The following is a 51,141-nucleotide window of genomic DNA, read 5'->3' on the forward strand; positions in this document are numbered from 1 at the left end:
TTATAGCAGCTTTTTTCTAGGGGCAAAGAATTAGAAATTAAGGGAATGCCCATCAGTTGAGAAATGGCTGAACAAGTTGTGGTATGTGATGGTGATGGAATACTATCGGACTTTAAGAAGTAAGGGGCAGGATGCAACCTGGAAAGACTTGCATGGGCTGTTGCAAAGTGAAATGTATCTTGTACAAAGTAACAACAGTATTGTGATGATCCGCTGTAGCAGCTCCTCTCAGCAACAGAACCATCCAAGACAACCCTGATGATGAAAAACCCCAGGGAAAAAACTCATGCCGTCTGAATACAGATTGAAGCATAGTTTTTTCTTTTACTTTATTTTATTTTTGTCTCTTTCACAACATCACTATCATGGATATCTTTTGCACGAGTAGACATGTAAAACCTATATCGAAATTGCCTGACTTTTTAATGGTGAGGCAGTAGGGGTGGGGAAGGGAGAGAATTTGGAACTCAGAGTTTAAACAAGGAAATTGTTGAAAATTGTTTTTATATGTAGCTGGGGAAAAGTAAAATACTAAATAATTTATTTTAAAGAAGAAAAAAGCCAGACGTCAAGAGATGTGCAAAAATATGTTAAACATGGCATTCTTTTTTTTTGGTTTGGAAAATACATTTATCATAAAAATGTGATTCACCCGAACATGTAATAGGGAGTATTTTAAATGAATGACCACTTTTCCATTTATGATTTTAACGTACATTCAGTAGCTGCCCCCACATAAACAAAAGCTCGTGGGAGTTTCCGATGACTTCTAGGGGCGAGCGGCCCTGAGCCTCGCTCGCCTCCGGTCCGCCCGGCCCGTACGCGCGGGGAGGCTGCTCCGGAGCCCAGCCCCAGGCGGCCTGGCCGTCCTCCCGAGCTCGCCCAGGTCCTTCGCGTCCGCCCCGCCCAGCTCCGGGTCTCTGACGTCATCCATCCGGCTCGCTCCGTCGCTAGGTGACGGGCGGATTGGCTCTCTGGCCGCAGGTCGTTCTGGAAGAACTAGGGGGCGGAGACCGGAGGGAAGGGAGGAACTTGAGGAGAGCTCAGCCTTCCTGGGTCGGCCGCTGACCCGGACCCAACGCGGCGGCCCCGGCTTCGCCCGGCCTCCTTCCTCTACCTTTCTCGGAAGGGGGGAGGCGCTCTTTTGTGATTGGTCGGTAGGAGGGCGACGTGGCGCCGACGCTTGCCGCCCGCCGGCCCAACCGGCGTCCAGCTGAGCTGGACTTGGCGCTGGGCCCGGGCCGCTGCCGGTTGCTTCCGACTCGAGTGTTCACGGCCTGGCTTAGGTGAGCGAACTGGAGGCGCTGGGAACGACAGGTGGTCCGCCGCACCTGGGGCAGGCCAGGAGAGAGGGCGGCGGGGGTGAGAAAGGCGCCTGGCTCGGGCTGGGGAGCAGGGGAGGGCTGCAGGGCCGCGGGGCCCCCGGCAGCCCGAGCCCGCCTGTGGCCTCGGGTTCGTCCCTTCCTCGGTGCTCGGGCTGCGCCCGGCGGGCTGGTTCTGGCCGGTTCAGCTGCTTGGGCTGGAGAGCTGCCCTGCCCGGACGATGACCCTCAGGGCCCTCCCAGAGCTACCTCTCCAGATGGCCAGGTCGGAGGCGGAGGAGCCAGTAAAGGTGGGAGGGAGATGGCAAGGCGCCGCCTCCCCGGCGCCCCGAGATGTGGAGGCGCTGCGGGCAGATCTTAGGGGGCAGGGGAGAGTCGGTCACTTCTGGAGAAGCGCCGTCCTGCTGGGGGAGAACTGGCCTTTCTGCTCAAGCGCGTTGAGTCCGGTTGGGTGAGAAGTGCGCCCTAGGGCGGTGTGCGCTCCTGGTTCCGTTCCAGCTTGGGTTTCCCCCTTTTGGCTTTTCTGTCGTAACTTTTACTGTGGTACGGACAGAAGGAGTACGGAGACGAGAGGTCCGAAATCTTGTGTTCGAATCCAGACCTTCCCGTTAATACCAGTGTGAGCTGGAGCAAGTCATTCAGCTTTCCTCATCTGTAAAAAGGGACTTCGCACTAAATCACCTTATAAAGCCTCATCTAACTTTTAAATCTGCTAAGGATTGCTGACTTTCACGTCTGCCGAAATCCTGGTGTGGATCGGGAGAATAAAGCGAGCCCCTTCCCCCCTCCTCCTCCTCCACCCAAATTAATGACCTGCATGATGTGTTGGATAGTCTTACTGTCTGTGTTACTTATACTTCTTTTACCTCAGGGTTGGAGATGCGATTTGGAGTGTTAATATCAGTGTGGAAGCGTTTCATTGATTACGGAGGTGATCAGCAGGAGTTTTAGACTCTTCCGAAGTCGTGTTTGGGTTGTATGTTTGCTTTGTACACAGCGCAGGTGCTGTTTTACTCAAGAAGTGTCAATCCTGGAATATTTATCCTAGGATCATAGATTGGAGCTATAAGGAGCCCTAGAAACCTCTGTTTCCTCATCTATAAAATGAGGCCTGGGGAAGTTTAGTGACTTGCCAGAAGTCCCATTTGATATTTCAGTCTAGGTGCTCTGACTTTCTAGCCAGGAATCTCTCTGCATTATTCTTGTACTGCTTCCCAATTATTTCAATTCCATAGTTACAGTGTGGTACTTAGCAGATTGAGGTACTTTCTTTTCTCAGAGGTATGAAGTCCTTATTTTTTATTACATGAAAGTGTTATTATTAAGGCCATTTTACCAAATCTTTAACTTGGTGCTATAGTTCTTTTTTTCAGGGAGTTGATCTATTTGGTTTTTAGTAGCTAAATTCTTTGTTGTCTTAGGCTTTTACCTTACAGTGGTAATAAACAGAATGTGTAGATACACAATGGAAATGAAGTTTACTCAGGTTTGGTAGTGAATGATAATTGAAGATTTAATAAAAATTTGAATACTTTAACATGAGAGATTGAGTTTTAATACATGATCAGACACAGCATAGAAGAAAACTTACACTTTTGGTGGTTGTGAACTTTGCCAAAGACTACTGTGGCATAACCTTTAAGAACTGAGTAGAAGATTCAGTGTGTAGTTTTTCAAAATTAGCACCATAGAGGAAATGGAATAAGGAAACACAGTTCACTAAGGAACACAATTTTCAAATACTGATTGAACCCAAATACTACAGTGCAGAGAGAGAGGGCTACTACTCTTAATAAACACTTTTACATAGTCTTAACTGACATAGCTACCATCAAAATCAAGTGCTGATCCCAGGTCTTCTGTTGCTAAACTCAGAGATCTTAAGTGAACCTTTCCATGGCCAGACAAGTAGCAGAGCTCAAAAGAATATCAGAAATATCTAGAGACATCAAACTTAAATTATACACATCAACCCTACAGAGTATATCTTATAGAACCACTTTTATATGGTTTCTCTGTCAAACCCCTTGAGGTTACATGATGTAGTAGTTAGCTGGAGTGCATTCCATAGGACTAGTGTTAGAATTAAATGAGATAATACATATAAAACACTTTGCAAACCTTAAATCCCTATATAGTTGTCAACTATTTATGGTATGTAGTTTCTAAGCAGTGTCCTGTGTATATTTGATTAAAAAAAGGGAAGAAATTTCTATATATGTCAAATACTGTAATTTTTTTAAACCTCCTCTCCCATATTTTTTGGGGGATACTAGTTAAAGTAACATTAGCTGGCAAGTTTATCTGTTCAGACTGACAAGAGCTATCTTTCCTTTTCTGTTTACTTATAATGTTTTTGTTTAGGGAGATTTCACACTGATTTATATAATATTTAATCAACAGCAAAAAAATTTTTATATATCTGGATTTAATAGCTCAGGTCTTTCCTTATACTGGTAACATCGCTTTGTGCTCTTGTATAGGTCTTGGTGAAAGGTGCAGTTCTAACCCTGAATCAGAAGATGGGGGCCACTCTGGGGAAAGGCCATTGAGATGCCTACATCTGATTGATAAATGTTAATTTAGGTTAGTTTACTACTGGTGATAAATATATTTACATTAAAATTTGTTGTCAGTTCCTTTTCAGACCATGGCAACATACCTGGAGTTTATCCAGCAAAATGAGGAGCAAGATGGTGTTCGTTTCAGTTGGAATGTGTGGCCATCTAGCCGTCTTGAGGCCACAAGAATGGTTGTCCCTTTGGCATGTCTACTTACTCCCTTAAAAGAACGTCCAGATCTGCCTCCAGTACACTATGAACCTGTACTTTGTAGCAGGCCAACTTGTAAAGCAGTTCTCAATCCACTTTGGTATGAATTAAAAAAAATTGATAAAATGATAATTAGAATAAAATATGTGACATACTTTTGTGGTACAGACTAAAATGTGGTCTCTTTAGAATAATATAGTTTATCAGAGCTTCAGTCAGTCAGCAAAGATTCATTAGGATTTATTACGTATTAGGCACTAGAGATACATAGAAGGGTGAAAACATGGTCTCTGCTTTCAAGGAGCTCATATTTTAGTGGAAATGAAAATATATACATACTAACTACATAGTGTACATGGATTGTAGTGGTCTTAGAGGGAAAGGACTAGCAGTAAGGGGAGAATGATCCTTGTGGTGGGAGGGAAAGAAAAACCTGCAGAAGGTGTGATTTCAGCTGAATTTTGAAGGAAGTTTGGAATTGAAGTTGAAGGGAAAAATATTCTAGGCTTGGGGAACTGGTAGTATAAATGCACAGAGTTGAGAGGAAAAAATGTTACATATGAAGAACACCAAGGAGGCTATTTTTTATTTAAAAATTCATTATTAAAATAATTTTTGTAACCCCTAGGAATTTTGAGAAGCATAGTAGTACCTTGATAGATGGGGTTGTTAGCTGTTGTATTTGGATTGAATGTTAATTCTAATAGATCTTTACCTGTAGTAAAGTGGTTTCTACAGATGTGACAAGGACATGTCTAAATGATAAACTTGTATAGTTAATCAGAAAATCCTGTTCAAAATTTTTAAAATCCATTTCATTAAATTATAAGAGTATAGATACATTTAATATGATGCATCTTTAATTTACATGTAAGTATTTCATCCTTAAAATTAATAACTTTTTATTTACATTTTTCTCTTTTCACAGTCAGGTTGATTTTCGAGCCAAGCTTTGGGCCTGTAATTTCTGTTTTCAAAGAAATCAGGTAGGTGAATTATGTTTAAAATGAAGCAACTAAAAAGGTGCTTTTTGTATGCATTCTTCTCATTTATGACACTGTGAGAATTAATTGATGGAATAATAGAAACCTTATCTGAAACCTCATTAAGGCTCACTCCCAACTTGCGTTGCCATAGTCTGATTGGTTCTCCAGAGAGTCGACTGTTACTGCTTCCAGGATTCTGGAAGTTCATCATCCTAGAGCAAGGGAAAACATCCTTTACATTTTTCAAATACCTTTGGCAGGCTGCAGGTTGTGCAGGCCTGTCCTGGGGGCTAACTCTTGAGCTCCTCTTTGGTGTGCTTACCTTTAATTAGACAGCAGTTTCAGTTATTTAACAAAAGCATTTACTCAAACGGCATAGCAAGGACAATAGTTACAGAGCACTTCGCTCAACGGCGTAGTCTCCTACAAACACAATCTAGGAGGGGGAAGAGTGGGCACAGAATTATAGTACAGTAGTAGGAAGGCACAAATGTGGGGAACGTAACTGACCAGTGCAATTCACACCTCCAGAACAGAGGTACTTGATGCATTTTCTCTTTCCAAAGGAAAGAAGGTACATAGATTGCAGATGATCACCTCTAAATTTGTACTACTTCTAAGTTCTTAGAAACAACAACAGTTGTTTAAGAAACAGCTTGTGCCTGCACAATTGGAAAGAATAAACAATAATCACTCAGCTCATTGTTGGTAGAAATATAGAAAATTAGTACTTGCTTTTATTGGTGATAGCACTGAGAAATGTGGTAATATTTTAAAAGAGCCAATCTGAGAGTGTATACTGGAATTTTATAACCTGAAAACTGAGGGAGATCCAGTTGCAGAATGGGTTAATAAATTGGTATATTAATGTAATGTGATAATTCAATGAAGAAGGGAAAATGTGAGGAAATAATTTTGGAAAGATAATGGGATGAACAGGAACTAGAAGTTCAGTATTTGCACTGACATCTTTATCAATGGAAAAATGTAAAAGTACATATGAAAATGAATGGCGATTGGGAATCAGCTTAAATGTGTCTTCATAGTTATTTATGATTTGAAATTTTTTTAGTATAAGTAATTTAATATGTATGTACAAATAAAAAGTCTTAATGTTTAAAGTTTAGTTCCTTGTAGTTACTTATCAGCTTTATAATCTTAAGTTTTTATTCTTTATAAATAAGCTTAAAATGATTTTTTTTACTTTTCTTTTTAGTTCCCTCCAGCATATGCAGGCATATCTGAGGTGAATCAACCTGCAGAATTGATGCCCCAGTTTTCTACCATTGAGTACTTGGTGCAGGTAATTTGTTGGTATTAATTTAGTGATGTTCTATAGATTCTCCTTCTGTATATCAACTGTGAGTCTTTTGTTTTTCCTGCTAGTCAAAACTATAAAAAAAAGGCTGTAGCTAATAGGTTTTTTGTGACAGCCATAGTACTGTAGATTTTTGAGTCCTGGGAGAAATAGTATTAGCAATTTCTTGATTCCTGCTTTAGGCCATGGAATAAGTATGGACTGAAATCTATGGGTTTTCTAAATTCTAGCTTTGATGTTTAACCTGGTAAACATGTGGTTTGTGTAGATATTGTTCCCCTCAAGAATAAATATCAGTGATGATTTTCCATTTTTATAGGTTGGCATTTTCCTTTGAATTTTTGAAAAACAAACATAAATTTACTTTGAATCTGTTTTTTTTTATAAAATTTGTCACTAAACTTTTTAAAAAAAGGGAGGTATATGTAGTAAAACTCAGACTCTTTAGATCAAGTGATGATAATGAATATTTCTAGTAATTAAATGCATGTTTTGGGAATGTCTTAGGTAACATAGAACAAAAAACATAGAACTCAAAAAGAAAACTGTGAGGTTTTTCTGATGTCCAAGTTTCCAAGTATGTTAAATATCAGACACATTCACCATATTAGAAAGAAATTTTGGGTATTGAGTAACTTTCTAGCTTCCTTCTACTTCCCTTTGTATGGATGTAGTCAGCCTTCAGTATGGTGTGGATTTGGAGCCAGAGGACCTGGGTTCCATCTCAGCTCTGCAACTTCTTTCCTGCATGACTTTGGACAAATCACTTCTGCAATCACTTCTGCCTTTCTGAGCTTCACTTTCCTCAGTTATAAATAAAGGAAAGGACTGAATTAGATCAGGGATTCTTAGCCTTTTTGTGTCATGACCCCTTTTCTAAGCTGTTGAAACCTATTGAACCCTTCACATAATAACATATGTATTTATATATGTGTGTAAATTTATAGCATAAAATACATAGGATCACAGAGGTTTGAAACCAATTATATTGAAATAGAGTTATCAGAATATTTTCCTAAAAACAAGTTTAGGACCTCAGATTAAGAATCTCTGAACTAGGTAATTTCAAAGGTTCCTTCCAACTCTAAATGCTTTTATTTGGTCATAATATTGATTGATTTTATGGCCTTAACTGATTTAATAATTCTGTTCTGTTCAAACCAGTCTCATGTCATCCCTTGACATGAGGAGAATTCACCTTCAGTAAATACCAAGATAAAGTTACCATAATTACTTGTAGTTGACTTTTAGCATTAGTAGTTTGGGACAAATTATTCTAATTCCTACCCTCCTTTTCTGTTGCTAAGTTCTTCTTGCCAAACTTGTGAATATTTGTGTTTACCTCAGCTGCTGGCTATTCCTGCCTCCACCCTGCTTTGAGGAAAGGATCTGATATTAGGGAGAATGTTAGACTTCCTGCTACAACAATTTTCATACATACTGTGCTGGACTGATTCCTTCTGGCCCAGGCATACAAACATGTTGCTCACTTCCTCCTGCTAGGCCTTTTTTCAATTTTTCTTTGTTTATTGAGGGCAGTGCTAATGATTATATAAAATTAAAATATTAGATTGAGAAATTGTTTTAAAATTGCATTTAGAAAAGGCTTTTTAGGAACCTTTTTTGTTTATGGGGGGTAGATATTATTTATGTGAAGTATCTTATGCCTTGTTTCTTTCTTCTTAAGCGAGGGCCTCAGACACCCTTGATTTTTCTCTATGTTGTTGATACCTGTCTGGAAGAAGAAGACCTTCAAGCTCTAAAAGAGTCTCTGCAGATGTCCCTGAGTCTTCTTCCTCCAGATGCTCTAGTGGGTCTAATCACCTTTGGTAGAATGGTGCAGGTTCATGAGTTGAGCTGTGAAGGAATCTCCAAAAGCTATGTCTTTCGAGGAACCAAAGATTTGACTGCAAAGCAAATACAGGTTTGTTTCTTGGGTGTAAAGGCACAAAACACTAGAAACTTTTCCTTAAGAATCCTTTTAAAAAGATTTTGAACATTTTAGAAACTTGAGCTGTTTTGTCTCTTTTGTTAGGACATGTTAGGCCTTACCAAGCCAGCTATGTCTGCTCAGCAAGCAAGACCTGTTCAACCACAGGGACAACCTTTTATTTCAAGCAGGTAAGGTCAGACTGTTATTTGACCCATAGAATAAGGGAATTCACAGTTTTCCCAACTCTTCTTTTTTTCTGAAAAATAAGTGTTTGAGCCTTAATTTAAGTTCTCACCAACAAATTTTTGTTATTTTTTTAAAGGCACAGAACTTTTTTTCTTATACCTTAAGCTTACAAAAAAAATTGAACTGGTTTTTAATCCATTACTTTCAGATTTTGATTTAATGTATTTCCAATCTAGATAAGATTTGGATTAAAAAAAAAAATTTTTATTGATCTATTTTGTCCCAACTCAGCAGTTCTCCTCTCCCCTCTCAGAGAATCATCTCTTATAGTAAATAATTTAAAAAACCTCCTAATGTAAAAAAACTAACATATCAAAAATCTGACTTTTTCCTCAGGTTCCATATTTGTAGTACCTCTACCTTTGCAAAGAAGGGAGGAATGTTCCTTTTCATGTCTCTTCTTTGGAGCTAAGCTTGGACAGTATAATTTTACAATGTTAACTTGTGACTGTTTTGTTGTTCTTTCCATTTCCATTAGTTTTGTCATTATGTATATTGTTTTCCTGATTCTACTTACTTTACTTTGTATCATGTAGCATGTAATCATGCTGCTCTATAATCATCATATTCTTCATTTATTTTATTATTTTCCAGTTTTGTTTAGCCATTTGCTGTTTAGCTGCCTGTATTCTTTGCTACCCCCCCAAAGTGCTGCTATTTAATTTTAGCTAGTATATCTAATACAAATATAAATACTTGGCATATTTTTCTTTGACCTCCTTGAGGTATATGCCTGGCAATGGAACCTTCAGGTTAGGATAGTTTTTAGTTTTGAAAGGAATGTTTAATTGGAATATCAAGAGTAAGATTTGTGAATGATGCATCTTTGGAAGTGTATATAATAAATCATAAATAAATCAACTTATGTATAATAAATAAATCATAATAAGTCATAAAATTCAATAATTCCTTGGAGAGGCATATTATTGGAAATTGTTCACTACGTAAGATTGAACAGAGATGTGTTAATCTGATAGACCACTCATGCTTAAAGACCAGAGTACTTTTTAAAATTAATACTGATGTACTCATTTAAAATCTTGTAGGTTTCTGCAACCTATTCATAAGATTGACATGAACCTGACAGATCTTCTTGGGGAATTACAAAGGGACCCATGGCCAGTAACTCAAGGAAAAAGACCCTTGCGATCCACAGGTGTTGCTCTGTCCATTGCTGTTGGCTTATTGGAGGTAATTTAGATTTTTCTGTGACTTCTTAAATGAAACAAAGTGATTCAAAAAATGTTGATGGTTTTGGTTGGTTGGTGGTAGTTGTCTTCAATTTATTAACCTTATTTTAGTTTATTTGGAAGTATGATTCATTATTATCTCACACATTTGAGTGTACTATTACTTAGGTGGGAAACAGAGGAAATGCTATCAGTAAGCTGGTAAAAGGCTTGAAGTGGAGGAAGATGTTTTGCAGAATAGAAAATATTCTTAATGTTTAGAAATGTGGAGGAAAATTCATTCAGATTTTCTTTTCTTAGAAAAACTGGTAAACCACATTTTCCTAATTTGTGTGTTTCTAAAACAATGTAATTAATATCCTTAGGGCACTTTTCCAAATACGGGAGCCAGAATTATGTTATTTACTGGAGGCCCACCCACTCAAGGACCAGGCATGGTAGTTGGAGATGAATTGAAGGTTCCCATTCGTTCCTGGCATGACATAGAGAAAGACAATGCACGTTTTATGAAGAAGGCAACCAAAGTAAGTACTTGAAAATAAATAAAACAGTGGTAGCTTACCTATTAACAAATCCATACTGTGCTTAGGGATCATAGAAACTACTGAACTTGGTCCATATTGTCATTTCAGAAGGATCAGTGTGTATTGTCTCCAGGTACTTAGAGGACACGATTCAGAGATCTGTGGTGGGGTTCTTAACTTTTAGTAATACCTTACACTTGGTCTGCAAAGATACTGAGGATATCCTTCAGTTTCCACTGTTCTTGAAGAATACCCATGAATATTTGTAACTTGGCTGACAATGCTGATGATTGATAGCTTTACTGATTTTGGGTAGATTTAATTAAGTTTCTGAATTATTGAATTGTAGTTAATATAAATGTCATTAAATATAGGATGTGTAAGTTGTTTTTCAGATGAATTAATGTTTACTGTATTTCAGTGATGTATTTCATAAAATGATTATCTTTTTCATAGTTATCTACAAATTTGAATATTATTCCCCTTAGGAGAATCAAGAAATATATAAAAGAATGTAAAGAATATTATTATGTTAGGAATATGATTTAAAGTACCTTTTCTTTTGTCACAGCACTATGAGATGCTTGCTAATCGTACTGCTACAAATGGTCACTGCATCGATATTTATGCCTGTGCCCTTGATCAGACTGGTCTTCTGGAGATGAAGTGTTGTGCAAATCTGACTGGGTATGTTGACAGTGAACATACTATGGGAGAAGAAAACTTGTTTTAAGGGAAGAGAAATAGAAGATAGAACCATATTAAGGATGGATTTAAAATCCTAGATACAGTGTTTCATGTCATTTAGTATTTTTTGACCCTAGGAAAGCTACTTAACCTTTGTAAGTTTCAGTTTCCTCATTTGTAAAATTTGTATAATATATTTGTGAGGATCAAATGAGGTGATAAATGTAAAACACTTAGCATAGTGTCTGGCACGTAGTATTATGTAAACATTAGTTATTTATTATTACAGTATGATTTTAATTTTGAAAACTGCCTTAGGGAATATTTTCCTTTTGTAGGTTTTTTCTTTGAAAGTTGTTCTGTTCACTAGGTATTTAGACTATGGAACCAGTTCAGCAGATCACTCTGATTTGCCAAATTACATGACATAAAAAAGGAATATTGACATTAAAAAATGTTTTGTTACTCTTATGTGTACAAATACATATATACACATATGTGTGCATGCATACATATGTGTGGGTGTATGTATATGTGTATGGGAGTTATAGATATGTCTTGATTTGTGGCAGAAGAAAATTGAATTCATATGAATCCTGGAATTAAGCTTCTAAAAAGGTATCTTGGGTAGTTTAATTTTATATTGACTCCATGGTAGAAATTCTGAAGATGGCTAGTCAATTACTTTATTAGCTGCTAGATCAAAGATTTTAGAAAATGAGTGAAAACATACTTTTCACCTCTCAATAAAGAGGTAAGGGACTATCCCTGTGTAATATTGCACGTATCATGAGAAGTTGTTACTTTGTTACTTGATTTTGCTTAACATACTTTGTTAACTAGGCAGAGTGGTGCTATACCTTGAATTCGGCATCATTCAATTTAGTTGACATTTATAACTTTAATACTTTAGTGAATTCAATTTCATTATGTTAGTACTTTTTTTTACTGATGCATGTTGTAACTGATCACATTTCCGAAAGCATTCATTACCCAGTGGTCATCGCCTTAACCTTGTGATGAGGCCCACCAGATTTAGGTTTATCTTTTTTAAAAAAATCTTGTTTTTTCCTCAAAATAATGTAAAAACAATTTTAATGTCTTTTTTTCAAATTTTGAGTTCCAAATTCTCTTCCTCCTTCCCCTGCCCCTATTGAGAAGGCAAGTAATTTGACAGAGGTTATACATGTGTTAGTGATATAAAACACATCTCCATGTAATTCATTCTGTGAAAGAAGATAGACAAAAAAAAAAAAAGAAAAATTTAAAAAGTACAGAAAAAATGTCTTTGATCTGCATTTAGGCTCAACCAGTTCTTTTCCTGGAAATGGACAGAATCTTTCATCCTAAATCCTGCAGAATTGTCTTAGATCATTGTATTGTTGAGAATAGCTAAGTTATTCATAGTAGATCAACATGCTGTTGCTGTGTACAGTGTTTTCCTGGTATTGTTCATTTCACTTTGCATCAGTTGATTTAAGGCTCTCCAGGTTTTTCTGAGAGCATTGTGCTCATCATTTCTTAAAGCACAATAGTATTTCATCACAATCATATTCAGCAGCTTGTTCAGCTATTCCCCAATTGATGAACATTCCCCTCAATTTTCAATTGTTTGGACCACTAAAAGAGCTACCATAGATAGATTTTGTACATATAGGTCCTTTTCCTTTTTGTTTTTTATTTCTCTGGGATACAGACTTAGTAGTGGTAATACTTGGCCAAAGGGTATGCATGGTTTTATGGCCCTTTGGACATTGTTCCAAATTGCTCTCCAGAATGGCTGAGGCAGTATGCAACTTCATCAGTAGTACGTTAGTGTTTTAATTTTCCCTCATCCAACATTTGTCATTTTGCTTTTCTGCCATATGAATCAATCTGATAGATGTGAGGTAGTATCTCAGAGTTGTTTTAATTTGCATTTCTCTCATCAGTAGTGATTTAGAGCATTTTTTTCATATAACTATGGATAGATTTGATTACTTTTGTCTGAAAACTGCCTGCTCATATCCTTTGACCATTTATCACTTGAGAAATGGCTTTTATTTCTATAGACTTGACTCAGTTTTCTATGTTTGAGAAATGAAGTCTTTATTAGAGGAACTCACTATGAAAAATTTTTTTCACAGTAATGATTACCAACTATGTATTTCTCTCCAATCTATTTTCTCCCTATTTTTCCTACTCTCTCCTTTTATCCTGTCCATTCTTAAAAGAGTTTTGCTTCTGACTTTTATCTCCCTCAAACTACCCTCTATTCTATTAGCTCCCTCCCCTCCCCATTCTCTTATTCCCTTCCTTTCCTCCTTTCCTATGTGGTAAGATAGTTTTCTAATTTTCTACACCCCCCTGCATGTGTATATTATTCCTTCTTTGAGCCAATTCTGTTGAGAGTAAGGTTCATATGTTCTCCCTTCCCCCTTTTTCTTCTCCATTGTATAAAATCTCTTTCAGGCCTCTTTTATGTCAGATAATTTATCCCATTTTCCCTCTCCCTTTCTCCTTCTCCCAGTGCATTCTTCTTTCTCATCCTTTAATTTTTTTTTCCTAAGGACCCCTGTTTTATTTATTTATTTATTTATTTTTAACACAGTTTATAACAGATAAAGCAATTCAAACTTTTGGCCAGGTGATACATCTTTTTAAAGCATTTACAATATGGACCACAAAAGAATTTTTTTTTTAAACATTAACCATCTGAGACACAGATAATATTTATATTGCTGACTTCACAAGCTCTTGACCAAAGTGTCTCCACAGTATTACTAAGAATTAAAGGACCGTAACTTAATGTTGTTGGTCTAAAGTCCTATGCCTAATAGCTTAATTTTAGACTACCTCGGATGTTCCCCTACCCATAATCTGTAATTGAATAGATCTGGTATTAAGCTTACAAACCTTTTGACTATAGGAAATTGCCACCAATAGTAAGGACATTGCAGGGATACAATATCTCCCCAACTTCATGTCAGTTCCAGGCAGGATTAGATTGTCCACTTGCATTCAGTCAGGCTTAGAGTCTGCCAGGTGTCAGTGGAGAAATTGAGTCAGGAGAATCCTGCCTCAGCCCAGGCTGAACAGCCGGTCTCCCACCCTTCCCAGGAGATCACCTTTTGCAGTTCATACCAGCATCTCAGAGGCTTATTGGCATCATGGATTGGAGGCTCAGACTGCCTTTCTTGCTACCCATACCTGGAGTTAGACTTAGAAGAACAGTCACTTAATAGTCCCATAGCATCTAAAAATGGCAAGTTCCAATAACCAGGTCTCAGATATGTTTATAGTTTAACTTTGGCTAAGGAACATCTTTTGAGGCAAGTCTTAAGTGGCTTACATGCCTTTCTATACATGTTCTAGTTCCTGATTAAATGGCAATCATAAAATCAAATTTACCATTAAAACCTTGACTTTTCCATCAATGCCAAATTTTACCCAAGGTTACCTTCCTCTAGGAAATTTAGACTGAAATTCTTTTCTCCAAACTAAAGATGTCATTGATTTATTCTCAGTAATTAATTCAGTCTATTGTTTTAATTGCTTTTACCTCACTTTGTAACATGTCCAATTTTTCTCCCCATCACTCCCCTCCCCCCGCTTCCTAATACCTTGCATTCTGATTACTCCTTCCCTCAGTGTACCCTCCCCTCCATCACATCCCACCCCTCTCCTATCTCCATATTCTCTCTTTTCTTGCAGGGCAAGATAAATTTCCATACCCCTATCTCTGTAGTTCTTTTTTCACAATTATATGCAATAAAAATTCTCAACATTTGTTTCTAATACTTTGAATTCCAATTTCTCTCCCCCCCCCCAACCCCACTGAGAAGAGAAGCAATTCAATACAGACTAACTATGTGTTGTTTTGCAAAAGACTTCCATCGTAATCATGTTGTGTAATACTAATTATATTGTCCTCTGACATACCTTATCCCCCCTTATTTTCCCCCCCTACAGTTGACCTTGTCCCTACTTGAAAGCGTTTATTTCTAGTGACTCCCTTCTCTCACTTGCCCTCCCTTCTAACATTCTCCTCACTCCACTTCTCACCTCCTCTCCTACTTTCCTGTGGGGTATATAAATTTTCATATCAAATTTAGTGAGCATGTTATAAATTTTTTTTTTTTTAGGTAATCATACCATCACATTTAACTCACACCTCTGCTTTCTGTCTATGTTTGTTCCTTCTAACTGCCCTAATAGTGAGAAAGTTTTAGGAGTTATAAATATCATTTTCTGATATAGGAATATAAATAGTTTAACCTTATTGAATCCCTTATGATTTCTCTCTCCTGTTTACCTTTTTGTGCCTCTTTTGCATCTTGTATTTGGAAGTCTGATTCTCCATTTAGCTCTGATCTTTTCATCAAGTCCTCTATTTCATTGAATATCCATTTTTTTCCTCTGAAGGATTATACTCAGTTTTCCTGCGTAGGTGATTCCTGGTTGTAATCCTAGCTCTTTTGCTCTTTGGAACATCATATTCCAAGCCCTCTGATTCTTTAATGTCGAAGGTGCTACATCTTGTTATCCTGACTGTGGCTCCACAACATTTGAATTGTTTCTTTTTTACTGCTTTCTGTATTTTCTCCTTGATCTGGGAAATCTGGAATTTGACTATAATATTCCTGGGAGTTTTCATTTTGGGATTTCTATCTGGAGGTGATTGGTGGATTCTTTCGATTTCTATTTTACCCTCTGGTTTTAGAATCTCAGGGCAGTTTTCCTTCATAATTTCTTGAAAGATGATGTCTAGGCTCTTTTTTTTTTTATCAAGACTTTCAGGTAGTCCAGTAATTCTTAAGTTCTCTCTCCTGGATCTGTTTTCCAGGTCAGTTGTTTTTCCAGTGAGATATTTCACATTTTCTTCTATTTTTTCATTCTTTATGTTTTGCTTGCACTTGCCCAACAATAACTTTTAAGGAATTATTTTCTTCGGTGAGTTTTTTCTACCTCTTTTTCCATTTGCCCAATTCTTCTTTTTAAGGCGTTCTTCTGTTCATTGGATCTTTGTGCCTCTTTTACCATTTGGTCTATTCTGATTTTTAAGGTGTTATTTTTTTTTGTGCCTCCTTTACCAAGCTGTTGACTTTTTTTTCCTGATGTTTTTTGCATCACTGTCATTGCTGTTTTTCAGTTTTTCCTCTACCTCTCTTTAAAAATCCTTTTTGAGCTCTTCCATGGCCTGAGACCAATTTATATTTTTCTCTAAGGCTTTGGACACAGGAATTTTGTCTTTCTTGTCTTCTTCTGAGTATATGTTTTGATCTTCTTCCTACCATAGTAATTTTCTACACTCAGGGTCTTTTTCTGTTGTTGTTTGCTCATTTTCCAGTCTATTTTTTTACTTTAACTCTGCTGAAGTAGAGCTTTGCTTCCCAATTGGAGGGAGCACTGTCCCAAACGTTAGGCTTTTTGTGTGGCTATTTTCAGAGATAATTCTGGGGACCTGTAAGTTTTTGACTTTCCCAAGATGGTGTGATCTAGGGAGAAGTGTGTTTGCTACTCTTCTGCACTGTACACAGCTTTGTGAGCAACCACAAGTACTTTTTCCAGCCCAGGGTCCCTGAGGTTGAAGTTCTGCTTTCCTGAGGCTGAAACCTCTGCTTTGCTAGTGCTCCTTCCCACACTGGGACCTAAGACCCAGGACTACAACTGAGATCCAAGTATAGGCAATGTAACAGAATCCTGCCACAAGTGTCAGGCTTGAGGGCTGAGAGTTTCTGGAAAACCTTGCTGCTCACTGATTCAGTTGCCCTGAGGCCTGCTTCTGCTGTGCTGGAGCCCATTTTGAGCTGCCATGGCCTGTGCTGGACTACACTCCTCTCTTACCTTGGTGCAACAAACTTTTCCTGCTTATTTTTTAAGTTGTCTTGGGCTGGAAAATTGTTTCACTTTGTCTTTTTGTGAGTTCTGCCACTCTAGAATTTGTTTAGAGTCATTACTTAAAGGTATTTGGAGGGATTTGGGGGAGAGCTCAGGAGAGTTCTTACTTTATCTTGGCTCTTCCCCTGGTCTGTACCTGAAGCTTTTCCACCTTGGCAGGACCTGCCAGCATGTATGCTTCATTGGCACACTTAAGGAACTTAAGATCATTTTCATAATATAAAGAGGTATCCGAATATTACTTTATAGGAAGATTTCATTTGTTAAATGCATTTTAAGTTAAACTTAGTGTATATCATCTTGAATAGTGTTAGTTGTATGCATATTGTTGCATTTTTTTGGATTGGATTACATTTCTTAACTGTTGAGGAATCTGAGCTGGTTTTTTTTGACCCTTGACCTTTCCTCTTTCTTTTAAAATTCCTAGTGGTCATATGGTGATGGGAGATTCCTTCAATACATCCCTCTTCAAGCAGACATTCCAAAGGGTTTTTAGTAAAGACTTTAATGGAGATTTTCGAATGGCATTTGGTGCTACTTTGGATGTTAAGGTAAGATATAACGGTCTTTTTTCCTACCACCCCAATTTTTTAAGTGTAATGAATGGGCACTTCTTATACCATTAAATTACATAAGTGCAGAGGAAAGTATTATGGTACTTGTACCATGAAGAAATAAGGAATGTAAATATAGTAATGTTCTGTTTACTCAGTTGTCATATTTCTGGTAGTTTGGGTGTATACACCAGTCTTTAAGTAAATGGAAAAAAGCCATAAAGGGTTTAAAAAGTAGTTCTAATGAAACTTTTTTTAAATTTTATTTTATTCATTCATTTCTTAGACATAGAGCAGGCCACCTCAAGTTTTGTCCTACCATGCCTTCAGACATCAGGTATGGGGCAGCAGGAGAAAAGACAGTAAGGAGAAGGTATATTCACCCATAGTAGTAGATGAGAGCACACTTGGTGTCCAGTGTCCAAGTATATAAAGATCAGCTAAAGCAGTCTAGAGAAGTACAATAATCTGTAACATTTTATTGTAGTGGCACACAGGTCTCTTAGTCTAATGACCATCAGAGCATTACATGTTACATCTCATTGATGGTCATGAGGATGTCCCTGATTCATCAAGAAAAAATTTAAAAAGGAGATATTGCAAAACAGATTTGTATATTGCAGGTAACAACTGAGAATTATATGTAATTAAATATTTCATATTTATATATGCTTTAAAGTTTACAAAGAACATTCCTCATGACAATCCTAAGGATTAGGTAGTAGTTATCATGCCCGTTTTTTAGATTTGAAAACTGAGGCTGTATGGAAGGTAAATTAAATTATCTGTAGTCAGCCAACTAACAAATATCTCAGGCAAATTTTGCATCGTCTAGTACTATTTCTGTTAACCTGTTCTAAATAGGCTAAATTCTAATGTTAAATTTGGTAACTATATTCTAACTATATTCTAAATTTTTGCTGTATGAATTTTTCTGAAATACAAGTTGAAAAAGTAGTTATTAGTTATTCCAGTCATGGTGATAAAATACCATATACAACAATAGCTCATATCTATATAATATTGTATGGTTTGCCAAGCACTTTACAGATATCTCATTTGATTTTCACAACTACTTTTGGAGGTAGGTGCTATTATTATCCCCACTTTACAGATACAGTAACTGAGGCAGACAAAGGTTAAACTACTTCCCTAGGGTCATATAGCCAGTAAATTTTTGAGATAGAATAAATTCAGATCTTCCTGACTCAGGCCCAGCTGTGCCACCTTACTGCCTTAAGACATTTAATTTAAATTTCATGGATGCTGATAGCAGTCTTACTTTGGATATGTAAGTTTTCTTTAACATAATTTATATACCGTTCATAAATGAGGAAATTGTTAATATTTTAATCAATTAAAAGTGATCCTGCAGAGACCTGCAAGATAAGTTACGTTATATATATTAAATGTGTATATAATTTTTTCTCCATAGAGAATGTGCTGTTAAACTAATTCTAACAAAGTATTAAGTTTGTGGGATGAGTGTGGTTCTCATATTTATAATTCATACTCTTCTATCGTTGTTTTAGACGTCCAGAGAATTGAAGATTTCAGGAGCGATTGGTCCATGTATATCTCTAAATGTGAAAGGGCCATGTGTATCAGAAAATGTGAGTAAAATTTTTTTCCTCATTCAAAATAAAGTGGAAAGTTATTAGCTGTGAGGCAGTGTATTAAATTATTGGTTTATATTTCTCTAGGTAGAAAGGATTTGTCTGTAATAGTACTTTTGTTCTGATGGAATATTTTATTTGGGCAATGTCCTTAAAGGACATTTTCTCCCCTACTTATTATGAAGTTAAAGACACTTGGGAGAGAGAGAACTAAGCTTCGAAATGCTTATTTATAGTGTAGATGGTTTTGTTTCTTTGAAGGACGAATTTAAGTAATATATGAGTACTGTTGTGCCTAGAGTTGTGAGCAGAATTCAGTGCTGACTAAGTAGGCAACAAATTATCGAGACTGAGCAAACAAAAAACTGATTTAGTGATTAACTTCATGGGAGGAGTCAGATACTGATAATCCAGAACCCAGTACTTCCTTATTTTCCAAGAGGGAAAACCCAAGGTATGTCTAGAGTCCAGAGAAGAGACCTAAAGCTTTAAGGATTTACAAAGGACTTTTGTCATGATTACCCTATGAGGTGGATAGGACATGGTATACTTGTGGAGGGCAAAATTATATCCTAAAACATTATATAGTCAAAGGAAAGAAGCCTGTAAGGCTCTGTAATAATAAAAAATAGGAGTACAATTATAAGGAGCTCATCAAGACCAAATTTTACTAACTTTGTAGTTTTGCTAACAAGGTTGTTCCTGCTTCTTAACTTCTCCCAGAGAGCAGATGTGAAATGCTTCTTTCCTTGTCAGATAATATCTAAGAAGGTAGGAAGACTAGGGAAGTAGGATGACATAAGGGCTTGGCTTCTATAATCTCCATCTTGCCATTGATGGAGAAAATCATGTATTGCCTTCTCCTTTCACCTACTGCTTAATGTCATCTGAAAACTTTTCCCCTCTCTCACATGTGAGGCAAAGAGTTGCTAGGTGAAGGAACCTGAGGAAACTGGGAAATTGTGGGTCCATTTTAGATGTCACAGGCAATGTGAGCAGTTGAGATTTTGGTGGTTGGTGGCCATCCATAGTTTATGTCCCCTCGTTTCCTTCAGCTTATTTTCCTGATCTTTAAAGATTTTGATTTCTGAGCTTTAAAGAACCATACTCAACATTTTGATCAGATGTGTTAGTAAGAACAATACTGAATGTTGGCTTGCCTTCTTTAGATACTAGAAATACTTGACTGTAATATATTCAGTGCAGTATTTTACCCTTTGGTCAAATGAACATTTTACTCTAAGAGTTCAAATTCCAATCTTATGTTCTTTGAACCTACCACTGAAAGCACTGGACTGGAAATAGGCATTTTTGCATCTGTGAATAAAAATGTCCAAAGAAATCATATGCTATTGAAAAATTACATACTAATCATTCTGTAGAAAAATTTCATTTACAATTCATCTTCATATAGTTAGTGTTCTAACTTTGTCTGAAGTACATGTGTATATATCAAGAAAGTAAATCCAGGAAAGAATTAAGTAGATCTCATAATGGGAACTCATAAGATAATCCTTATTCATTGCACTTACTACCAGATTTGATTCCTTTAAGTTCTTCTCAATCTGTTCATCACTTGTATCTTTTCAAGTGATATGATGAAAGTTGGTTCAAGTTTCATTTGAGATATATTAATTTTAAAATAGCAGAAACTAAAACTTATAATCTTATATCTACACAACTTAAAATCTGTTGTATTGAAATTTTTATCTGAAAAGGAGGTTCTGAAAGTAATAGTCATAGTAAACTTTTTTCATTAGCAATTAACTGCCTTTTATTTTTTTTCCCTCCTCTTTTAGGAATATGGCATTAGTGGTACTAGTCAATGGAAAATCTGTAGTCTGGATCCCACATCTACCCTTGGCATCTACTTTGAAGTAGTTAATCAGGTCAGTCTGGTTTTTTCCTGTGTGTTTAGGGAGTTGTACCAGGTGCTAAGAGGAATAGAGAGATTAAGAAATACGATCCTCTTTTTTGAGAACTAGGGAAGAGGAGAAGCTTGAGCAGACAGCTCTGATACAAAATAGTATATAAGTTCTGTAAAAGTGGTACAGAGAAAATGCTTTGTTCACCCTTAGGAGGAGGGTGAGGGGGTTTCAAGCAGCAGAATTGTGTGGGGAAATCAGGAAAGCCTTAATGGAACAGATGGCATTGAAGTTGGTTCTTGGAAGACAGATAAGATTTTATAGGTGAAAGGAGGCATTTCCAAGGGAAGGGAACATCATGAACAAAGGGAAATGTATAGTAGTTCATTTTGACTGGAGCCTACAATACTTGAGGTTAAATAGTAGGAAATAAGCCTGGGAGGGTAGTTTGACTTTGCTTTGGGTTTTGGGACTTTTATTCTGCAGGCAATGGAGATCTGAGAGACAGTGTTGCATAGTGGATAGAGGATCAGTCTTGGAATTACAGCAGTGCGATTAGGTCTTACCTAACCTATATTGGCTCTGTGTGAGCATGGGCAGATCACTTAATCTCTCTTTGTCCCGGGGAACTCTGCATGACCATAAATTGTAGAGAAGTTGCCAGTCTGCTTCAGTGGAAGGAATTTCTACACTAGTTGTTTCCCATTCCAGTAAAATCATAGTTCTAGATCCCAGAGGTAGACAAAATGTAGATGTATTGAGGATTTTGAGCAGAGGAAGTAATGATCATAGGTGTATTTTAGGTGCTGTCATATATATTAAATTAACATTTTTCATAATCTTTCCCCAGTAGGAGGTAAATACTTTAAAATATTTTCCCTGTACATCATTATTCGTGTAGACTTATATTCTTGACCCTAGTTTGGCACAGTTTTACATATGCTTCCTATAACTGCTTCATGATAAACAGGAACTTAAGTCCCCACACTGGCAAATTGCTTTTATAATCTCCATAATATTTTTGATGAACTGCTTACTAAAGATTCATGGTATGTTGTTTGTGATAAGAATGGGGCAGCTTGTGAATTATTTGTGTTTGCAGAGGTGACATAAAATAACAAACCAGTTTAACACTATTTTTCTCATAGCACAATGCACCAATACCACAAGGAGGCAGAGGAGCAATTCAGTTTGTTACCCAGTATCAGCATTCCAGCACCCAGAGACGAATCCGAGTGACCACAGTTGCCAGAAAGTGAGAATTTCCCATTTGTTGTTCTGTTGTGTTAATGAATAATTCTCCCTGTGAAGAAAAATTCTGTTATTAATGAACTGTGAAAATTCTACTGAATCATCTGAGCCATATCTACATGTTTGATAAAGGAGGCCATATCAGCTACTGCATTCACTTACCTAGTGACTGTTTATGTCACGCTAAGAATTAAAAATCACTAGTCCACTTTACTGTGTCTTTTTAATCAACCCACTGAAACAGTTTGATGGGCTTTGTAATGTTGGTCTAGGGGATAGAACATTGGATTAGAACTTTGGAGACCTGTGTTTTAGGCTTGCTTCCCTAGGTTAACTTTTTGGAATATTGGACAAGTTACTTCTGTAATATTTTCTTTAGAAAAATAGAAGTAATGGTTATTATCTTCAGAAATGATATGGTGTGGCTAATTGATAATGTATAAATTTGGTAAAAAATTCAAATTTAGCAAATATTTATTAAGGGCCTTCTTTGTGCAAGGCACTATAACAGCTACTGAAGACACAAAAATATAGCATGACACAGTTCCTAAAAAGCTTTTTAGGAGATAAAAAAATATTACAAGATAAATTTTTTTTCTAAGTTGTTTTTTCTCCCCTATATATATTTAGTCTAATTTATAGCATTAAATTAACTCTGGAATTATCAGTTGGGCAGATGCACAGAATCAACTCCAGCATATAGAAGCTGCTTTTGACCAAGAAGCTGCTGCAGTGTTGATGGCCCGGCTTGGAGTATTCAGAGCTGAATCAGAAGAGGGACCTGATGTTCTCCGGTGGCTAGACAGGCAACTAATCAGATTGGTAGGTGTGGAAAGCTATATTTTGATTTGTCTTGATTTCCCTGATGTTTGTGCCAAAATGACACATTAATAATATAATTTCATTTTGTTTTGAGTAGTTAACCAAACATAAAAAGTCCTAAAATATTTCCCCTTCCTCATTTTGAATTAGAAATAAATAAAATTGAAATTCACCTATTATTAGAGGTTTGTGGTAATGTTCACCAATCTGTTCAGATTGACGAACTTGAAATCAAGATATTTTTAAATAATCAAAATATTTTTAAATGTATAAAATATGGAGTATTATAAAAAAAAAAGCCAATAGTATTGAAATACAGTTCTCAAAATATTTTTTTACAAAGTTTATGGATCCAGGTTAACTTGTGCTTTGAAGGATATGTTAAGTCTTTGGCGCTCTTGCCAGTTTAGTAGTATTCAGCACATCATTTAACCTCCCTGAGTGTCAGGTTCCTGATCTGCAAAATAGACGTGAAGATATTTGAGAAAATGTCTTATGAACTGTAAAGTGGCAGAGAGACCTAAGTTACTATTGAATACTGAATGAATGTCTAGTGTATGTTGTGTGCTGCCTTGTCCTGTGATAGGGGAAGCCTTGATGTAATAAACAATAGGAAACCATTATAGGATCTGGAACAGAAGAGTAAAAGTATTGAAAATGGAGTTTATGTTCAGCCACTTCCGTTCAGTGAACATATAAGTAAGCACCTGCTGTGAACAAAGTATTCTTTTTGGATCCTAGGGAAGATACAAAGTCGAAATAATAGACATTCGCTACCTTGATTGAGCTTATAGTCTAGTGGAGGTTATAAAACATGCACAAATAACTGTTAAGTACATTTTAAGTACACAAGAGAGTTGTTAGATGAATTCCAAGAAGATGGTGATCAGAAAAAACTTTCTGAAGGAGGTAGCGCTTGAGTTGGGCTCTGCAGCAGAAAGTCTTAACCTTTTTTTTTGTGTCATAGACCTCTTTGGTAGTCTGGCAAAACCTATGGGAAACTTCTCAGAAAAATATTTTTAAATGTATAAAATATGGAGTATTATAAAAAAAAAGCCAATAGTATTGAAATACAGTTCTCAAAATATTTTTTTACAAAGTTTATGGATCCAGGTTAACTTGTGCTTTGAAGGATATGGGAAGAATGTAATACTTGAGGGGGGTGGACAGTATTCCTGGTATTGCAAACATTGCGGGCAAAGGGAAAAGAGCAGGAAAGTAAGGAATGTATATGAGGACAGAGAATACACCTGTTTGACTGAAGTGTAGTGTCTGTGTAGGGACCATACATAGAGTTAAGGCTAGAAGGGGTAGTGTGGCATTGGATTTGAAGAGCGTTGAATACCAGTCTAAAGAATTTAAGCTTTTATTTGATAGGGCAATAGGGAGCCATTGAAGTGTTTCAAAGAGAAGAGTGATGTGACATGCTGTGGCCAGGTTTATGCATAAAAAGATAAATCTGGAGATGCTAGGAAAAATGGACTGAATAATATTAATAGCCTCCATTTATGGAGTACTTGAGGGGTACAGAGACTACCAACATAAGACTTATTAGAAGGTATTGCAGTAGTCTAGGGCAGTGGTACTAAAGTCCTGTACTACAGTAACAATGGAAATGGAGAGAGAAATGAATTTGAGAACTATTTCAGAGAAAGAATCAAGATCAGTAACTTAACTGGATATGAGAGGTAGGGAATATGGAAACAGTTAAAGATGATTCCAAGGGTATAAACATGGGAAACAGTAGTCAGATACTAGTAGTGTTGTAGAAAGAAGAGAAACTTGTCAGAGACCAGGTGGGGGCGGGGGGGTTGAAGGAATTTAGACATAACTTGATAGAATTAGGATTAGGATAATAAAGCCTAGAGATTTTTAAAGGAAAAAGTCAGATTTTATGGCTGATTATATGGGGTTAAAAAAAGAAGAGTAAAAAATTATTTAAAAATTTGAGGTGACGCCTCAGTGATTGAGAAAAATGGTATCATTGAGAGAGATGGGAAAAGGGGTGCCAATTTAAGGGAAAAGCAATTAGCTTAGTTTGTGACTTGTTGAATTTGAGGTAGAAAAGGGGGGAGTAAAGAGGCAGGGGGAAGGAAATAAACATTTATATAGTGCCTGCCCTGTGCTAAACACTTTACAAGTATTATCTCATTTGATCTTTCCAACAACCCAGCAGAGTAGGTCCTGTTGTCATGCTCATTTTATAGATAAGGAGACTGAGGCTAAAAGAGGTTAAGTAACTTGTCCTACAGCCAGTATGTGTCTGAGGCTAGATTAGAATTCAGATCTTTCAGATTCTAGCCTCAGTGCTCTATCCATTGAGCTAAGTGAAAGTGTCTTTCAGATAAATGAGCTATCAGAAAGAGCTTCCTGAGCCTGAAGAGCAGGAGAAAGAAGGTGAACTTTTGGAAAATACCCAGTTATGAAATATAAGCCAGCTCATAGAGATCAATGGAGGAGTTTTTCAAGAAGTAGGGTTGGTTAATAAGAACACATTGTAGGAGATCAAGAACTTTGAGAATTAAGTAATTCCTCAGTTTTGTCAAGAAGGTTATTACTGATGACTGTAGAGAGAACAGCTTTATTAAAGTGGTGAGACAGCAGCTAGATTTACTTGAAGTGGGGAAAACAGGGATATTCCACAGAACAGAACCATGTGACATTGAAAAGAAGGTAGCACAGTAAGAGGAGGAGCAGCTTTTGTCCATTGTTTCAGTCAGAATAACTTGCATTTCTTTTATGTTCCTCCACCAGTGTCAGAAATTTGGACAGTATAACAAAGAGGACCCCAATTCTTTTAGATTGTCGGACTCATTTTCTTTGTATCCTCAGGTAAGTAATAAATATCTCATGGATAATGGATTCCACTTCAGGGGTTTTTCCAATACTGTGGGGAGTTAATTCTACAGAAGCTAAATGTCTAGGTCACTGAAGCTGACTGTTTTTCAGAGAATTACAATAAAAAAGATTTGCTTGAGGAAGATTTTTGCTAAAAGCATTTTTCTGTTTTTTTAAACAGAATATGCTGACTTTAATGTATAGCCTTTTCTTTATGACTCAGTCATTCTGAACATTTATTAATTTTACAGTACATTCGTTTTTGCTTCTCTTTCCTCTGTACTGTCATTTTTCTGTCATCTATAGCAGTCCTAGGTTCTAGTCTGCTGTGATCTGAAAAATTGTATAACATATCCTGTTACATAGTGTCTCGGCAACAACTTGAGAGCATTTTTCCATAAGCTACATAGGCTCAATGACCACTAGTTCTACAAACCAGCAGCATTTTTTTTGCTTGTCTCCTATTTATTTCCATTTTGAATATTTGGGGGAAATCTGGCCTTTGCATAAATGAGGTATTTCTGTGTTAATTTGCTATTTTTCTTTGAATATGCAGTTCATGTTCCATCTTCGAAGATCCCCATTTCTTCAAGTGTTTAATAACAGTCCAGATGAATCATCTTATTACCGACATCATTTTGCCAGACAAGACCTGACCCAGTCTCTCATCATGATCCAGCCTATTCTTTATTCTTATTCTTTCCATGGTCCACCTGAGGTAAGACTTGATGAAATTTATTTTTAGTTTTCTTATATGATGATTTTTCATTGAAATTATAGATGAGGAAATTATATAGTAAGACATTTTAAATCATCATCTTCACAGTAGCTCAAAAATATTTTCTACAGTAAATTACTAATTTTTTTTCATTGAGGCTCACTATTAGTTTCTTTATACTGTGAACAAAGTACATGGATGAAAGGAAGTGTAGTTTTTAGTAATGAATGGTAATGTTTCCGAAAGCCAGCAATTTTACCTTCATAAGATGTCTTCCATACTTTGTCTTCTCTGATATAGCAGGTGTTCATCATGTCTCTCTGGGCTTAGTATAGTAGCCTGATGTGACCTTGAGCAAGTCATTTAACCCTGATTGCCCCCCCCCACACAGAGTAGCCTGCTGGTTCTTCTCCCAGGCACAACTCTTACTCTACTCCCACCTCCTCTCACCTGTTAAAGGGATCTTCCTTAACCAAATGTCTCACCATGTTACCCACCTATTCAGTAACTCCAATGACTTCCTATCACCTCTAGGATAAAATACCAAATCCTCTATTTGGCATTCAAAGTGCTTCAAAATTTGTCCCCCTGCAAGTCTACCCTGACCCCCACCCTACTTTTCAGTTTTCTTGCATATTGGACCTTCCATATACTCTTCGATCCAGTAACACTGGCCTTGTCTTCCGACTGCAGGCATGGCACTGGTCATCCTTCACACCTGCAATACTCTTTCTTCTCATCTCTGCCTTCCTTGGCTTTCTTCTAGTCTCAACTAAAATCCCACCTTCTACAGGAAGCCTTTCCTTATCTCTCTTAACAGTCATGCCTTTCCTAGTTTGATTATCTGTAATTGATCCTGTACATAGCTTATCTGTACATGGTTATTTTGAGTGTTGTATCCCTTGAATCAGACTGTGTGCTCCTTGAGAGCAGGGCCTGCCTTTTATCTTTCGTTGTATCTAATCACAAGGCCTGTCACAGAATGGACAAGTAATTAATATTTATTGACTGACAGACTGACTGGAGCAGGAATAGAAAAGGAATTTTCAGCAGAAGACAGAGAGTTCTTGGTAGTAGTTTCTCAGTTTATTATTGTCTTTGCTCCATAATAATCAGGGACTATTTTTTAATGTGATAAGCATATTATTCCATGCTGTTGAAATTTAAAACTTGTCTAGCAGAAAGGAGAAACATAGTACACAAATTGAAAGAAAGTACAGTGATCTGTCATTTAAATCAACATGATTATCCAATTTTATAGTCATCCACAGATCCTCGATTAAAGCTGTGAATATGTAGTAAACAGTACTTAAGTTTTCTAGTAATTTCACCATTTTAATTTTTTTCCCACTCTCTCAGCCAGTACTTTTAGATAGCAGCAGCATTTTGGCTGACAGAATTCTACTGATGGATACCTTTTTCCAAATTGTCATCTATCTTGGTGAGGTAAGGTGACATAGTCACTTTCCTGATTTACTCTTTATGAACATTTCTGAAACGTCAGATAATACCTGAAAAGTAATGATGATAATGATGATGGTGTTAAGTATTGGATAAGAAAACAGTTATCTTCATAATGTAACCAGTTTTCAGAGCATGCCGTTTTTTCATATCTCCAAGTTGTTTGTCCCTCAGATAGTAGTCAGTTTTACTTTCCATCTTAAGAATTCTTTTGTAATATCATGCTAAAGTACCTTATTTAAGGTGGGTTTCCCTATATATTCTCATCAAGGAAACCTAGCACATATGTTTTAAGTAGCAAATGTTGCTTGATTGTTTTAACATAACACTCTATAATATAAAACTATGTTTTATAATGACCACAAATATTACTTAAAGGGACTAAATTTTACCTTATTGATGGATTCATAAATAGAAAGAATTACTGTTAATATTTGTGTAAATACTACTTTATTTCATCTTTCTGACACAAATTTTCGCTTTCAGGAAATATCTCTGTTTATTTGCATGGGAATTTCTCTATCTGGTCAGTTACTTATTTTCTCCTTTGAGGTTATGTGTTGTATATAAGAACTCACAGTAACAATGATGAAAGAAAGAAACTGAGTTAGTATTGTGTTAAATGACCAGATCTATTAGAAACAGTACTTTTATTAGTTATATTAAACAGCTGTTTTTGAGGACAGTTGCCCAATAAAGAGATCCTTCTGTATCAACCAAGTGTTTCAGTTTGACAGAAATATGGTGCTATAGTTCCAAATACTTGTTGAAATGCTTCTGTTAGACTTTAGAAAGTTGCAAAAATTACTTGATATACTACAGGGTTTGCAGTTACAAATAAAGAACAGAATATTTATCAAACTAAAGAGAAAGCAAATCAAAGATACAATTTGTGATGTTAGACCATAATAGAATTGTACAGCTTCAGGGATTTTTCAGGATGAAATAAAGATATTATAATTCACAAAGAAACAATAATACTTTTATGTGAACAAATTTGTTTTTTTCTAATCATATAAAATGTTAATATCTTGTCAGAAATGTTATTATGGGAATTCCTTTTATGTATGAGTTAGAGGAGATGGCTGCTGAGATTCTTTCCAAGTCTGTGATTGTGATTTTTTTTCATATCTTATAATGTATACTAGCAGTTGCCTGAATACTGTTTTGGCAACCAGTAGCTTTGTAAATGTGGAGACCTAGTAAATTTTAGCTGTCTTATGTATTACTTAGTTTTAGTTATCTTTTCAGGTAACTGAACCCATCTAAGTTGATGAAATCACCAAGGGTAAGTGTAGAAAGAGAATATAAAAGGGTCTGAGCAAGATAATAGGCCATGGAGTACATCTGCACATAAGAAACAGGACAAGGGTAATGATCCAGCAAAAGTGACTAAGGAGTGGCCAGACAGATAAGAAGAGAACCAGAAAGCCATGTCACAAAAATCCAGGAGCACAAAAGGCATGGGAAAATTGGGCAGTTAACAATATCACAAAAACAAATCAAGAAGGATAAGGCTTGAAAACAGGCCATTGGACTTGACAGTTGACCATTAACCTTGGAGAAAACAGTTTCAATTCAGAGATTTGTTTTGGATAGAAGAGTCCCAGCCTTATAACAGTCATTTTCTTTGGCCCTCCATGAGTCCTTCCTTGATCATAAAGCCTACAAGAACTTTATAATGATTTCTTTCATTTACATCATTTTCCCAGTAATGATAGCCTATTTCCTAGCTCCTCTGAAAAAGACCCTTTTCTCCATATAATGCACAAAGATTTTTCCTCTGAGGTCAGGCCTCCTGCAATGACCCAGCAGTTATCTCCTTCGTCCTCCTCATTAGTTGGCTGGCTCCAACCTCTGTAAGCATGTTCTTTCACCTTTGACACATCCTCTTTTTTTGAAGAAAGTACAAGTATTTATTAATTGCCTACTACATGCCAAGTATTGTGCTAGGCCCCAAGAATAGAAGCCAGAAATGAAACAGTTCCTACCCTCAAGGACTTTGCATTTTACTGGAAGGATACATGTTTATAGAAGTTAAAAAGATGTATACAGAATAAATCCAAAGTGACTTGTGGAGAGGGGAATGGGGACCATGGGAGGAATCAGGAAAGACCTTACAGGAAAGTATCACATGAGCTTTGAAGAGCAGTATGGTTTCTAAGAAGGGGAGTTTGTGAAAAGGGGCACATTCCAGACATATAAAACAGTTTGTGCAGAGGCATGGAGATGGGAGGCAGAATCTAATATGTGAGGAAAGCATGCAAGCCAATCTGAGTCACATGACCAGCAAGATGACAGAATAGTGACTTTCTGCAATCCTTTTCAGCTCCTAAACTTCAAAAGAATGGAATTATATACCAAATTAAGATTAATTACACAAGATAACAAGATAGAAACCTCCAGTAAGTAGTGTTTCTGCCCAAACACTCTATGTTGAACCTCATACAATAGGCAGACTCTGATTCAGCCCATCTGCATGAAGGAAAGGAAGAAAAGGGTTGGAGGAAATGGGTCCCACTAAAAATGTGCCTGAAAGGAGGTACTAGGAGCCACAGGCTATTGGAAGGCAGTACCTTGAGCCTGATGAGAGGGAACTGGAAACCCCGCTGGGGCCACTTCTTCCCATTAGAAGTTATTTAAGGCTGAAACTCAGTTCTGTTAGACTCTCATGAGTCTTTGTGCGATTGGAAGGGAAGTGTGGCAGAAAAGTGAGTGAGGAGGCTGTAATAAAATGACTGAAATGGAAGAAAACATAGAGGTAAGTGGACATAAGAATGCATGAGTAAAAGTTTAGCATATAAGCAGATAAATCGATAGACAATAACCTAAAACTAGGAAGAAGAATGAGTAAAATCTCATAAAAAAACTTAGTACATTTGAAAAAACTCAGTGTCAAAGAATGAACCAGTATCATTGATAAAAGACAGAATTTTGTCAACTCCTTTAAAATCATGGAACAATAACAAGGAATTCCAGGAATAATTCAAAAGGGAACCAGTCATAAAAGAAGAAATTAATAATGAATTTAGGTCAGAAATTAGAAGTCTCATTGCAGAATTACAGTAAAAAGAGTAGGAAAATTCAATGAATAATGGAGAATCTTTACAAAGAATTGGAAGCTCTGAAAAACAGTGACAGATTTGGAACATAGAAATGGTAAAGTATAAAAAGAAAAGCAAAAGGAAAGAATTCTAAAAGAATACAAGATTTCTATGCAAACCAGTCTATGCAAACTAATTTTGAAGACAGAATGTAGAGATATAATTTAAAGTTACGAAAAAGCAAATTTAGGCCTGTTGTAAAAAAAGAAAACCTTTCTCACAATTAGAGCCCTCCAAAAGGGGAACATGATGCCTCTGGAGATAGCGTGTTCCCCTCCGGTAGAGGTCTTCAAGTGGACACCAGATGACCATTTGATAGGTATTTGAAAGTGGGGAATTCCTTTGGAGGATGAGTTGGGCCAGATGATACCTGAGGTCCCAACTCTGAGATTCTCAGAGCTGTTTTATTGGTGTTGGTTGGGTTTCTAGAAGCTCATTGATAGAAGTGACTGATTGATTCTGCTCTTGTGGAGGATGCTAAGGCAGCTTGGTGGCACCATAGTGCCCAGAGCACTGCACTTGGAGTCAGGAAGACCTGGGTTCATGTCCACCTTCATACTTACTGTATGACCTTGGGCAAGTCACATCATCTGTGCCTCAGTTTCCTTGTTTGTAAATTGGGGAAGATAATAACATCAACTTCCCAGAATTGTTGTGAGGATCAGTTGATGCGATATTTGTAAAGTGCATAGCATAGTGTTTGGCACAATAGTAGAAACTATATAAATGCTTATTCCCTCCCCCTCTTTTCATTCTGTGTATCAGGCACCCTCCCCCACAAAGTCCTACTCTCCATTCCCACCAAACCAGAGAAATAGTTGGTTTTCTAGGACACTAGAAAAATTAATAAGACACAAGAAAGTGAGGATTTATATTTACCTTGGTTCTTTCTACATCTTCTCTTGCCCTTTTTCCTACTTCTGCCTCTGAATTATCCAGGGTAGGGTAGCTCAAATTTTAGCTGATTTGTGACCTAAGGAAATGTACTCCTTTAGATTCCCATGGTTTTCAGTGGGGGGGCGCAGGGGTGGGGTTGGGGGGAATGTGCCCAAGTACTGAGTTCTTAGGACAAAGAAGCATATATGATGGAGGAAGAACTTGAATAAGGTACTATCACCAACTTCAAAGCTTCAGTCACTGGTTCTGATGGGTTTAAAGTAGAGGCAATCAGTTAATAATAATAGTTAGAACTTATATGGTGCTTTAAGGTTTGCAAAGCCTTTTCTTAGGTTATTCCATTTATCCTTTTAACATCCCTTGAGGTGGGTGCTATTATCTCCATTTTGTGGTTTGTAGTTGAAGACACAGAATGAGATCAAGTGATAGGTCCAAGGTCAGACAGCTAAGTGTATATCTGAGGCATGAATTGAATTCTAGTCTTCCTGAATCCAAGTCTAGTGCTCCATCAACTGTTAGGCTGTCTGGTTGTCATAAGGCTCTGTCAGTCACCTCATTTCTAACAATTGGCTTCTAGGAACATCTGGAGTCCAACACCTATGTAGGGAAGTTAACACAGAATAGTAGGTATGATCAAGTGACTGGTGTCTCAGCAAACTCCTACCATTATCTTTAGGGAATTTTAAAGTGGTGTGTTGTATTTTAAATAGTATTTCCTATGTTACTCTGAGAGAGTGTGATATGGATGGAGTGCTGGGCTTAGGAAGACGTGAGTTCATAGCCTACCTTTGGCATTTATTAGAAGTGTGACCTTGGACAAGTCATTTGATCTCTGGATCTCTCTAGGTACAAAGTCATCAATAGGTTCCATTTTGTATTTATGCAGGAAGTACTCACACTGAAAGCTTCCCATACTGAGACTTATCAGTATCCTTCATGTAGCCTTCATTTATTTGTAAGTTTCTACTATGTTAGTACATGAGGTGACCTGGGTGGTAGTAGAAAAAGAAAGGAAGGAATAGACACAGTAGGCTTTCTGAACAGAATTTGGTGACCAGATTCAGTGCATTGGAAAAGAAGATGGAGTACTCAAAGGTGATGTTAGGCTTTATTCCTATGAAGTGGGAGACTTTTTTTTTATTGGTATTTTTTTTTTATTTCTCATTTTTAACACAGTTCATATCACATAAAACAATTCCAACTTTTGGTCAGGTGATACTTCTTTGAAAGCATTTAGACCACAAATGGATTTTTTTTTTAACATTAACCAACTGAGACACAAATAATAACTATGTATGCTAACTTCACAAGCCCTTGACCTCATTGTCTCCACACTATTACTAAGCATTAAAGGACCCTAACTTGTTGTTGTTGGTCTATAGTCTTAAGCCTAATAGCTTAATTTTAGACTTTACCTCAGATGTTCCCCTACCCACAATCTATAATTTAATAGATCTGGTATTAAGCTTACAAACCTTTTGACTATAGGAAATTGCCAGTAAGAGTAGGGACATTACAGGGAAACAATAGCTGAAGTGGGAGACTCTTGATAAGAAAAAAGTCAGGAGAGGGAATTGATTATGAGGGAGAGGGGAGGAACATTATGCAATGAGTTTTGTTTCAGATTTGTTTATAACATGCTAACAAAACATGTTAGAAATTCTGGGGATTAAAGAGTGCTGTACTGATTTATAGCTTAGAATTTTGCTTTGGTGAATTTTGAAAAGTTTCATGTGATTATATCAGAATCTTTAAGGAAAGAACTTGAAACATAGTAATCATCAACTCCTTTGTGATGTGGATGCTTTGGGTCTAATCTCTTCTGCATTATCATCACCTTAGAGCTTTATTTCCTTATCTTATAATTTTGCTGTTTGGAATAAATCCTTATTTGTTTCATTTTTGTTGTTGTTGGGATGTCAGATAAATTTCATGGAAAATCAAGTTTTAAAAGACATTAAGGTTTTACCATAAAATGTTTTTCTTTTGGTGTAGACCATAGCCCAGTGGCGTAAAGCTGGCTATCAAGACATGCCTGAATATGAAAATTTCAAGCATCTTCTGCAAGCTCCATTAGATGATGCCCAGGATATCCTGCAAACTCGATTCCCAATGCCAAGATACATCAACACTGAACACGGAGGTAGTCAGGTAAGTTCAAAAAGACTCATCTCCAAGTTAGCAGAAGGCTGAGAAATTTGTGGCCACAGCAATTCTTGAAGACTATTTCTTAAGATACAGAAGTATTGTAATAAATGTCAGTAGAGAGAATAAAAGTGATGAAATGAAGACCTTTAAGGTAAACTAGCAAAATAGCCTTTAAATATATATATATACATATATAGCTGTAATGAAAAGTTGATTTAAGAATAGAGAAATATTTTGCATAATAAAGTATTTGGAAGAAACTGGATTTAGTAAAAGTTTCTCTTAGACTTTTAGTTTTGACACTTACTGAATATATTACCATAATTAAGTCATTTCATCTTTTATGAGCCTCACTTTTTTCATAAGTAAATTAGGAATAATCATATTAACTAAGTCCTAAGGATGTTGTAAGGTTTAAATGAAATAATGTGTAGAAAGGGCTTTTTAAACGAGGAAGTACCATACACATGTAAATTATTTGCTATTTTTTGGTTATTATTATGATTAAGGAAACAGCTTTAGCAGGAAGAAATTGTGACTAAAAAAATGAGGTACTTGATGACTAACTTAATCTAAGGTACCACTGGTTAAGGAGTTAAGGAGCCTTCAGTTCAACTTACTAATTGCACAGCCTCAGAAAAGTAACTCTCAACCTCAGTTTCCTCATGTCAAATGAAGATAATAATGCTTGCTGTGGTAATATCCATAGTTGTAATGAGGAAGTACTTTATAAACATTTTCTTTCTATACATTAATATAAATAGAATTTATAATCATTAAATAATGTGCTTTTGTATTTTTAAGGCTCGGTTCCTCTTGTCCAAAGTGAATCCATCTCAGACACACAATAATTTGTATGCTTGGGGACAGGTAAGGAACTGATTTTCCAAAATTATGGCAAGACTAGGCCTCCCTCTCCCATTCCATCACAACTAGCCCTTCTGCCCACCCTCCCTTGTGTCTCCAGCACCACCACCAATGAATTTTCTCTCCTATTAATTTCTTTTTTTTGTTTCTTATTATTTTTCTTTTATAATTTTTTTGTTTTCAGTGTTCAACATTCACTTCCATAAGTTTTAATTTTTCTTCCCCTCCGTCCCCCCTCCCTCCCCAAGATGACATGCAATCTTATATGGATTCTATACATGCATTCTTGTTAAACACATTTTCATATTAGTCATGTTGTATAGAAGAATTAAAACTAATGGGTCTCTCCCATCAATTTTAATTAACATATGGCATTACTTTGGCCAAGTCATTTAACCTGTATATATCTATTTTCTCATTTGTACAACAGGAATAATAACACCTGCTTGTACTGTTTTCCTTACCAAGTTGCTAAGGATTCAAGAAGAGACTGTCTAGGCATGCCTCACTTATAATGTTGCTCAAACTAACATTTTCACAATAACATCATTATCAGGTTATCATCTCCATTGTAGCACTTAACATTGTTTTTGTTGAAACACTGAAGTATGATTAGTCGAATTTACATTAAGTGAAAATGTCTGTCTCTTTCTACACACACACACACACACACACACACACACACACACACACACACACACGATAGTATTGTGCTGAATTCAGTCCTGTTCTAATGTATTGAACCTTCACTGTAGATATGTAGGCTCAGTACAAAATTCAAAATTTCTGTAATCACAAAATAATTACTTTCTCTAAAACAGTTTTACATTGATAACTGATATTTACAAATTTATATCTGTCCAGAAGTTGCTGAAAATTACCTATGAAAATCTGGTTTGGAATTATTTTTTGTAAATTATTTTGAAAACTTTCTTAGTTATGTTTAAGTTATCCTATAACAGGTGAGAAGCAAATAAAGCAGCTTTGGAAGAGTTGTCTCTTTTAATTTTAAATTTCTTTGATAATGTTTGTTTCTATTTGAATTCACTTAGATATCAAAGTTGTGTTTCGGGGATGAGTACTAAAAGGAAGAGAATCACATGAAGATGCAATTGCCATCTTCTTGAGGCTTAAAAATGTAGAAGTGAATGTGAACTTAAATTAGGAACTGTATGTTCACTTGTGTTTGTGGCTCCAGCATCTAGTATTTTTTTTTGTGTACAATATGTTCAGTAAATGCTGTTGACTAGTCAGTAGGCATGAATCTAATGGATTTTCTTTCATTTGTCATACACTTAGAGTCTGTTATCTGCACGACAGTGTGCCTGGAGCACTGGAGAAGAAGCAAAGTTTAGCTAAGTTATGGTCTCCCCAGTCATGAAGCTGGGGGAGAGCACAATAGCATTGGAATAGTGTGTATTGTAATTTCAAGTTTCAGTGCAGAGTGATTTGTGAGGTCCTAGGTGAAACATGGATTTCATGGAAGTGGTGGTATTTGAGTTGAACTTTAAAGGATGAGTAGGAATTCAGCAAAGAAAGAGAAGGACATTCTAGGCATGGGAGTAAAGAGATATATTTAGTCAGTCCAGTTTGGCTGGAGTGCTGAAGTGGATGGAGAGTGGTAATATGATAGGAAGATGGACTAATGGAAAGGGATCCTTGAGCAACCAAGCAAAGGAATTGGGACTCTGCTCTTCATTGGAGATTTCTGAGGATGAAGACCCTTGCAATAGTTGGGCAGCAGTGTTGAAGGATGTATTTGCATATTGTAGGAGTAGAGGACAAAGAAGACTCATTAGGAAATTACACTGGTAGTCCAGGCAGGTGGTAATAAGAACCCGGTAATAAAGAGGTGGAAGGGAGGGGAGGTATAGACAGGATAGAAATATTGTAGAGGTAGAAAAAGAAGAAGAATAAGCCTTGGTAACTGGTTGAATATGAGAGGTGAGGGAAGGAGAAGAATCAAAAGATAACGCTGAGGTTTTAAGCCAAGGAGTTAGGGTGAATATTTGTGCCACTGACAGAAGAACAGGTTGAGAGGGAAAGAAACTCAATTATGAAATCTGTTGAGTTTAAACTTCTGATGGGACATTCATCTTTGTACAGACTTTGTATTTACTTATATAAATGTTATATTCCTCCAATAGAAGGTTAACTCCTTTAGAGTATAGGCTTTTGCCTTTGTATCCCTAGTGGCTGGTACAGTGCTTTACACACAGTGGCTTTTTGATGAGCATTTGTTAAACTGATGAATTCACCTAGAGAGGTCATATGGGCAGCGGTCAGGAGCTTAGAAGAGACATCAGTGCCAAAGAGAGACTAAGAACAAACCCTTAGGGAATATCTACATGAGAGGTGGGGGAAGATGAGGAATCTGGAGAATGAGGAGAGTCCAGGAAGGATTGAGGGGAGGGAGATAGTGATTAGTGTAACAAGTTACAGAGAAGTCAAAGAGTATGGGGACTGAACAAATGAGGGTGCATTGACTTTGGAGACAGCAGTGTTAGTAGCATGGTGAAGCTAGCCATGTCTGCAAGGTGTTGAGAAAAGAATTAATTTGTGACGAAGTAGAGGCATCCGATGTAGACAACTTTTTCAGGAAGTTTAGCAGGAAAGGAAAGAGTGAGAAGGGATACACAGATCCAGACAAGACAGTTTTAGGGTTTGAATGAACCTTGTGTGTTTATAGGTAGATGGGAAGGAGCCATTTGACAGGGAGGGAGGGAAGTTTCACGTAGCACAGTGGGGTGAGGTGGTGATATGACAGCTAGAGCAAGATCCTTAAGAAGGGAAGCACAAAGGGCTGGTGTTAAGGTAAAGAGAAGGATTGGTGTCAGGGGGAGGTGGGTGAAAGGAGAGAACAGACAGTGATTCTGAGGAAGGAAGGAGGGCAGCTGGTGTTGATTATCTCATCGTTACTATGTCTCTGCTCAGAAACCTCCAGGGACTCCCTGTTGCCTAAATTCAGATCCTCTTTCCTGCCCTTCAGAGGCATCCACCATCTGGCCCCATTTGTGTCTTTGTAACCTTATGTCCCACTGCTCTCCTCTATACACTGTATTTAAGTACATCCTACTCTTTCCTTTGTCTTTGCTCAAGCTATTTGAAAGCTTCATCTTTTCATCCTTCCCCTTTCTACCAGCTGAATTCCTGTGTCTTTTAAGGCCCAGCTCAGATGTCACCTCAACATTAATTTCTCAGATAATTTATCCATAATAATGACCTTATTTCTGTGGCTGTCACATACCAGTATTTTGTTCTTTGTTTCTGTGTTTCACTTACGTGATACTTTGTATTATAGCTTTTGTATATATCTGTTCTGTCCCAGTGACAGACCGTAAGATCTATGAGAGCAGGGTACCCTGCCTTGTGTAAACTTTCTGTGATCTATGCTTATCATAGTATTCTACAAACAGATCCTTAGTAAATACTTGTTGAATTGAATTGGATTAAATTGGATAATCTGAATTTTCTTGGGGAAATAGGAAGCTAAGTTATCTAAGGTTTATGTAAAAAATTGGGTACAAGAAGAGAAAGGGAAAAGTTTGAACATGGAATTCTCATCCCTTTACAAAATAATCCATTTAGACCTTTTACTGAGTTGTGTGTTTTATAAGGTAATTTCTTTTTTCCCCTGTAATCTCATGATTTGTAATCTTTTATTTTAAGAAAAAACCAACAACCTAAAATATCTTTATTTTTTGGTTTTCAGGAATCTGGAGCTCCAATATTAACAGATGATGTTAGTCTGCAGGTGTTCATGGATCATTTGAAAAAGTTGGCAGTATCAAGTGCCTCCTAAATTGAGAAAGTAGCAGTGATGTTTAGAAAGAAGACAATAACTAGACTATGTTCATAGCTACTCAAAATATTTACTACATTCCTTTTACTTTATTGCAAGATTTTAAAATGTCATCATGTACTCCATACATTCAAAAGCAGTTTTTTTACATAGTTCTTTTGATTTTTAATTTATTTGTATTCTTTTTATTTTGTTCTATCTTTTTCATGAACCGTAATGTAGTTCATTGATGTTTTTTGGAACTTATAGATCTTTATCAGCTTTCTTTACCCTAACATTATAATTGTATGAACTATGGGAAACTTTTTGTAGCTCCCTCAGATGAAGGAATAATGGTCATGAAGAAAATAAACTGGAAGGGGAGAGTACTAGCTAAAAAGGTGTTCCTGAGTTCCTGTTGTTTTGTTCAAAGAATTTACTCATGTTACACTTCTTGGAGAGACAGTGTATTGTCATATAGAGGGAGCTGGCCCTGGAACCCCGAAGAACTGGGGTCATGGACCACTTCCGAAACTTCTTGGATTTGTGGCCCTGGCCGAGATACTCAGTGGTCTGGGCAGCAACTTGTTAAGATTACAAATTGCAGAGAAGGTGCCAGCCTACATTGGAGAGAGGGTTTTTTCACTGAGGAGTTCCTTTCACCAGTGGGGTCACACTAAGAAAGGGATGACTGCAAGCTACAGGTCCCAGGTTTGATACCTCTGCCTTACATCAGTGAAAAGCACAGTTCAGTCTCTGTCCTTATCCATCCAGAACTATTTCATTTATCCTCTCAATGATAGCAGGAAGGAAAAGCATGCCAGTAGTGCCACCTTAGAGTAATGCGACCTGAGGGGGCCAGTGCAGTTAAGTCTACAAGCATTTACAAGTACGTACTATTGGTGTATTGTTGGCACATATTATTATGTGTGGCAGCACTCCTCAGAAAAAAGCTCCATAGTTCCTATTCTCAAGGAGTCATGGTTTAATGGAGGAGACAGCATGGAGAAGGGGATAAATACAGGATAACTGAAGAAATGATTTATTTATAATTTATTTACCTGAGGATAGGCACTAAGGATGAAGCATTTATTAAGGCCTATGTACCAGGCACAGTGCTGAAGTACTTTATAATTTTTGTCTCATTTCATCTGCATTTCAAACCTGGGAGAGAAGTGCTATTATTATCCCCATTTTACTGTCAGGCAGAGATTGCATTGTGGGTCACGCAGCTGCTATCTGAGGCTGAATTTAATTAATCAAGGCTTCCTGCCTCGAGGCCCAGAGCTCTGTACTGTGGCTCCCCCTAGAGGCCCTGGCCCCAAGATGGAGACCATTGGATGGGCTTCTGTGATCATGGTCATGTGCCATCAAATAAAAGTATTTTTTGAAATTGACTACCAGATAATTTTTAAGTAGTAATATTCCCATTATAACTACTAGCTTCCTCTAAAAAACAAAACAAAAAACTGGGTAGCTAGGTGGCACAGTGGATGGAATGTCAGGCCTGGAGTCAGGAAGACCTGAGTTCAAATCTGGCCTCAGACACTTAGCAGCTGTATGACCCTGGGCAAGTCACTTAACCCAATTGCCTTCCTGACTTTTTTCCTTAAGGAATGACCTGTCTTATTCTTTTCTGGATCTTGTCAGTAAGATCAGTCAAATCTGGGCAAGAGGATATTTTTTTGTGCCACACCTAAGTATTTATCCATATAGGGCCTGCTTCCTCCATAACTGCCAAGGGTTCTGAAGTTACAGAGTCAAAAACCTTGTAGATGACTGGGTAGAGGGAAGGCATAGAGACAAAGTTAGGCTAATAGCAAACCTGCCTACTTAAGCATTCCTGGCTCTTTATGTATGTGTCCATCAAAGCCTTAAGATAAAAGAACTTTTCCTCCTACACCTCACCCCTCTTTGCCCAGGTTCCACCTACACTCTGTCCCTGCCTGGCTGAAAGCCACTGTCTCTTCCCCTCTCCACCTCCCACCAGAGGCATCCCAGAACCTTGTTCAACAGACTCTAAGACCCATACCACTTTCTCCCCATTGGCTATTGGTTAAGGACTTGGCTATTCAACCGTTGGATGTGTAGGGAGTAAACAACTCCAATTCATCTGGTTAGACCCCAGGACCATTTCATCTGCCCAGCAGCTGAAACTGCTATTTGAATTGACTTACCTTGTTAGTGAACTCCACAAGAATAGAGATTATTTTACTTTTCTGTTTGTAACACCAGCACTTAGCATAGTGTTTGACATATAGCAATAAATGCTTTAATTAAAGACTTAATACTTTCCATTAAATGAGGGCAAAGGTTTTCCCCTCACACATAAGCTCAGGTCTGCAGTCCACCTCCCCATTTTGGCAGGAATTAGATTAAATATTTCATAATATTTCAAAACAAAAATATCATGGAACATAGATAATGTTACTGTCTGGTTTTCTAAGTATCTGGTGGGGTGCTTGTGCTTGGACCCCAATTTTAAAGGTCACATTTCTCCCTAGCTTCAAAATACTATCCCTGACAGTTTTCTCTCCAGCCCAAGGACACTATGCCTAGCAATAACTCATAAGTGGGCTCCAGTAAAACAACCTATCTTTCCCCATCACAGGAACAAGCTGACCTCTGAAGAAATTCTCTTGTAAAAATAGGACTATCTTGTAACTACAGAATTATCATATATTGATTCCCAAAGTTATCATATTCAATCCAGAGGTCAAGCTATAGACAACAACTCTCAAAGCTATCTTGCTACAAATGTAACAGACCAAAAATATACCCCTGAAAAACCCCTTCCCCTGGTTTCCAGTAGTGAATGACACCAGTGACCAAGGTGGTAAGTTATCACCTAATTAGCATATCTGCCAGACAGTCCATGACTCTTCTCGTATAAGCTTTAGCATCACTCCTGTTAAGTTGCAAGTTCCTTAAGGAATGCAAGTTCCCCAAGGAGTTCTGCCCACCACATTGGCATTACAATAAACCTTTGCCAACTTGACTTGGTTGGCTGGTTGTTGTTCTTTGTTCTCGAAGAGGACCAAAATGACATCACCAGGAAAAAGTGAAATTTCAGTGTATCTAACTGTGCCTGATCAGACCAATGTGAGCTCAAAATGCTCTACCACAGGGTGGGCACAGATAGTCCGTGTGAATATTTGACTTGCATGCTTAAATCTGTGAATTCATTCCAGAGGACCCACTCTTGTATTCCAATCCTCGAAGGGTCCCTGAACCTCCCAACTCCCTCTCAAACCACATCATATCCACTGTGATCCTTATCCTTAAACCATATAGTCCCATTTTCATTTGACTTTGTCACAACTCTTTGACAGTACAGTTATCTCTTCCATGTTGCAGGGGTTAGGGGCATGGTACCTCCATGATCTAGAAAAGCTGTGTAAAAATTCAGAGAAGTCTGAATTTTTTCTTTTTCTTGGTGGGGTGTTTGCAGTACTTCAGTGTAAAATTGGGGTTAAGCATTTGTTCATAGGCTTTGTGTTATCTGTGGCTTCCACAAAACCCCCAAAATTCCCATTTAATTTCTTATGCCAATTTAAGATTTATTGAGATAGGGGAAGTTGAGATGTGGAAGGAATGGCTCTACTGGGTTTGGAGACAGAAGATGAGTTTGAATTCCACCTCTGCCATTTGCTAGCCTCTCTGCTTCAGTTTCATCATCGTTCAATTGAAGATACACTACCTATCTCAAAGAGTTATTGTGAGTATCAAATGAGAATGGATATAAAGTTTGTTTTAATCTTGAAAACCTTACATAATAAATGTCAGCTGTTTGTTTCAAGCAATCCCAATGAGAAACCTGGGGGAAATTATATGAACTGATTCAAAGGGAACAATTTATGGAATAACAATATTGTAAAGACAACTTGATCTTTGATTAATGCAGTGACTAACCATAATTCCATAGGATTCATGATAAAACATGATGCCTACCTTTTGATAGGTGATTGACTCAAATGCAGATTGATTCTTTTTTAAAAATGTGGTTAGTATGGAAATTAGTTTTGCTTGACTATACATATTTAAATAACCAAAGTTCTCTTTCTAAATGGTAGGGAGGGAGGTGGGAACAAAAGAAGACAGATTTTCTTGACTGAAAAAAAAAAAATTAGTTAAAAAAAATCATCAGTTTGCCAGGCATTGTGCTGTGCTAAGTGATAAGAATATAAAGACCAGAATGAAACAGTTCTTGCTCTTACGGACCTTACATTTTAGGGGTGAGGCAGTGGGGGGATAATTGAATTTCCTCATCCTTGACGTCAGAAATTTGGGTAGTAAGTACTAAGAACTGTGTAGCCAAACCTGTTATAAATGAGGAACCAGAAGCAACTTACCCAGGGTGACATAGACAGTAAATAAAGCCAGGATCAGAACACGGATGTTTTCGCTCCCAATCCAATGCCTTTTTCAGAACAATTTGTTTGTATTCATTATAAAGCGTAACTTTGAAATGTTAAGGTGGCAAGGTAAATAAATACACTTGAGTTTTTGTAGATGCTGCCACTGAGTGCTCCTGGCTTCACTGGGCCCATTGGTGGCTGCCTGCCACAGTCTCCAAGTAGCTCAGCTATCTGCAGCCCTGGCTAATCCCATTATGTTTTTTGATTAGGAGCCCTGGAGGAACGGGATTTGGGTGCAATAGATCCTGCCTTAAAGCAATCATTTCCTGGATTCATGTGAGAGGGTGGTGACTTACAGGTCAAAATGGCACTGATCACACCATTGCTGACTACAGACAACACTTCTAAGTTTGTTTATTTTGTCATAACCACCAAACTATTCCTCTGAAGCTGAGTAGAATATCTCTCAAACCCAATCTGCTCTCCTACCTTGTAAATCATTGTGCTCTTACTTGCTGCATTCTCCTTGGATTTCTTTCTTTGTCTGGCTAGGTTGCAGGGACAGGAGTCAGGAAGACTTGTCTTCACGAGTTTAAATCTGTGCTCAGACACTTACTAGTTGTGTGATCCTGGGCAAGTCACTTAACTACCTCAGTTCATCATCTCTAAAATGAGCTGGAGAAGGAAATGCAAACCACTCCAGTATCTTTTCCAAGAAAACCCCAAATGGGGTCACGATGAGTCAGTACTACTGAACGACAAGAAAAGTCATTCTGTATATTGCTTTCTTGGCCCTATTTACCTCACTTCAAACTTTTATAGTTCATGTAAGTCCATAATTCTCAGTATTCATCACATTGTTTCCTGTAGCACAATAATATTCCATTATATTGTATTCACGTGTCATATTTTGATTCCCCAGTTGATGGACATTTACTTTGTTTTCAATTTTTTGCAACTATAATATTGCTACTATAAATATTTTGTGTATATGAAATTTTCTTTTTATCAGTGATCACCTTAGGATACATGTCTATCAATGGAATCTCTAGGTCAGAGTATTAATGTTTTAGCCACATGGTTTCCATAATTCCAAACTGCTTTCCATCTTTCTACAACCCTTCCAATATTGACTATTGCATTCTTTCATTACCTCAGCCAGTTTGCTAGGTATGAAGCAAAACTTGAGAGTTGTTTTTATTTGCATTTCTCATATTATTAATTATTTGGAACATTTATATAATTTTTAAAATTTTTTTCATTTTATTCGGTTTTATTTTATTGTCATTTCCAAATTCTCTCACTCCCTTCACTCCCCCACCCACTGGGAAGGCAAGAAATACAAATACCATTATACATTTGAAGCCATGCAAAATAAATTTCCACCTTAACCATGTTCTGAGAAAAAAAACCCAAGAAAAATAAAGATTAAAAATGCTACAATCTACACTCCAAATTCATCAGTTCTTTATCTAAAAGTGGACAGTGTCTTTCATCAGGATTTCTTTGGCATTGTGGATCACTGTATTAATCAGTTATTAAATCTTTCACAGTTAACTATCCTTACAATATTGTTAGTGTTACTATATACTTTGTTCTCCTACTTCTTCTTACTTCACTCTGTATCAGTTCGTATAAATCTTTCCTGTATAAATTTCTGGAATTGTCTCCACCATATATTCCAGCATGATAGTGTTTCCATCACATTCATGTACCATAATTTATTCAGCCATTCCCCTTGATGGGCATCCCCCTGGGTTCCTAATTGTCCCCACTACAAGAGCTGTTATATTTTGTATACATGAGGTCTTTCTTATCAATGACCTCCTTGGGATGTATGCCATTAGCCACTTTATGTGCATAATTCCAAGTTGCTTTCCAAAATGATCGTGTCTAAAAACAGCTTCACCAAAAATGGATTAATTACCTATTGTCCACACCCTTTCAACATTGACATTGCCTTTTATCATCTTGGCCAATTGTTGGGAATGAGGTGAAGCCTCCGGGTTTTACTCGCAATTCTCATATTATCAGTGATTTGGACTATTCTTTCATATAATTGTTAATAGACTGCAATTCTTTTGAGAACTCTTTGTTCATAATATTTGACCACTTATCTACACGGAAATGGTTTTTGGGTTTATATTTTTCTGTTAGCTGACTACATTCCCCAAGATGCAAAGGGATTTCAAGCGTCCCGAAGGCGTTCATTGGCCGGGAGCTCCGCCAATCAGGAAGGCCTGACGCTACGCGCCTGCGCCTTGGCTGCCTGGGAGGCTAGGGCCTGGGGCGCTTGATGGTCTCGCTAAGCCTGCCTTGGGGACTCCTCTCAGTCGGGGTGGCGTCATGCAGGCTCTCGCGTCCACCGTCTGGTACCGGCGGATGTCCTTAGTCTATCTCATCGGGGCTTGGACCACGGTGGGCTCCATCTTCCTCTCAGCCTGGAAGAGAAAGGAGGCCTTAGGTACCTACTGAGGGTGACCCTGCTGGGAGGAGGGTGACCTGGGAGTCGGGAAGGCCTGGGTTGAGCCGATCCGCGCGCGGCCTGGCCCCACCCCACTCTGCGCGCCGCAGGGCCCTCCTTTGTAGAGCGGGGTGGGGCAGAGGCGAGGAAAGGAGCCCCCTCCTCGGGGGTCCACGGGCGCTGAGGCCTATAAAGCGCCCCCTTGTGGATCGGAGGCGCGCTGTGCCGGGCCACCTCCGAGCGAGGGCGGCCACACGGAGTTTGGAGTCCGGAAGACCGGAGCAGCTGGGTGGCCCTGGGCAGATCACTTCACCTTTGTTTACCTCAGTTTCCTCCTCCCTTCCCCCAGGGCTGTGATGAGGACCAAATGAGGAAACAATTGTAAAGCCTGGCGTTCGTGTTAGCCATCAGTACTTAGTAGCAGTTAGTAGTGAACTGTTAGTGGTGGCTGTGGTAGTAGTACCAGCAGGAGTCATAGTCATCGTATTTCCCACCGCGCACCCGCTTCCAAGGTGGCTGGAGAAATGATTTCATCCCTAAGAACGACTGGGTCAGATCGCAAACTGGAGAAACAGTAGATAGTTTTATTAAAGATGATGGCAGCAATGAGACAACATAACAGAAACTTTTAGAGGGAGCCACAGTAGTCCTCAGAGGAAGATTTACATCTCTAAACATTTTCAAAAATACTAAGAAAGGACAGATCAACAAAATGGGCAATTCACTAAAAAAACTAGGAAGAAAACATGCCCAGAGGACCAATAATCTTCATAGTAAAAAGTAAAAACAGGATTCCTGTGAGAAAGGTGTATAGTTATGGTTCAGTTATGAGAATGGGCAAAAAGGAGTTGACACAAGTAAAAAATTAATTCCCTGCATTTACTATCAATTTTTGTGGGGAAGGGGCTAGTGGCCTTAGAAAAAGAAGTCTGAAAAATACGTCAGGAAAACTTTTGTTTTTAAAAGTAGACTTGAGCTGTCAACGTCCTTAGCTTTCTTGATCTGCAAATAGTGTGTTGAACTAGATGACCCTTTTAGGCTCTTGCCAATGTTAAATCTATTGTACAATGAATCCAGATTAATTCTTTTAAAATTAAGTGTTACCACATAGTATATTTACATATGTTGTCATATTTTTTTGTGTTGATCAGTTTTGTTGATTTTTTTTTCTGAAAAAAAAATCTTTGATATATAGGATAGCTCTCTGGGAACGAGGGTGGGAGAGAAGAAAGGATACAGTTGGAAATTTTGGCTGCATGAAAACAAAAGATAGCAATGATATATATATTTTTAAAGTTTACCCACAGAAAGTGTAGTAGAGGGTGGGAGCTCCTCCCTTTCAATTTGTTCCTCAGAACTAACCCAAATTAGCATTCCCAGACTCTCAGTAGTGGTAGTAAATATAAATAATTTCAAGGCAGAACTTGAAAAGTGTTAAAGATTGGTGCCCTTTAATTCACAAAACAAATTCTTTAAAGATCCCAATTACCAATGTAGTTTGAAGCACTAGGTTTGGGAAAAGCAATTTTTAGCCTTCAGAAGTGTTCGCCAATCCTTCTCTTGCTTATCAAGTAAATGTATGTGGTGACAGTAGATATATAACATTGGTGTTATTTTTTAAAAATGAAATAGTCTACAGCTTGTTTTTATAGTCTCAGTGTATGTACTTGTAATGATTGAGAATTATAATTTTTTTCTTAGCTAAAGTAGATGAAGATTTAGCCAAAGAAGAATCACTTAAAGACAAAGACTCTGCTGAGAAGCCTGAACCCAAAAGAGGATTTTATGTGGAAACAATTGTGACCTACAAAGAAAATTTTGTGCCATATACTACTAGGCTCTACAACTACTGGAAGTCATGGAGTAATGGTCCTGGTCCATCAGAATGACTAATTTCTAACGCTCAAATCAGGATTTTGGCCTGGTGTATAAATTTGATGGAAGAATTGACTTGAAATCTTGAGTTTGTTTAAAAATATGCAAACATATGTAATGTAAATGTCTAATTTTGCTGTAATGATATACAATAAACACTTTTCTTGAGACAACTAATTTTGCTTTCATTAAGAGATATACCTCTACAGTTATACCGGGTAAATGTTGAAATAGAGTTTTGTTAAGCTTAGTGTCTTGAAAATGCATTTATTATAACTAAGTTTCTTTTATGGTGCAATTATATATAGCTTAGTAGGTTGTTTAATGCTTGATGTAAGAACCTCTCCATGTCTTCTCTTCCAATTAAAGTAACACTGGCTAGGTTATGTGGTAAATGTATTCTGAATTAGATCATAAAGCATTCAAATAAGAGACTTAGGATCCTCCAGTATTTCAGTAGATTGGGGGAGGAGGAGGATAGATTGGTGGCATTCTGATGTTGTTCTTATTTGAATTCTCCATTGTAGACTAATCAAATGGTATGCCTGTCAATGAAATATTTTTAAGGAAACAATGACGTTAAAGGAAGGGAACAATTAATTATTAATGCATACTATTAGTGCCACTGTGCCAGGCATAGTGCCAAACGCTCTACAATTGTTTCCTCATTTAAACCTCACAACAACCCTGGGATATTATATGCTATATTTTTTACAGATAAGGAAACTGAGGCAAATAGAGATTAAATGACTTGCCCAGGGTCACACAGCTAGTAAATATTTTGAGTTTGGATTTGAACTCAGGGCTTCCTTACTCTAAGCCCAGCACTTTATCCATTGTATCACTCGACTGCCTCTAAGCAGGACTACAAAGGTAATTTTTTCAAATACGTTCACTTTCAGTTGAACTCAGTCCTAAAGCATCATAATAAAACTAACCTAGCATAATACCAGGTAACAAAGTAAGCTCTTAAATGCTTGTTGATAAGCTTTTTTTTTTTTTAAGCTACCTAGTGTTTCAGCATCTTTTTTTTTCTTATATGTTTTACATGACTTCACAGGTATTGATAATATTGCTTGCCTTCTCAAAGGGTGGGGGAAGGGTGAGAGGGAAAAAATTTGGAACTCAAAATTTAAAAAATGAATGTTAAAATTTTTTAAAAATGTAATTGGAAAATAATGAAATTTTTTTTTTTAAAACAAAAGGGATAAAGATAGAGTGGGAGACAGTAAAATATAATAGAATACTGACTCTGAAATCACAAGAACCCCATCTTTTGACATATCCTACTTAGGTGGCTTTGGACAAGTCACTGAAGCTCTGTAGGCCTTAGTTTTCTCATCTGTAAAATGAAGGGATTAGAGATCTACTGAAGTCCCAGCTCTAGATCCTATGATCCATTGATACCTACATTAACCTAACAGATTCAGTACAGTCTCCTACATCTGTTACAGTATCAGTATTTACATAATGATGACTTTATGTCCATGATCAACCTGAGGCATTGTGAGATGCTAGGTGCATTGTAGGTTATCAAAGAAACAAAATTATGCTTAGTAATAGTTTTAGGCATTAGATTGTGAGCTTTTTGAGCATAAGACCTGTTTTTGCCTTTGTTTTGTTTTTGCCTTTTTAAAAAATCGCTAGCCTAGGATATAAGTGCTTAGTAAATGCTCCACTAGTAGAGTCAAGTTTTTAGCTTAAGGATATTTTACTATAATTCCATTTCTTTAAAAATTGTAAACCAAAAATGGATGTATGTGAAAGTGCTATACAGAAATGATAAATTATCAGTTTGAAGTACAAATTGCATGAGAAGGCTTATACGAACTGATACAGTGATACAAGCAGAACAAAGAATGTAATGTACATAATGACTACAAGAATCAAAAAAACCTGAATGGTGTATATTTATTATGATTAAGAAGCTTGGCCCTGGAGAAGAATTGAGAAGATGTACTTTTTTGCAGAGGTGGGAAACTATGAGTATGGGACCCTAAATATATTTATATGGACAGACTCAGTTGATGTGTTGGTTTGTTTACCTGAATTTTTCTCCTTTTTAAAATTCATTACTACAATTGAATAAAAATTCTTTGGTATCACACCCCCTAATTTGTGGGTGTTTCCTTAGGCTTGTCAGGGCCCATCCTCCTTTTTTCTAAATTCTTACTAACTTCGATGAGTTTATTAATTATGTCTATGCAGATGATTTACAGACCTGAATATCCAACCCCGGATTCTCTTAAGCTCTTGTCCCCCATTGCCACTGGCTTGTTGGACATTTGAAACTATATATTCCTGAGATACCTTAAAGTCAGCATTACTTTTCGCTTCAATCCTGCCTTTCTGTCTTACCTATTTCTTCAAGAGCATCATTATTCTAACAAGTTTCCCAGGTGCATAACTTTGGCATTATCCTCAACTCTCTCTCACCCTGCATAACCAGTCAAGTGTCAAATTTTGCCATTTCTCTCACATGGACTACTGCACTGGCCTAATTAGTCTCCCTACTTCAAAGCATTTAGAAATTCATCCTCAGTAGCTGCCAAAGTGATTTTCTTTAAACATATCACTCTTCTCAATAAAATCTAGTGGCTACCCACTACCTCTAGAATAAAATACAAACTCTTGTGTTTTACCTTGAAAGCCCTTCCCAGTCTGGTCACAACGTAGATCATCCTGAGCTCTAGGTTTTAGCCATACTGGTCTTCTCTTTGTTACTCATAGATGGCACTCTATCATCTTCTGTCTTCTTACCTTTGCATTGGGTGTTCCCCCAGAACTCTCCTCTTCCTCTCATAAACACTCTCTTCCTTCAAGACAGATCAAATGCCACCTTCTACAGTCATTGATCTTCCCAACTGTCAGTGCCATTCTTTCTTAACTTCCTTGTATTTATTCTTTATATATTTGGTCTACAAGCTCAAGAGCAGGTATTGTTTCTTTTCTTTTTTTTACACCTATAAACTCAGTGGCTTTGAAACATTTCTCAAATCTTCATAGGAAAATTCAGAAGGAAGCACAAATAGTACAGTTCTGAAAGTGACATGCAAAATTTATAATATGATAATACCTAATATTTATATAGTATTATGAGGTTTGCAGATTGCATTACAAATATTTTATCCTTTAAACTACTCTGGGAAGAAATTCAGGTCTTCCTGACTTACTGAGTCTAGCCCTTTGTCCACTACATCTATTATAGGTACTGTATATGCTGCTCTGCTCCACTCTCTGAGAACCAGGTTTGATACATCCTTCCCCTCAGGGTGCTATGGTACCCTGAGGAATCTGATCATCTCTTTTACTGGTTTGAGCCTCCACCAGTTGTATTCCCCACATTTATTAGGGACCAGTGACTAGCACTCCAATTCCATTTAACCTTAAGTATATATATGTAATATACATTTCATATACACATATATGTAATATTATGTAGATATTTTAAAAATCAAGTGGTATGAAATGGAGATTTAGTTTCATAGAGAATTATCTTTTTGTGTTCTGGTTGTATAGAAATGTTCCCTTTTTTGGTGACTCAGTTCATAATTTTTAAAAAATGTCAAAAGAGATAGTAATTCAGAACGGAAGCTCAAGAAAAATCTGTTTATTTTGGCATTTACTGGATGTAATGAGTTCTTTACAGAAATTATTGTTTAGGA

The 51,141-nt window shown here is 37.2% G+C and overlaps 2 protein-coding genes across 5 annotated transcripts; both read left to right on the top strand.

The window, feature by feature from the left end:
- Positions 1-1,172: 1,172 nt before the first annotated feature.
- SEC23B (SEC23 homolog B, COPII coat complex component) lies at positions 1,173-39,179 on the top strand. Of its 4 annotated transcripts, none has more exons than XM_072634544.1 (20): positions 1,173-1,286; positions 3,959-4,193; positions 5,022-5,079; positions 6,296-6,382; positions 8,085-8,321; positions 8,433-8,518; positions 9,623-9,767; positions 10,132-10,290; positions 10,862-10,977; positions 17,285-17,408; positions 18,944-19,024; positions 20,827-20,916; positions 22,041-22,147; positions 22,812-22,965; positions 25,720-25,797; positions 26,360-26,521; positions 27,881-27,967; positions 33,979-34,134; positions 34,936-35,001; positions 38,711-39,179. In XM_072634544.1, the coding sequence occupies exons 2-20, from the start codon at positions 3,973-3,975 to the stop codon at positions 38,798-38,800; spliced, it is 2,304 nt and encodes a 767-aa protein (XP_072490645.1). In that variant the 5' UTR covers positions 1,173-1,286; positions 3,959-3,972; the 3' UTR covers positions 38,801-39,179. The 4 variants fall into 4 exon arrangements, with proteins under 4 accessions (XP_072490645.1, XP_072490646.1, XP_072490647.1 ...); XM_072634545.1 differs by lacking the exon at positions 1,173-1,286 and adding an exon at positions 1,296-1,362; XM_072634546.1 differs by lacking the exon at positions 1,173-1,286 and adding an exon at positions 1,492-1,612.
- Positions 39,180-45,349: 6,170 nt separating this feature from the next.
- SMIM26 (small integral membrane protein 26) lies at positions 45,350-47,649 on the top strand. The gene is made up of 2 exons (XM_072634551.1): positions 45,350-45,601; positions 47,303-47,649. Exons 1-2 carry the CDS (start codon positions 45,484-45,486, stop codon positions 47,488-47,490), a joined length of 306 nt encoding a protein of 101 aa, XP_072490652.1. The 5' UTR covers positions 45,350-45,483; the 3' UTR covers positions 47,491-47,649.
- The last annotated feature ends 3,492 nt before the right edge of the window (positions 47,650-51,141 follow it).

This window comes from Notamacropus eugenii, chromosome 1, assembly GCF_028372415.1.
Source record: "Notamacropus eugenii isolate mMacEug1 chromosome 1, mMacEug1.pri_v2, whole genome shotgun sequence".
In the NCBI taxonomy this organism is placed as follows: Eukaryota; Metazoa; Chordata; class Mammalia; order Diprotodontia; family Macropodidae; genus Notamacropus; species Notamacropus eugenii.

Excerpts from the sequence above, each read along its gene's own strand:
- SEC23B (XM_072634543.1), top strand. The coding sequence starts at position 2,202 with ATGCGATTTGGAGTGTTAATATCAGTGTGGAAGCGTTTCATTGATTAC. Across the intron at positions 8,322-8,432 it reads TGACTGCAAAGCAAATACAG|GACATGTTAGGCCTTACCAA; the intron begins GTTTGTTTCTTG and ends CTCTTTTGTTAG. Across the intron at positions 35,002-38,710 it reads ATTTGTATGCTTGGGGACAG|GAATCTGGAGCTCCAATATT; the intron begins GTAAGGAACTGA and ends TTTGGTTTTCAG.
- SMIM26 (XM_072634551.1), top strand. The coding sequence starts at position 45,484 with ATGCAGGCTCTCGCGTCCACCGTCTGGTACCGGCGGATGTCCTTAGTC. Across the intron at positions 45,602-47,302 it reads GAAGAGAAAGGAGGCCTTAG|CTAAAGTAGATGAAGATTTA; the intron begins GTACCTACTGAG and ends TTTTTTTCTTAG.